Below are 72089 nucleotides of genomic sequence, written 5' to 3'. Positions count from 1 at the left end.
TAATTGAGAATAATGTACTAAAAATGTTGACTGATCGATAACCAATTTTGAATAACTATTTTTAAAGTTTAGTGCAAGAGGAAAGGTGGAGTGTAGTACTATTTGCATCTGCATACGATTCCCAACCGCACTTATTTTCTCGTTCTAACTCTTAAACTCTTATAACTTTAAGTGAAACAATATAATGAATTTATTTTTTTTTTGATATGGTTAATGACATTAGGTCCAAAATTTCATGTGCTGATATTTTAAACGTTTTTTCCTCTTTATTTTTAAATATACCTACTATTTTTAAGGTTGAATAATTGCAGACTAATACAACTTGTAGAATAATCGTTTTGATTATTTTCTGTCACTTTTTAACAGTAAAATTCATAATAATTCGATAAAGCATAAAACAATTAGATAAATTATTGAGTATTATATTTTATGTTGTAGTCAAAAATTCAAAACAACAAAGCTAAAATATCACAGCTCCAATTATTCACTGTGGCTGTTCATATCAAGTGTTTGACAATCAAGTAGACAATTAATGAAGTTTTGCATAAAGCTATAAAAATTAAGGAGTAAAACAACATTACTATGTTACATTATAACAGTAATAATATAATTTTAAATGCGTTAACCTAATTTGAGTCTAATCGATTATTGTAGAATTAAGTTTTTTGTCCATAAGTGTTAATGTTTGATAGGAATAAATTTTAGCCAATTATAGGGTAATCGATATGATTTTTTTTTTTTAAAAGTCATTATTACGTAAATGTACTTTAATCTTTAAAAATTATAAGTAGGTATACGATCTTAGAGGTATTGAATTGGTTTATTGAAATCGTAATAGTGGTTGTAAAAAACGACATGTTAACGATATGCTAACAATATGTTTTCATGTTGAAAAATAACCGTGCAATTTAAAACCATACAAATTGTGGTAAAATATTATAAAAGTAATAAAATAAGGCAAACATGTAAATACAAAGAAACTGCAAAACAAAATATGTAAAGAAAAAACAACTGACTACGAGGCAGGTGTTATTGAAATTCGGGTTTCAAGTCAGAGGCTTAACCAAAAATAATTTTATATTCATTAAAAATGTGAATTAATTTCATACATTTATTATTTCTACTTACCCCATAAATGTTTTATCAGCATAATAACAAAATATTTTTAAGAATTTAATCAACGATTAGGTCGTTAATAGTAAGAGTGGTGTAATTCTAATTTTTCAAATATATATACATTTGATTAATGGAGTCAATTAGTCATATCCTTCATTACAAAAGAAAAGCTACTCCGGTAAAAGCAAAAATAAATCAAACACTGAATGAATACTTGTATATGTTTTCCTACCCATTAATTCACAAAAATCTCGTTATTTATTATCAAAGTAATTAATTGTCTTGTCGTATTGGCGGTATTTTTTTATATGAATAAAGTGGTTGTAACCTTTATACATAACGGTTGATAAATAATATTTGTTAAATATTTTGGTATTTTCCTTGAGTGTGGACAGAGACATGCCGAATAAATATTTTATAATAATGTCGACTTGATCTGACCAGTTTTCTCTAAGTTATAGCAAGTCAAAGTTTAAAAACATGTAATTTATACAGTTAAATAGTATCCAAATAATGGATCATCTACTAATTATGAGTATAGTAGATTTAGGCTTTTTGTCCTGAAGAGTTATAATATGTTTGATAGGAATTATAGCCAATTATAGGGTAACCGTTATGATTTTTTTTTTACTTTTTTAGAGTCAAAATTGTGTAAATCATGTTCTTAATTCGTTTACATTTATAAGTATAAGACTCTTAGAGTTGTTGTGATTCATTTACATTACAACAGTCGTTGTAAAAACAACACGTCAACTTTGCTAACGACATGTTTTTATGTTGAAAAATAACCCAGCAATTTAAAACCATACAAATTGTGGGAAAATATTGTATTAAGTTTTAGAAAAAGTATCGCTAGCGTTTTTGTAAAAATAACATTTTATATAAAAATGTCTTTTAAGTACAATAGGTAAAATAATAGTAACTAGATATATCTGGGCATTTGTTAATATTATTGAAACACCGAGATTGCATTCTAACATGCAAGAAATAAAATAGGTCAAACATTTAAATAAAAAAAACAACTGGATTTAAATAAAAAAAATAAGAAATAAAACTGTACAAATAGTTGTTGCAATATATAAAGATTCTTATAATATTCAAAGTTTTCGATATCTATAGAAACATACCATTTGTTTACATTACAATAGTCACTGTGGTAAACAGTTTGGGTTTGATAAACACTAATACAATATTGGATTAAAATTTACACGATAAATGAATTTACAAAAAATCCTTGCAATAAGTTATAATTGAAGGGGTCAGCGGATAAAGGTGATAACTGACACAATGTAATTAATCACATTAAAATTACAATGGCTTTCCTAACTTGTTAACAAATAAACTATAATATAATATATACTTGATTCTATATTTTTCTCTTGGGTTAACACACAGACGAATCTGGTAATTTTAATATTGCGTGTTCATCGTCGGTGATCGTTTTAACGAATTGTTTTGTAAGTTTAGTGTTGAGTACATAGCACTCCTCTGAGTCCCCGCCTTCATTATTTCTTATACTACTATAAAATTGAGCAAATGTAATATTATACTCCACTTAGTATTATGCTTCAGAATAATGTCAATATGTTATTCATAACGAAAAATTACTAATGTTGCTTATGTTAACAAATTCGCATAAATAATTCTAAAAAATACAACTAAATTGTATTGTTTCGGTCGACAAAATATTAGCCATTCGTTCAGTCGTAAATAAACCATTGAATCAGTCAGTATAACTACCATTGCAATTATTTTAGTAAGTAATATACGAAATTGTTTTCTTATATTTACTAGTTTTATTAAAAAAAAAAATATATATATAATTTTTAAATGTAGAATGTATTAAATGTACACGAAATCATATTTTTAAATATAATTGCTTTAAAAAATCACTTTTTTTAAAAATTTTTTATTGGAAATATTTACAATCTTTATTAATATGTACAATAAATAAAATGGCTATTTTTTTTTTTAACAAATCAGGATGACTTGAGTGAAAGGGGTAACCTGTGGAACTAGTTTAACTGTAACAAATCACTTATTATATTTTTTAAAAACTATTCGAGTACATTTTTAAACGACGAACACGTATTTGAAAAATGAGTTATCTAGATGATTATTTGGATCTATTTTAATAAAATGATGCCTAACTGTAATCTGTAGTAATATGTACAATAAGTAAAATGGTTTTTTTTTTTTAACAAAGCTTGAGTGAAGGTGGCGACTAGTGACACTACTTAAGGTGTAAAAAATCACTTACAGACTATTTAAATAATATTTTTAAAAGTTATTCGAATATATTTTTAAACGAAGAATTTTTATTTGTACAATTTGTTATCTACATAATCTTTTAGATATCCTTTATTGAAATTATGCAAAACTCTGGTTATAACTACGCGTAGCATAGTACACATAGTACGTATCAAAGCGTTTATTTGAAAGGGTTTTTATCCTAGCAAGCCAGGACATGGGGTCAAGGCATAATGGGATCAAAGCAGTAGAGACAGAAAGGTCACAGGTCTACAAGAATTATTTTTAATAAAAGTGGTAAAACCGCTTTCAAATAAACGCTATTTACGATATAAACGCTTTGATGCTAATTTTTAGCGTAGTCGTTTTTTACAAAAAAAAAAATCGTGCGTAGCTTCTTGCTGCTTTGTTATTTTAAATGTGTTCATCCATACCACATATATAATATATTACCACATATAATATGTAAATCGACATCTACATATTATAATATTTTTAATACTAAATGTTGCTGGCCTAATACTAGTGATGTATAACATTATGATATTTTATTGTATTTATAATCGATGTTAATTGTTTTTGGTATTGTAGTGTAGGAATTTCAGCACTTGTTTGGTTTTATACCATATTATACTTATATGATACTTGTTAAGCTCCTCCTCCAGACGTAGAAACTCTATTATGTTACAATACATTGAACACAAAATGAAAATGTAACTTTTAAACAAGTGTTTTGCACTAACTGAATAGTATCACCAGAAATTGTTGGATACTCATATTATAATTATTATTATTTAAGTACTTCAAAAATAGTTGTCCAAAACTTGTTACCGACCAGTCAACATTTTTAGTACATTTATCTTAGCTTAAAACTTTTTTTAAAAACATGCTTTTCTAAAAAAATAGTAAAAAAGTGAGCTAATAAAATAAAAAATAATTTTACTACAATAACAATTTACCAATCAATTTTAGCACATTTTATTTAAAATGTCAGTTACCTTGAAAACAACAAAAAATTAACCACAATTTGAAATAATGTTAAACATCATTGACCAAAAAGAAAAGCGTGGGCCCTATTCAACAAAGTCCAAATTCATTGAGTAAAGTATTATGAAATGTATGTGTCACACATTAATATTTAACCAAATTTAAATTACAAAAAAACTTCCCATATAAAACATTAATTGAAATGTTAGCTGATAAAATTATTAAGGACTTGAATTGATGCAATTGATTAGTAGAATGTAAAATTATTTTTTTTACTTTTTAGTTTAGCTTTTTACTATTTTTTAGGAAAGTATGATTTTATTTTTTATTTTTTATTCCTACTAAAGGTACTTCATAATTGGCGAATAGATTACTAAATTAATTTTGTATGATTTGAATAAACATGAAAGATTAGTGCAAAATACTCCTACAAACGTACGTACGTACGTATTAGCGAGTTAAAGAAAAGCATGTAAAAAGTTAATGTAATTTAATTAATTTAAAACTGTGTTTTATTAGTCTCTTCTTATTAATAACGTGTTTACCTCAATACGGTCAGACGTGTCTTTCTTATAGTGCTCCTGCGTGTAATCTATAAGTTTCTAAGCGACAAACCGTATCCGTTTCCGGAATAATCTTTCTTATTTTTATTTTACTAGCAATACGTAAGAAAGAATAATTATTTTAAAAATTGTTTTTTTCTTATAGTGGAACAACTTTGTATAAAACATAATTTTCATTTGTTGCTCTAAAATATTTTCTAACTTGTATAATATTCTTTTATGAATCTACTGAGTACGGTTAATATGGGTTTTGCTTTCAGAATTATGGTGTATGATAATATAGTTGTAATGTAGAAAAGCATCCGTTTATATGTCACTCTTTGTCAATATCGACGTAATTAATAATTATATCGCCCGGCATGGTTCTAAAATAGTGACAAATTATAGTGTGCCTGCGTTGTTTATATATCAAGCCATGGATGACACTAGTATATAAAATTTTACTATCAATTAAAAACCATTAATAATTGTATTTTTAATTATTCTATACTATTACTTCATAACAATACTAATAGGTATAGTATTTTCCCGAAAGTTGAAAAAATGTTATATTGTGTAATTTAATTTATTATTTTGAAGAAATATCCGTTTTTACTAAATTATATGAAAAAAACTGTGATATTCTTCTATTCTTTAAAAAAGAAAAATCGTACTCCGTTTTAGAATAAAAATTGTATTAACTTGTTTTGTAATTGCTTCAATTATAAATAATATAGATGTAAACATAAAATTCAAGACATAAGGAATTAAATTCCTTATTTATTAAATTATTGCACGTGAATATTTTCTATTGACATATTTATTTGTTTTATTGTGTACATTCGTTTGCTATCTAAATGTTTTACCTTTATTTTCACCTAATTCGTTCAGTTTTAAGATTTAAACTGCGCTTTCACGATTAATGTAACAATTTACTTGCAATTTTTTTTGGCAGTAACGGGCAGACATCAGTATCTTCTTTTTTACTAATAAAATGTAAGGTTGTGTTTGAACGTATGGTTCTACGTATATTAGATATTAAAGTTTTTATTATTGTAAATAAAGCACCTCTTTATGAATTAGTGCAAAATTAGGAAAATGGTTTTGAAATACAAATGAATTCAAACCCCCCAATATTCTCGGTACCAATATGACAATTTGATCAAAATGTGTGAAACAAGTTACGGGAATCAAGATGGCACCTCGCAGAGATCGGATTTCATCATAAATATTTTACATCAATATTATTTTACTACGAAGTAAACTTTTTAAATAGTTTAACTATAATATTAAGTCGAAATCAGAAAAATACAGAACAATATATCTATTACAATATTCACTTTAACTTATAGTGTTTTATATATTTTGTACTACAAATAGTCTTATCTCATTATCCGTAGTGAACCAAAACATCAACTGTTTTGCTTTTAACAATGTCTCCATTGTGCCCCTTATGAACTAGCCTTAGTGCAACAGATTTAATTTACTTGGAATTATTATCCTATCCTCGTAATAGACTACACCCTGTTCAACAGAAACACTATTGTTTAAGTTCCAATATTGTCTAATGTTTTCTGGCAATTGTTTTTTTTTCCAGGCCAGCCACCTGTATAAACTTTTATCACCTCACTCAACTTAACATCATTTTCAGTTTCTTTTGCTATTTCACTAATATTAGTATTCTTATATTCAATTGCATATATTACTTCCTCCAATTCTTGCTCTCCGTAATCCTTATTACACATATAATTTCTTGACAGTAAATCTGCAATAAACATTAACTTGCCAGGCAAGTATTCTACACATAGATCACTAATAGAACACTATATTTTATGTACTGATAGATAGGGAAAAACAAATTTTTGCAAAATTATGTTTTAAATATCTGATCTCAAAAATATACTAAAGGTAGATCTAGTGTAGTCTTTTTATTTATTGATTTAATAATAAAATAACCATCTAAGTACGCTTTGATGCGACAACTTCGATATTATTGACAACTATCAAAGGAATATGAATCGTGTTTTAGACATGTTGTAGAATCTCCGCTCCGCATTAGGGATGATAAATAAAAGATGGCTGAGTCCAATATAAATTTATTTAATGTTAACTAATATTTTTGCAGATAAAAATGAAACTGTTACGTATTGTAATATCGTTCACTTTAGTAAATATTTTGGTATCTGAATTAGGTGATTATTCAATTTTTAGACTACGCGAGGTATAAGATAAGGTGAGCTATAAGAAATAAAACTTAATAGTTACCTTTTTTTTTTTTTTACAGTGTATAAAGATGAGGTTTACCTAACAAGTCAGTAAACGTTTTTTTTTTAACAAAATAATATTTTAAGTCGTGCAATATGTGTGTATATAATTCATTTCAATTTCCAGACAAATACATCCAGTTGGCAGTTAGCTGCAATCAAGATGTAATGTACCGTTCAGGTAAAATATATTAAACATTTAAATACTAAAACATAATGTTTTTGCTATGTTTATCTGATTATTGAACGACTTTTATAATAAATATTCTTGTAGTTTCTATAGTCTGTCCAGATTAAAAGTTAATAAGGAGTAAAGTGGCAGAGTTTTAAAAACAGTGTAGACACTTAATTTATGTAAACCAAATAATTTCTATTTATAATAAAAAAACAGTAAATATTAATTAATTCTAATACTATAGGTTGTGAATTTTTAACCTAAAAATATGAATAGTGTTAAACTAACTGGTAATCGCTTGATCGCTTGATTTATAAATTGACATATAAAGAATGTGATAAATGATATAGGTAAAGTAAAACGAAATTTTGGTGTTAAATTAAAAAAAAAATATTATAAGATACTTAAATAATCAATAAATACCCAATTATCCTGTTTTGTAATATTTATTAAAAACTAATCGTAGCATACAATCGATAAAGTTCATTAAAACAACTTAAAGTAACAGAGGAAATAGGAATGTGGGAAAATAAAAAAAAATGATAGGCTAGGTCTTAATCCCAGGTTTTTTTTCAATTTCTTTTATTATTTTTTTGTTTACTAACTTTCTATAACCAGAAATATTTTCTTTTTTTTTTTTATAGCTTAACCTATTATTTGTTTCTTCTAGGTCATTTGATGACAGTTGTTAAAAACATTGTTCTTAAACAATATACGATTGGTAATCATAATTATATATATTTTTTTTTTGCTTCACGCGCCATTTAGGCGCTTTGCAGCTTCTACCAAAGCTCTCCAAACTTCCCGATCCTCTGCATCCTCAATACTTACACCGTTACGTAATCTCTTCAAGTCGTCCTTTACTCGGTCCAACCACCGTTGTCTTGGCCTTCCCACGGTCGTTTTTTATTTGGCTCGTTAATGAATACCTGTCTTATCAGTCCACCTTCTGCACGCCATACATGGCCAGCCCACTCTAACCTTTTCGACCACAGAAAGTCTTTTAAATTGGCTGCATTAAACAGACAGTTAAATATATGATTTTAAAATCTTAAATCTAATTCTAAAATGTATATGGAATTTTTCCGACAAGCAAAGCTAACGTTACTCCTTTTAATCTCATCTTATCATAATGTTTTATTCAATTGAGCACATTTTCTTTAATTCAGCCATTCTACTAGCATAGTTTCCATTCAATTTACCATATCAAACATTTTTTTCCAAAACCTTAAAGCACATAATATGTCATCTACTTGACTTCTGACATTATGTGTAATAATATATATTATTATTATTATTCTAAGATATTAGAATAAACAGTTAAATTTACACTCGTTAAATAATACATTTATTTTATGTTAATTTCAGTGGAAATGGCTTTAATGTTGGTAGTACCGGGTAATCATTTTCTTAACATATTATAGAAATATTTCCACATAGATTTGATATTCATTTAGTATACAATGTTTTTATTTTAATTTAAGAAACACAAGAAGTCTTAGTCATAAAGCATGGTAAATATTTAGTAGTTAATTTTCATAAAATATATTGAGAGTATATTTTATTGACTTTGATTTCTGTCATAATGAATGATCTACATTTAAATTTAGTATGAAAATATTCCAACATTGTTGATATTGATTAAGCATAAAATGTTTTCATTTCATTTTCAGGAACACAAGAACACGCTTCAACTTCTTCTGTGGCTTCAAATGAAATTGTGGAGATTGGTAAATTTCTAGCGCCTTAATTATTCGTATTTAGTGTATTCACAGTTAAAGGTAAAATGAATACTTAAAGTTTTAATTTAGTTTTTTTCTTGAAATCAAGGACATAAAATGCACAATATTGTGTGCATTTTAAACAAAATTACAAAGATCTACTTTATTTTGGCACATGCGATGTAAATTCTAAACAGAAACTCCCTTTAATAACACTGGATATGAAAAGGCCAATTGTTTTTTAACAACTTTTGTCGAATATTTTTTTTAATGAAAACAAAATTGACTGAGATAAGTTAGTAAATAGTTTAAATGCAGTATTATTTTTATTTGCATGTTATATAACCATACTTCACTTCCCATTCTATGTATAAAACCCAAATAACATTAAAAATATATTATCGAATATTCAAATAATTCAGCAAATTATGATTAATTAAACAAATAAATTACATGTACATTACAATTTAAGATGCAATAGTTAAGACCGCCCTAAGTCTAGCTTTTGATTGAAAAACCTTAAATCTTTGATAAAAATTTAAAAAATGTACAAGTAATTTTTTATAATTATTTTCGTATAAAGTCAAAACAGTCAGCTCATACATGAAATTCTGAACATTTTGTATATTGTGTATTTTCATAGACATGCTTATTAATTTCTATCATAACATATTATTTATATATTCAAATGTATTATGGAAATATTCCCACGTAGTTACTTAATATTCATTTGATATAAAATGGTTTTATTTTAATTACAGAAACACAAAAAATATATCTATTGCTTGACTTGTGCATCATTATTTATTTTTGAACAAAAAACAAAATCTAATGACGTTAATAATACATTAATAATAATTTACTTAATATTATTTTTAGAAACAAACGAAGCCTTAGTCATAAAGCATGGTAAATATTTAGTAGTAAATTATTCATATAAATTTGAATAGTCATACACATACATATTGATTTCAACCTCAATGAATGATTTACATTAAACATTTTTTTTCTAATTTTAGAAAAGTTATGGTACCAGCAAAGAGTGCGGTATGAAATAAATGCTGTAACTGGTAAATACAAAATTGAACTCTTTTATACGAACAATTTTTAAATTGTACTATATTATTTAAAATTTTTTCATATTGATTAATTTATTTAAATATTTTCAATATTAGGATAGGACTGTTATAGAAAAAGAACAAAAAAATGGTTATTTAACCGTATAATGTTTTGACAAATTATATTTTGGTTATAGGTATGAGAAGAGCATTCGTAGACAAAGGTAATCACAATCGTACATTAATTTTTCGGAGGTATGGCTTGGTAAATTACTAAAGTACAAGTTCAGTACTTGGCATACTAAGAGGTTGAAAAAGGTTTTGCACCAAATAGGTGTTCAAAATTTAGGTAGCAGACCTGCTCATTTGGTCATAGCAGCTGCGGTTTAGTCTCAAACCTGGTCGTTCAAAGGCAGAAGCAGAACATTAATGATGAACATTATGCGTTGGTGCACGCGTCGTTCTAGGGGTTTTATGCCTGTGCAGATACCGGCAATGGACCTATAGCTGCTGGCAGTATCATTTTATGGTTTCCTAGTTTAAATATAGCGATTGTTCTGGGTATTTTGAAGAAGAGGGAGTGGCTCCCCCGATGCCAGAATTTTGTTCAAGGAAAATAAAGAAAAAGTTTCCAGAGAAAGAGTTTATGATGTTTTTGACATTTTCGTGTCTTAGCTCTGGCACATAACCGAAAAAAAGCGTAACGAAAAAAGCGTTACCAAAAAAGAAATGGGGTTGAAGATGACGTTGGGGGTGGGAATGGAAATGGGGTTGGGAGTGAGAATTAGCCGGTACATAACCGAAAAAAAGCGTAACGAAAAAAGCGTTACCACACGGGATGAGGTCGGGGACGGGAGATAGGGGTGAGTGATAGGGGGTGAGTGATAGGGTGGGAGATAGGGGGTAAGTGATAGGGGTGAGAATTAGCCGGTACATAACAGAAAAAAAAGTGTTACCAAAAAAAGCGTTACGCTGTTATCTGATATGAGATAAGATAAGATATGTTGTACGTTCAACGTTCAATAGAACTAAACAATAAATTCAAAATAGCTTAATTCTCTATGTTAAGTTGCTTTTGGCCATATAATAAACACTACAATTTTAGCCAGAAACTTGATTGTACATAATTTTTTAATCTCCTTGGCTTATGCTGTAACTGGAAGCTCCATGTAATATATATTTTTTTTTTAACTATAATTCCACAACTAATCTAAATGTATTCGGTTCTTCAACGAGACATGAAAATGTTCTATCGTGGTCGCAGACTCGGCTGAAAAGTGGCTGATTTTTTTTAGATTAGTCATCATACATATTGGTAATGTAGAAGTCAAACTTTTAAAGTTCAACTTATAAAAACAATCAAAGTTCTTTAAAAAATTGAAACTAATTTAACAATTATAAAACTTGAATGGGGTATTATATTTACACGCATTGCGGTTACTCCCATGCAAGTGTTTCGAAACGTCGGCGAACCAGTCAAGAAATCTAAATAGGAGTAACCGCAAGGCGTGTAAATAGTGTAATTCAACAATGTTTAAAAAATGTAAAACGCACCGAATACATTTTTTTTTAGATAATTTTTATGAATTTGAAAGGGTGGGGTGTTAAAATTTTAATATTTAGCTTTATAAAGTACCTTATAGGTAAAAATTTGTAAAATTACAACTCTTTATTATGTAATGCAATTTTATCACAAGCAACTAATTGCTTGTTTTCTTATTTGTTATTAAGTTGAATTAGATCGCTGTACTATGGAATATTTGGGAAGTGAAAGAAGATATTTTACTGGTGCTGCTGTAATACAATTAATCCATGCAATTATAATAAGTAAATATTCATATAGAATTTTTTATGAATGTATCTATTTTCGTAAAAGAACTGTACTAATATTATTGATTTATAAAAAAAAAGATATTAATAATCATAATACAAAAACAAAAGAAGATATTTACAGACATTCATTCTAAAAACAAACACATACAATTTTTTGAATAATAGAAGTACCTATAAAGCCCTCACAACATGAGTGTATGACAAGACTCTTTTTCCTAACATACATTTAGTAGTTATAGTATGATAAGACATTGTCTTTTCAATTAGGTTCGTGTTCATTGATGGTTAGAATGTTTTAGAGTTCATGCCAGTTCGTTTTAACCAATTTTATTTCTTATCAATTACCTAATATGTTATAACCATAGTAGAAGTTTTTACATTTGGTCATCACTCATCACTCATAATAGAAGATTCATAATCTAATACAAACTACATTGCAAAAATTAAATGACAAATTAATGTTTTTTAGTATAAAAGATTCTAGACAAAAGTTTCTGATACAGTAATTTTTCAAAGAAATCCTAGATTTTAGTTTTTGCGTAATGTGTGGTGGTGTTCTCTAATTCTATTTTTATTTTTTTATTTTTTTAGCCAAAAACCCTGTATTGAGATCGGCTTTCTCAGATTTTCCTCAGATGTGTCGTTTATTGGGATTGTACAGAAGTTTCAAAAACGTATTTGAAAAATTACCATTTATAAAATCTGCTAAAGTTCATGATGGAACTTGTGTTCTTAAAACTCTAGACAATAGTGAAACCAAATATAGATATATTAATGAAGACATTTGGGAACTTAAAGCTAATGGTACTGGACTTCAACGACTTTATCACCAAATAGAATTCTTCAACATGTTTTAATTACTTGTATAAATAGGCATGCGTATATGATTTGTGTATAATAATAATTATTATACACAAATCATATACGCATGCCTTATAGTATAAATATTTTCAATTAATTTGATGTAATAAAAAATTCACAGTTTTAATCATATTTATGAAAACACTTGTTGCTTATGTATTGAATATATATGCTGTAACGATGGCACTTGCCTCACATATTATTAGTAATAATAATATTGTTCATGGCTGGTGGTTATCGTTACTTCCGAACCAAACCTATGAGGTCTAATACGTCGGACAGCACCCTGGTCTGGGCACACAATACAAATATAATATTATAATAATTAGAGGAGAGGGAGTGACGTGACTCGCGCTAGTGGACAGTATTCGCATCCTCCTATATACTAATTAGTTGACATCTTATCATCTACGCGCTAATATCTTATTCAACAATTACCTAATTATTCGGCACCTTATTTAAATTTTCTTGTGCGTGTCACTCCACCTGTTCTTACTCCTGATTTCCACGGACCAGGTAACATGTGTTAAACCTTTATACATATATATTTGTACAAATTGTTTTTTTAGTTATTTTAATATTTTAATCGACAACTTAATTCTTAACCGGCATTGAGCTTTTTTAAATATATAATATTGTACATTGCAATTTGAGAGTTAAGTGTATTTACTTAAAGGTACTTTTTCTCTTTTGGGTGGTTATATAAATTCACAAAGAGTCTCTAGGAATATTTTAGAGCAGTTATTTTAATATTATTTAATAATATTAAATAATATTAATGTTATTTAATAATATCAGCCAATACTATTAATATATTTGGGAATATTGTATTTATGAACACTCCTATTAAACGACACATCGGGAAATACTCGGTGAAATCTTTGATGAATCCACCTTTAAAAACAAAACAAAAATGATCAAATTTAGTTTATTTCTTACTTTTTTTCTTCATTCACGAGTCACAACTCATGTATATACGTGTATAATAAATCATATAAAAATAATACAAAGTAGAAAACATCATTACTATACAGACCTTACCCGTAGTTTTTTTCATGGTAGTTTTATTCTAAACTTTTATGTAAAGAGCCATCATACTAAAAAAACGTTAATTTTTAATTATGTTTTATGTAACTAGTTTAGTTTAACTTCTTTGTTGATTATGTAACGTGTGAGAAGCCATAAGTAAGTTGTAAGAAGTAAAATTGTGTAAATACATTGACATTTAAAACCAAAGGAGTTCAATAATTACTACAAGAACTTAAATGAAAAGATAATGTCAAATCATATGTCTGTATAACACCCATGTTGTGAGTGCTCTATTATTATAAAAATGTAAATTGTGTGTCTCTGAGATAAGAATAAATGTACGTGAATGGATAATAATAATATTACTTGCATTAAGGTTATTACTATGAAATAAATATTGAATTATAAACCGATAAGATGTAAATTTTAAACTAACGCGATTTCTATATAAGGAAAAACCAAAAACTATATACAAAATGATATGAAAATTTAACAATAATAATTACCTATTACTTCACGGATTAAACGTTTTGTAGCTGCACTAGTTATGCGTCTTCTTTCATTTCCCAAAACTGACAGATTAGTATTACTAAAATAGTCTTAATAAAAATAAATAAATTACTTGTTATACAGTTGCATTATTTTTTATAAAACTAAAATGTTGCAATTTTCTCACTAACTACCGCTAGAACCTATTTTAACAGGCAAAAATTAAAACTTTAACCCCTGCTCATTCAAAATTAGGAAAATATCTAAAAAATAAAGTTATTCTTCAACATAACTGGTTACTATATTACTTTTTTAAAAATTGTCCAATTTGTACCAATTTCTCGTCTCTTTAAAATAAGCCGAACACTCTCCTTACTATGAAAACCTAAAAAGAACCCTCCAGTCGGTACAAACCAATTACCCTTGTAAGAGCATGCTTTAAACTCCTCGAATGTCTAGTGTACAGCAACGAGATGCTCGTAAGTAATGCTCGAATCCCAATTGAGCAATTAAGTTTCATACTTAAGTTCAGCCACTATGTCCGAGTTCTTTTCCCGAATACGTTTGTAGAAGGAAGTACGAAAATAGGAAAAAATCGCCAAAACATTCATAGCCGCTCATGACACAATATAAAGAGCAGGCCTGCTACCTTCATTTTTAAGAGCAACTACATGCAAAACCATTTCCACCCTCTTAAACAGTATGCTACAAAGAATTTGCAATTCGTAATGTATCTTAATAACAAGGCTAGCAGGAAATATAGACTAACCAACGACCAAACGTAAGGTTCAGTTCTTGCCCCATTCAGTTAAACTTGTACACTAGCAAATTACCAATCGATAGCCCGGCAAATTAATGAACGATTATGATTGCCTTCATTTATCACCGGTGTACTGATTCCTGTAACCAAAATATAAAATACCAATATATTGTAACAATTTTTAAAAATTTTAAATTAATGATAATCATATATAGTGGAAAGTATTTAGACAAATGAATCAATGTAAAATAATATCAAAACTTGTAGTAGCCAAGATTTTAACTACGTTTAAATCAACAAAACCTTAAGCAAAAAAATGATATATGAAGGAATATGGCTGAACTTTAATCAAATGTTTATTGTTTTTATATTTAATTAAAATTCATAAAACTATAAAATAAATAACTGTTTCTTATAACAAATTTAGTTTATATCTACCTATTGTAGACCATATATGTGACTGTATAATATGCTGGTAGTTTGTCTTGTCTAAAATTTAAAACAAAACATACTTTGATTTACATAATTTATTAACACAGGGTGATTTATTAAGGATAAGACACTAACTTTCTTGGCATATATTAATATTTTGAACAACATTTTTTCCAAGTTTTTTTGGTACACATTGTACTATATTTTTCAATATTTTGAAAATTTTTATCGCCAATCCTGGATGGTCAAAATGGGGTTTTTAGTTTTTTTTAAATGGCAACATATATTTTTAATTACATACATTTGTAGACAAAAAATACAAAAATATTTTAGCGTTTGAATTTTGAATTTTCATTTATTTTAGCTTCGATGCAAAGCGAGAAGGTATTGGTTTTACTCTGATGTATGTTTTTTTTTTATCTGTATACACTGTAACTTCTTTAATACTGGACCAATTCCTTCGAATAGCAACTCTATAAATCGCAATTTTCATCTAGTTGGTACTTTGGGGGGGTAAAAGTTGAAAAAGTTTAACTCTTCACAGGCGAAAGTTGAAAAAACAAAAAAAAAAACCGTACGAGTTTTTAAGTTAGAACTTTTACTGGCTATAGCTTCGAGAAAAATAGTCGGATCGAGTTGAAATGTATAAGAAATATTTATTTAGTATGCCCGCGCACGTCAGTTATATCAAATTTGAATTTAACCCAATGCCCACCCCCCTAGGGGGGGTACAGGTTTTTTTGTTTTTCGGGGTTTTTAGCCGTAATTTTAAGACCTTTGGGTTGAAAATTTGCCAGTAGTTGGAACTCATATGTATCCATAACATATTAAACGGAAAAATAATTCGGCACTACAGTTTTTTTTTAATAGCCGGAAAACTGTGTTTTCGCAGATTGCGTATATTTTAACAAAAAACACTTAAAATCTTAAAAAAATTGTTATCAAATCATTAAAACAATTTTATGTAGATCTATGCAGAATGATACTATTGAGTTTTGTGCTCAAGTAACACTTTTGACTTTAAGTTGACACAAAGTTCAATTTTTTTTTTTTTTTTTTTTAAGTACAAACGCACTCTACCAGATGTGAGAAACGAAAAAAAAAAAGTATATTTTTTTGTTCTATTGGCATCATCGTGTGTACGAACGGCATATTGATGCGCGCTCTTATCTGCTCCGTAATGAATTATGAAATCAGTTATGATAGAAAATATTGTATGTCGTTTCAAATAGTATTTTTAAATCTCTACAAAAACGCTAGTTTTTATTCTGGTTGTAACTTGTATTGCGCTGTATAAAACTTTTATGACGTAGTTGATGTTTATTTTATCAATTTTCATTATTTAATAAAAAACAATTTGTCAACAGAATATAACTAACTGGGTGTGGATTTTATTAAGTCACAGTTGATATAAAATCGATTTGGACTTGAACTTTTTGCGGAATGACTGAATTTAATTTAAGAAACTAATTTAATTTTAATTGGCAGCCATTACGTGAGAAATGATAACATGAGTTGTTTATACTATAGTGTATAGTTGTTGTAATTATCAATTTTCGAGACAAAATAATATTTGATCGTGACCATATAAACGCCCGATCGCGTTATCAACTGTCCACCGTCTTATGTACACGGTACAGGTGGGAACGAAAAACCCCTTATCGGCCCGAGCCGGTCATGGAGTGTGAGAGAGAGGTCGGGGGGTGATGACATTTGTAGGTAGTTGCCAGTCAGTATTCGATAATTCGATTATCAGTTATTGATTTAAAATTGATCCGGAGTGTCAATCCGCTGTCGTTCCGAGTATTATTATTTTTATTTACATATTGTAAAAAATATTTAATTATAAAAAAATATTTTCTTTACATAATTTTCGGTGTTAAATTTCCACCTTCGTATAAAACCACCTGCACACCGTTTGCTTGTGGCTATACACGTTAGTAATATTTAACTAATAAGTAATAAATGTAGGTAAAATTTATTGTTTTCTCCATCACAGTACCAGTATACGATTTATTTTAATTTAAATGTAAGAAAATCGATTTTTCTTTAGAAAATAACAAGAAATTATTATACAGGATGAGGCAGTAAAACGGCGATTTTCTAATGTATTTAAATGGTAAAACCCGTTTCACTATCCCACCCTTTACATTTTAAGGATCTATGAAAAGGTTTTTTTAGTTGCATTTTATTTTGTACATTGTCAATCTAGTAAAATAGAAGTATAATATAGCTTTGAAATAATATAATCTGTGAAGTATAAATAGTTTGTGTGTGATTGCTTTAATGGAAGTATATAATACATAAATATTAATTTTATTGAGAATAAGCGATTATAATTTAAACTATGGAGTACAAACGATTGAAACATGAATCGTCGACCATTCCAACAAAATATAACAAGACATTGTATATGTGTTATTTGGTCCACTAAGTTTTTGCAAAAAAAAAAAAAAAAACAGTACAGTGGGGTCGGGGCATAGTGGGGACGGAGCATAGTTGGGTCGGGGCATATTGGGGACGGGGAGGTCACAGGTTTACAGGAATTTTTAAATCTGAAAGTGATAAAATCACTTTCGAAAAAACGCTTCGATGCAAATCGGTAGTTAGTATTTTCAAGCCAGTACAGTCCAAACCAAGCACAGTATAAACCAGCAAAGTTAGAAAGTTTTAAATGAAGGTTCTGTATTTACAAATGAGCATCAAAGCGTTTATTTGAAAGCGATTTTATCCGAGAGGACTAGTACAGTAGAGTATTGGCATAATGTAATCAAAGCAATGAGGAAACGGAGAGGTCACAGGTCTACAAGAATTATTATAAATAAAAGTGATAAAATTGAATAAAATCGCTTTCAAATAAACGCTTTGATGCTCATTTGTAAATACAGAACCTTCATTTAAAACTTTCTAACTTTGCTGGTTTATACTGTGCTTGGTTTGGACTGTACTGGCTTGAAAATACTAACTACCGATTTGCATCGAAGCGTTTTTTCGAAAGTGATTTTATCACTTTCAGATTTAAAAATTCCTGTAAACCTGTGACCTCCCCGTCCCCAATATGCCCCGACCCAACTATGCTCCGTCCCCACTATGCCCCGACCCCACTGTACTGTTTTTTTTCATTAGCTATGACTTTGTTAAGATACTACATTTTCTCAAAATAATTATCATGTTTCTTCGGTTTTTCAAAACCGGTAGCACATAAAGTTCATATTTATGTTCGCATTGTCCATTTGGCGATAACACTCTAATAAAAAAAAGTTACTGGTATAAATGACTTTTAAATAATGATAGACAAACGGTTCTTATCTACAGATTACCTACTGGTTAGTTTTACAAACCCACTTTACCAAGTTATTTTTATGTGTGTAATAAAACTACTCGTCTTTGTAGTAACGATTGAAAATATTAAGATATACAGTCAAAAAATCAAATCTTTATAAAGTCATCCAAATGAACAAGTAAATGAAAATTCAAACGCTAAAATATTTTTTGTCTACAATCTACAAATGTATGTAATTAAAAACATATGTTGCTAAAAAAAAAAAAACTAAAATCCCCTTTTTTGGCCTTCAAGGATTGCTAATAAAAATTTTCAAAATATTGAAAAATATAGTACAATGTGTACCAAAAAAAATATTGTTTAAAATATTAATATAATCCGAGAAAATGAGTGTCTTATCCTTAATGAATCACCCTGTATAAGTAACCGATATGTAAGTACATGTAGTATATAATTATTGTCGATATGTATATATAAATATATGTTAACAATTTACTACTAAATATTTACCTAACGGTAAGGAAAACAAGTTGTTTACGGTGTCTGAAATAAAAAAAAAAAAACATTTCATACTTATTGAATCTCAAATAACTACGTAGAACTAATTCCATAATATGTAAAGAAAACTATTACCAGGTACTGCCAACATTAAAGCCATTTTCACTGAAATATAATAAATGTATCATTTAATGACATAAAATTTAACGTTTAATATCTAAAATTCTAAAATCAAATTGTATGAACTCAGAAAAGAAAATATGCATGGATTTATTAAAATAAATTAAGGAAAGTCTATAGTAAGATAATTACTGATTTGAAGCAGATATGTCGAGGAAAAAAAAATAACTAGTATAAATTAAGAGAAGTATAATTATTCAGATTTTTGAGGATAATTTATGATTTGCATATAGATATTGCAAATTTATATAATGTATTTGAAGGGCACAGGGGAAAAACGTTAGTAGTCACATTATGAAAGCTTTAGAATATATCAAAAACAAAGTTCGTGAATTCCTCTCCCTCTTACATAAGAACCAAAAAAAAAAACACATTAAATGCTATTCTAATAAAAAATGTGTATACTGAAACAATCTATTGATATAAATAAAAAAAACCAGTACAGTGGGGTCGGGGTATAGTGGGGACGGAGCATAGTTGAGTCGGGGCATAGTGGGGACGGGGAGATCACAGGTTTACAGGAATTTTTAAATCTGAAAGTGATAAAATCACTTTCGAAAAAACGCTTCGATGCAAATCGGTAGTTAGTATTTTCAAGCCAGTACAGTCCAAACCAAGTAAAGCAGTAAAGTAAGAAAGTCTTAAATTAAGGTTCTGTATTTACAAATGAGCATCAAAGCGTTTATTTGAAAGTGATTTTATTCAATTTTATCACTTTCATTTATAATAACTCCTGTAGACCCGTGACCTCTCCGTTTCCTCATTGCTATGATTACATTATGCCTATACTCTACTGTACTAGTCATCTCGGATAAAACTATATTCACCATATAATATGTGCTATACAAAATGTTACGCACAAAATAATATTATATATAAATCATTTATACTAATTGTAATATTACAAAAATCTCTACACTATCTCTACAAAGTCTATACATGTTAAGCCTATAATTTTCGATAGTAATATAATATTGATATTGTCTACAAAAAGCTTAGTCATGTTTGTCTTGTAAATCTATTGTGGTTTATCGTAATATACAAGTTGACACCATATTTTACACTAGTCTACGTATGTAAAGGTGTATATTATACCAAAGTATTATTATGTACTCAATTGTCAAGAACAAATAAAGAAACAAAAACACACGGTACCGCCTAGACTACCTACAAAAGCTATGCATGTGAGCACCAAGACATAATATGTTTTAAAATTGTATTACAATTGACCTAATTTTAAAGGAATAACAATATCGTGATATCGTGTGGGCTTTTTTTTTATCTGTATACACTGTAACTTAAAAACTCGTACGGTTTTTTTTTGTTTTTTCAAATTTCGTCTGTGAAGAAGTAAATTTTTTTAACTTTTACCTCCCCAAAGTACCAACTAGATAAAATTTGTGATTTATAGAGTTGCTATTCGAAGGAATTGGTCCAGTATTAAAAAAGTTACAGTGTATACAGATAAAAAAAAAGCCCACATCAGAGTAAAACCAATACCTTCTCGCTTTGCATCGGAGCTAAAACAGTTAGTAGTAGTAGTAAAAAAACAGTTTTACAGACTCTATTTGGCTTGTTAAGGCTTTGTGTGAGTTAGCTATATCATTTATGAGTTAATAGACCTGTATTAACTGATCAGTACCAACCGACATTTTGGCTTTCCGTACTGTCAATCTACTACATTAGCGGCGACTGTTTGAGTTTACATTATAGTACACAAAAGAAAGATTTTATGATATATTGGGCCAGGTAAAATTAAGTACAACGATTATTCTTGTAATATTGAAGTATATATATTTTCAAAACATATTATATAGTAGGTACACAATACATAATATCAAATATTACGTAATACACTACTATTTTTAGTCATCATCGTCAGTACCCCGTCTATCTTCGACAAAATCCGTTGCATCTTCGACAGAACCTGATCCAGCTTCGACAACAGCCTCATCTACAGTATCTTAAATTTAGGTTTACTTTAAGTTTTCCGTTTTTAAGGAGTTTTGTATAGGCAATATTTACAAAAAAAAAAAGTTTCAAGGTATTATTTATGATTTAAAAAAATTTTCCTACGAGTATAAAAGCCATTTCAGTTAACATGTTTTATCAACATGTTATATTGTAAAAATAAACAAAACTAACCGGTTCAGGGGGGGATTATTTGTTCGGCGAAGACACAAAAAATGCACAACAACAGTTTAAACGGATAAATGTTATCAACAAAAATGGACTGTAACTAAATCTGTTTAACTAATCGTATTTCCACTCAGATAATAAAATAAACAATTTTGGATTCTACATATTTTTGCATCTGAAAGGCAAATTTGTTCAAAGTATATAAATTGGCTTGTGTTGTATTGGAAAGCGACATTACGTTGAAAATGATTTTCACAAAATGTTGTGTACTCTTTGTAATTATTTTCATGATCCAACACGAGCCGCTGTTGTGCGAAGATGTCGAACAGGTCGAGCATGGGAAACTAGTAACACAGTGGAAGCAAGTGAGTTCATTTAAAAGTGGCTATAAGACCGAAGAGTTGGGACCCGATTTCTCTAGTTTATCCAACGAACAGCTAAGGGAAAACATATCTCTCAGATTCGACCTGCTTAAATGCGGTCATCAAATTGCGGATTCCAATTGTATTCGCCTTCGCTCGTGGATTCGGACACTTGGAATGCGTTGAATCAAACGATGAATTGTTGTGTAAAGTTTCCCAAAAACAGTGGGTTGCAAGGATTACTCACGTTTGGCAATGTTAACATTATCATTGTTGGCATATTTAGATTTATGTTGGTACGACTCACGTGGGAATTCCCGATGCAAATAAGTCGTATGATAAGCTCAAGGCCAAAACTAGCCGCTTATGATACAGACGGAGACGTTGATTTTTCGATTGAAGATTTCCAAATGGTTTTACCGCGCGTTATTAATGCGTTACACTTAAACAACGACGATGTCTTCTGTGAACTCAACAGTATCATCTTGAAACACGGTGCAGATTATTTTTAACAAAACGCAGACTATATGTCTGGAAAATTCCAACAAGAACACAAAAGGTTATGCCGTGTTTTAAATATCCCACTATTAGAATATTCGACACACCCGGTTCAGCGCCAATCGGAAAAAGCAACTACGGTTATTGGTGAAATTCAACTGCACTATAAAGATACTCTTGAATTCGATTTATATCAATCTTACATAAAGTTTATCAATGACTATAGCGTTCGCATTTAAAAACGTTTTTGAAAAACTGCAGTACAGAAACATGTTGAAATGTTGATTTTTAACTGCACAATTGCATTGGAAATCATTTTTAAAATTTTTCTTTTTCAATCATTTACACCTATTTTGGTTATACTTTATTCGTTAATGTAAAACGTTCAAAACATGTATCTTAATTTCAATTTCAATTTAAATCATACTGTACTTGTAAAAAAAATGTTATAATTGTACTAATAAAATATGTTTTGATTTGATGAATCGTGTGAATGTTATTTCTTACATAAAATATTATTATGTATTTATCAATACAATAATAATTGTACCCTTAGTGGTAGACGAAATGTAACCTTGTCTTTTTTTTTCCACTTTTTTAAGAGCTTAAAGCAGATTAACGACGGGGCTATAACATAATAGACAATTTTCCCAAAAATCCGAAGTCAAATTCATTTATACTTGTATTACTGTCCAGCGCACACCGAATGTAGACATCTACAATAATTTTTTTTTTTCTAATTTAAAATCGAAACAGCTTTTAAATAAATTTAACAAACAATTTGTTGGTTCAAATTTATCCGTTTACAAGCGTCGTTGTCAACACTAAGTTTCGTGTTTATATTTATAACAAACAAAAGTATTTTTGACTTCATTATAGTCTTGGTATAATTCTTTCTTTGCTATATTAATTGTTTAGATATTCTTCGATTTTTAGTTCTTGGACTGAACTCGAAACTATAACTGTATCTTCAACAATGTCAAACGCAATTGGAGCTGTAGACCACAAAATGAAGGACCAGGAGCCATTGAGAGAGGCGAGACAACAGTTGGATTGGCTTGTAGAAAACTTAAGCGTCGCATTGGGCATACAACCCAATAAAAACTTTAACAGGCAACAGCTTGTTAACGTTGTCGTTGGGTTAAAGGCCCAATGTGACGAAGCCAGGTATGTTCTGCAAAGCAATCGAGCCATAGATGATGTGCTTCAAGAACGAGACCAAATTAAAGACCAATTAAAAGGACTTCAATCAAATTTGGCACATGTCAAGAACGACAACAAAAAACTTGTGGACAAAAATCAAAGTCTTAAAATGACACTGGTGACTATCAAGCGCAAACGCAATGGTAAATATTAAAATAGAAAAAACTGTAAAAATTTAATTTTAAACAATTTTTTTTTCTGCTTCAAGTACAAGGCCAGCTAAAAATGAAAAGACTGCGCATGAAAAATGCTAAAGTCCAGAAAAAAAACGCAATGCTGAACAAAGAACTGCAGGTGGTCAAGGCCGGTTTAACTGGCATCGTTGCAAAAGCGGCACAATGCCAATCAATCATGACCGACCACAGTGTACTTGCACTTAAACTTGAACGCGACATTGCGAACATGGTCAAGGACGGTAAGTACAATATATTCGACAAGGTTTATCAGGGAGAATTTGGAAAATAAACCGTATTTCATTATTAGTATTTTTTCTTTTTGTATTAGATATGGCCAAAGAAGAAGAGATCGCTGAGCTTAAAGCCAACTTGAGAGCTAAGTCTCACGTGGTTAGAGCCGTTCAAGCTATATCCGAACACCACTTAGGCAAAGCAGCCGGTCGGATAGAAGAATTGGAAGCTGAACTAGCCATCGTAGGGCGAGTAAGTACAATATTTTCCAAAATTTAAGTTTAAAATAAAAAAACAAAGTTTAAAAAAGAGTATGAAAAAGGTGAATATAAATGATCTGCTTCAAGAACGAGACCAAATAAAAGACCAATTAAAAGCACTAGAATCGAATTTGGCCCATGTCAAGAACGGCAACAAAAAACTTGTGGACAAAAATCAATGTCTTAAAATGACACTGGTGACTATCAAGCGCAAACGCAATGGTAAATATTAAAATAGAAAAAACTGTAAAAATTTAATTTTAAACAATTTTTTTTCTGCTTCAAGTACAAGGCCAGCTAAAAATGAAAAGACTGCGCATGAAAAATGCTAAAGTCCAGAAAAAAAACGCAATGCTGAACAAAGAACTGCAGGTGGTCAAGGCCGGTTTAACTGGCATCGTTGCAAAAGCTGCACAATGCCAATCAATCATGACCGACCACAGTGGACTTGCACTTAAACTTGAACGCGACATTGCGAACATGGTCAAGGACGGTAAGTACAATATATTCGACAAGGTTTATCAGGGAGAATTTGGAAAATAAACCGTATTTCATTATTAGTATTTTTTCTTTTTGTATTAGATATGGCCAAAGAAGAAGAGATCGCTGAGCTTAAAGCCAACTTGAGAGCTAAGTCTCACGTGGTTAGAGCCGTTCAAGCTATATCCGAACACCACTTAGGCAAAGCAGCCGGTCGGATAGAAGAATTGCAACTAGCCCGAACGAGTAAGTACAATAATTTCCAAAATTTGTCTAATACAACAAACACCATTAATTTTGTAGCTTATTATAAAATGGTCGTTATAATAAAAGTGTTTAATATATTAAAATGCTAAATAAATAGAAATTCGCACAACAACATTGGAGGTTTTCGTCGAATAGTAGATAGGTATGTTTAAGCTACAGTTTTTATGCCAAGTTCCTTATATAATATTTAAAACAAAATTATTATAATATTAATTAGTTTTAATGTAATAGCGAGCGGTTGTTTATAAGAGTTTGAAAAAGATAAACAAAAGAGTTGTTTTAATACATTATGTTTATGTCAGTTTAAAAGTCTTTGGAAAGATTTGGATAATAAACCGTATTTTATTATTAGTATTTTTTTTTGTATTAGATATGGCCAAAGAAGAGGAGATGGCCGAGCTTAAAGCCAACTTGAGAGCCAAGTCTCACGTGGTCAGAGCCGTTCTGGCTATATCCGAACACCACTTAGTCAAAGCAACCGGTCGGATAGAAGAATTGGAAGCTAAACTAGCCATCGTAGAGCGAGTAAGTACAATATTTTCCAAAATTTGTCTAATAACACACACCATTAATTTTGTAGCTTAATATTTTTGCTAATCATGTTGCGGTATTATATACCTAAGATTTTATAATAATTACTATTTGTGGCCAATTTGTAACCCAATTAAATTAATTTCGAACTTCTGAAACAGGCGATGGAATTAGCTTTTCCAAGCCGTCAGTGTAAGAACGCCCAGAAGCATTGCCGTTTGCCAAATTTCATCATCTAAGGCTCCGGCGTCTCCACGTCTAGTTCATGCTGCACGAGTGGTGTTTGCTCAATTCTTTTTTTTGGTTTTTTTGGTTCTCTCTTTATTTTCTCTTTATTTTGGTTTGCTCTCTTCGGATGATGCTGTTGAAGTATTTTGTGGAGTTTCAAACTCTCCATTTGGTCCTCGAGTTTTGAGGAATGTGTCTGTTTATCTGTGTCTTCAGATCTTGGATTGCCCCAGGAGCGTTTTCTATGTTTTTGTTGTGCTGCGTTGTGCTATATATTGAAATTTCTTAGCAACTCAATCAAACAAGTAAGCAAAAATCATAATTGTAATTAAAAAACGTCTTGTTGACTTAATTTTTTCATTTTTTGTACAATAGAAACTTAAATTTTTGGGAAAAAGTTTTGAAAATTTACTACAAGGTTACTACACAAATACAGTTCTGTAAGTAATTTAAAAAAAAAAAAAAAAAAATTCATAATATCTTTATGTTTTGTTCTGATTAACAGGTGAAACTGTCTTCACAGTTTAAATGGAACAACTTGCGTGATTCCTAAACGGATCTGCTAAAAAATACCAAAATTGACCTTAAACGTTTCACAAACCCGTATCTGATGATACCATTGTTGACCCCTTGCAGCCACTCAACTAGTCTAATCTACAAGCAAGCACCAACCCAATAAATCCAGTGAAACTCTTACCATATCTGGGAAATCAGTCGACCAGGGATTTGTATGAAAACGCAGCATTGTACATTACACAGCCAAACAGCATGCAGTAAAAAAATTAGGTTTAATATTATAATTAATTCTTATAAACAATGTTACTTAATTGTGTTCAAACATCATTCTTGCATTATTTACTTAAATTACAAAAATATATTATGCTCTTATTGTTTCTATTTACACATATTGTTTTATATTGTAAATAAAAATTGTTTATAGAAAGTTTATTGAGTTTATAATTATTTTTTTCTTATTAATGCATGATATTAAATCTATCTATTAGTATCTATTATTATTATACATATAACACATGCAACAAACACAAACACACGTTTTCTAGACATTAATAATAATAAAATAAACACAAATAGGAATTGTCATCAATGGGTGACTGCTTTCGTCAAGCTGTTCTTTTTCATATTTCTCTTAGCTTATACTCTTATTGCGTCTAGAGGTAGGTACAGATTGTCTATATAAAAATGGGAGGGAAAAACATATAATTTATAACTACCTATATACCGACCTAACATTTTTATAGGTATTTTCATTTAAAATGTCTTCTTGAAGTTGTTTTTTTTTTAACAATTTATCATAAACCCTATTTAATATGTTTGCACAGTAAATTACTAAAATATGTAAATAACTCTAAAGACCTTAATACTGGGGAATCAATAGAAATGTTGAAAAATAGAAACAACTTGTTAAATTGGGACTTAAATCCATTACAAAACATTTTATTAAAATTTATAAAACGTGTTGACGATGAGTCAAAATCAGTTAAGACCCTCACAGAGGGTTTTGCATGACATGAGAACTATAAATGACAACGATTAAGATGAATTGCGATTTATATCTATGGAAGAAGAAGAATTCGAAGAAAAACCGTCACTCTTTCACCGTGACCTACCCTTGTAAGAGTTTTTAAATGGCCTAAATTTCCCCAGACTGTAACTCTGATATGTGCGATAAATAAAAATATATTTAAAGAAAAACGATTTTCTATTATATAAGGTGTAGTATAATGTTTTTCTACACTAAAAAAAAGGCACGAAGAATCGGTTTTTTTTTTTTTATTAAAATACCGTAATACATTATATTCAACAGATAAAAGTGTTTTTTATTATTATTGCTCGTGTTTGTGCAGTAAAATGTAACGTGTCTTTCTTTGACAAAACTAAGTAAATATTATTTTGGCAACAACTTTTACAAAGCTGACTGTTCTTGAGAGCGTATGAAACATTCGTGTAGTAGATTTGATAGAGTTAAGTGTCATATGAGAATTAGTAGCATTTATTATTACCGCAAAAATGAATATAAATATCATTATTTTGATGTGTTTGACATACTACATTCTGGCGGCGAATTCAATGGATTCTTCGAAAGAGGTAATTATAATTTATTCAATTATTTAACGCTATTATTACTAAAGCTAAGTAATTTTCAAGAAATATGTATGTTTTAATTTTCTGATAATCAGTGTTATACCGTTTTTTATTTAAGTAAATTGATAGGTTGAGTTTTAACAGTGGAATCTCAGTCTTTTGTCGAATTTCGGATTAATAATAATAATTTTTCTGTACTGAAAAAAAACGCATAAGCTAGCATCCAACTTCCAACTATAAAGTGCCCAAAATGTGTTCGAATGTTTTTTGAAAATATTCAAATCAGTAATTTAATAGAAATAATTATAAACAAATTGTCAAATGATGCGCTCAGGAGCCAAACTGATGAACTCTATAAAATGAACATTTTCAGGATAGGCAGTTAAAGTTATTTGAAACAATGTATGTACTTAGTGCGCCAAGTACAATTGCCAATGTATACTTAGCGCACTGTAGCGGTGAAAAATTCAACTATGGAGTTATTTACCTTGGCCACTGAAAATTATACACTTTTTTAATCCAACCATACTATTATTCGCAATTTGAAAAAAGTGGAGTTAACCGGTTAGGCTGCAACAATCAACAATGCGACATGCGTTGGAGGACAGAAAATGTCCACCTGATATTATTGTGCCACCTTATCTAAATCGCTGCACGGAAGACTCGTGGCCAGTTGGTATAAAAACTCCTATTGCACGTGCCGAGAATAGGAGTAATTTCACACAGTATAAATGCAGACGGATTCTAGGAGTAAACGCAGCAATTTTGTTCACTTTTAAGAATACACATGTCCCTGATGTTATGAAAATCACACCTCCAGGAATTATAATATTTTTCAATGAACTTTTTCATTGAAATAAAACTTGAAGTTTTATTAATTAAAACAAGTCAATTATTACACAAAAATCTTGAAAACCACAATTTCAATTTAAAAATAAAAGAAAATAGATGTTATTATTTTGAATGAAAGTTTTGTTAATTACCTAAACATATCTCAATATTATTTACTGATTTTTAATCGTTACATAATTCCAGTACTATCCGAACTTCCAGAAAGTCTTATCCGGTTTTTGTTTGAGGGAAAAAAAGTAAAAAAAATCTGAAGAGATTTTAAAGTAAAATGATATTATAGGAGGCCTTAGCACTCAAAAGTTAAAACGGGTTTACTTTTTTGTGTACTTGGCGATTGTATACGTTAAAATTTCAAAAAAAAGATAGTAATTTTGGTTTTGTGTCTAAACTCAGTTTACTTACACTGAATGAACAAGTCTTGTTTGTAAATTTAATTTCAATGATCATTTTTAAGAAAATCACTTATTAAAGGATTTTGTACCAAAAAGCCAGGCAAAATTTTGACTACTTAAGATTAGTAACTTTGGCACCTTTTCTAGGTTATTTAGGAAACAGATTTTTTAATTTCAGGCATCATCGTTCGGTTTGGCTATTTCTAAATGCAATAATAGCAAGTATAAAAAACTTGTGCCATTAATTTGAAAGTGATTTTATCCGAGAGGACTAGTACAGTATAGGCATAATGTAATCAAAGCAATTTAAAACTTTCTTGCTTTGCTGGTTTATACTGTGCTTGGTTTGGACTGTACTGGCTTGAAAATACTAACTACCGATTTGCATCGAAGCGTTTTTTCGAAAGTGATTTTATCACTTTCTGATTTAAAAATTCCTGTAAACCTGTGACCTCCCCGTCCCCACTATGCCCCGACTCAACTATGCTCCGTCCCCACTATGCCCCGACCCCACTGTACTGTTTTTTTTTTTTTTTTTTGCAAAAACGTAGTGGACCAAATAACACATATACAATGTCTTGTTATATTTTGATGGAATTGTTGACGATTCATGTTTCAATCGTTTGTACTCCATAGTTTAAATTATAATCGCTTATTCTCAATAAAATTAATATTTATGTATTATATACTTCCATTAGAGCAATCTCACACAAACTATTTATACTTCATAGATTATATTATTTCGAAGCTATATCATACTTCTATTTTACTAGATTGGCAATGTACAAAATAAAATGCAACTAAAAAAACATTTTCATAGATCCTTAAAATGTAAAGGGTGGGATAGTGAAACGGGTAGGTTCCCTAAACGGGTCCCATTTAAATACATTAGAAAATCGCCGTTTTACTACCCCATCCTGTATATTAATTTCTTGTTATTTTCTAAAGAAAAATTGATTTTCCTACATTTAAATTGAAATAAATCGTATTCTGGTACTGTGATGGAGATAACAATACATTTTACCTACATATATTACTAGCGGTCGGCTGTTAACTGTTATTTAACAATAACCTTTTATGGAGATTTTAATAATAGTATAGCAGCAGTATCATGATGTTAAATGGTCACGAGATTTGATCTAGTCATAAAATAAAGTACTATCATTCATGACTTTTAAATACTATTAAAATATATCTTAACTTGAACACAGTAATAAAATAATGAAATATTTTATACAAAATTAGAGCTACAAAATTATACACTAAAAAATTAAAACTAGCACGAAGCAGATTACATATCTCATATGAGATAATTTTAACAATCAAGCGCGAATCACTTCAAATGAATAACAGTATAACAATATGCAAAACAATAGTTTTCCTTTAAATAAATTGTATAATAAAAAATAAATTTTGGGGCGGTAAACTGCATAAAAACCAACACTTAATCTGAATCCAAAAAACAACAGTCCTCTTCATAATTTGCAGGTAGTTGGACCTTATATACTCATAGTTGACCTTCGTTAAGGTAATATAACGCAGGCGATAAAATAATGAGATAACGACAGTGGTTTTGTTGTGTCAGAATCATTAAGAAGTGTCTTAATAAGTACACGGATAGGTTCTTTTCCCAATAAATCGTGTCTACTATAATCAGTTACACGATTTAGTCGTCTGTGATATCATGTAATAAACACAATATTATGATAACGACCAAAGGGCCCTAACCTAACCTAACACGGATAGACATTACCAACTGATAGTTTTTAGTGTCTGTTCGTTTCTCACATCTGGTGCACTGGGTTTTGAGTTAAAAAAAAAAAAAAAAAAAATGAATTTGTGTAAACTTTAAGTCAAGAGTGGTACTTGAGCACAAAACCTAATAGTATCATTCTGCATAGATATAAATAAAATTGTTTTAATGATTTGATCAATTTTTTTTAAAGATTTTAGGTGTTTTTGTTAAAATATACGAAATCTGCGAAAACACAGTTTCCCGGCAATTAAAAAAAAACTGCAGTGCCGAATTTTTTGCCCGTTTAATGTGTTATGGGTACATATGAGTTCCAACTACTGCCAAATTTTCAACCCAAAATTTTTAAAATTACCGCTAAAAACCCGGAAAAACAAAAAAAATTGTACCCCCCCTAGGGGGGTGGGAAATGGGTATAGTTTAAGTTTGACACAACTGACGTGTGCGGGCATACCAAATAATTATTTCTTATACATTTCAATTCGATCCGACTCTTTTTCTCGAAATTATAGCCAGTAAAAGTTCTAACTTAAAAACTCGTACGGTTTTTTTTTTGGTTTTTTCAACTTTCGTCTGTGAAGAATTAAACTTTTTCAACTTTTACCCCCCCCAAAGTACCAACTAGATGAAAATTGCGATTTAAAGAGTTGCTGTTCGAAAGAATTGGTCCAGTATTAAAGAAGTTACAGTGTATACAGATAAAAAAAAAACACACATCAGAGTAAAACCAATACCTTCTCGCTTTGCATCGAAGCTAAAATTAATGGCATATATTGAAAAAACTATTTGAAAAAAAAAAAATTATAATGAGACTACTACCGTTTTTACCCTGTGCAATTCATTTAATTTAAAACATTTTCATTACTAGCATTACCCATCGTATATTCTCTAAGAACAATGTTTTTAATTACTATCGGCAATTTAACTAAAATAAACAAATAATAGGTTAAGCTTTAACAAAAGATATAGAAGAACATATTTAAGAATACAATTAAGCAATACTTAATGTTGTACACAGGTTAGGAATAAAATTATTAAATTTTTTTAAAAAACCATATGATTAGGTTCCAATTTTTATGTTTACCATTTTTTTAAGTTTCTTCGACTTTTTTATAATGATAAAGAAATTTTATCGATTTTGTTATTAGATTAGTATACAATATAGGTTTTACAACAGGAGGAATATGCACTTCTTTATTATTTTGTTTATCTTATATATTCTTTAAATGTAACCCTAGGTTTTCTTTTTGTCTGACCTACATGGAATTTATCACATTCTTTACATTGAAATCTATAAATATCCGATGATTCCTTGTACCAATTTCATTTTTGGTGCTACCTAATAAAGATTTCATAAAATTACATTTTGATGCTGTAACGATTGTCTTTAAAACTGTAGAACTATTGGAGTAACTTAAAAAAATATTGCTGTATTTTTGTTAAACACCTGGAGATGACTGAAAAATAAACTATGACCAATCATATTATATTTTCTTCATTCCCTCCAAACTAAGTACCCAGTAGCCGTCTTAACTTGACTGGATCATTTAAGTTTCTTAAATAAACTTCAAACCATATCTGCATCATATTTATTAAATATTTTATTTCAATAGCAACTATCAATAATATGATTATTTAATATTCCTATGTTGAAAATATATTTTGATAAATAATCTAAATGAATAATAAAAGTAGGTTGTTGGTCCGTTAGTATGTTTGTTATGACAGTAATTCTTTTGAAATACGCGTATAATATAATGTGTATTATTTTTTGTGGATTTCTGCGCTAGATTTTCAACTGTTATTGTTCATCTCATCCATTTTTGATTCAAAAACAATTTGATCATCCGACAAACATATTAGTATCAAAAATATTTGATTTTGTTATTTAAATATTAAATATATTTTACCTCTTGCAAGTGTGATATGTAGGTTTGTAAAACAGTTTGTACATTAAGCAAGACTTAAAAATTACTTTGTATGTAAAAAAATGTTTACTGACTTGTTATGATTACCTGCTTAACATATTCATCTGTAAAATTTAGTTAAATAATGAGTTTATTTTTTATATTTCTATTACCTCATGTAGGCACGTATAAACCCGAAATAATCACCTAATTTAGCTACCAAAACATTTACCAAGACAAACGATAGTAAAATACGCAAAAGATTCATTACTATCTGAAAAAATATGAAATAAACATTCCTCAATATTTTCTAAACGCTAAGTCAAGCTCTATGAAAGAAAGAAAATGTCAAAATATGTTTAAATTTCAAAATCACAATTTTTTTTAAAAAACACGGAATAAATCCAAAATTTTTATAGTATTTATGTTTTTTAAGCCGTATTCATTAGACTTCTTTGGTCTTAGATTCAAAAACAATTTGATAGAGATACCTAGAGTTATATTTATAGTATACATATTTTTTTTTTAATTTCTGTTCCTTTTTATATATTTGTTGATATTTTACAATAATACAATTTATTTAAAAGTGGAAAATCTCTAATAATTCTTACATCATTTTAAACACCTTGCTAAAATGTTCAGTACATACATTTTTTAAGGAAATTTAAACAAAAACATTCGATGCGCTTAACGTACTATTTTGAGCATGTATTTCTCATGTGATACATGTAAAGTAATTGTATAGTTTTATTTGTGTTCTTATTTTTACTACTTCACTAAATGATTTGTACCTAAATATTTATTTTTTACTTATGTCCCAGTTAAGAGGGGAAGGAAGTAAGGTTATTCAATACTTGAGTGTGGATTCGGGCACAAAATTAATAAATTAAAACAGATTATAAGAGCAATACAGTTCCTCTTTGAAATTAAAATAAGTTACTATAGATCTCCGAGAAAACATTAGCATTGACTTGCGATTTAATGAAATTGACTTGGTGGTTAAAATTGTATAGCAAGAGTACAAAAAAAAATGTATTTACGACCTTAGAGATATCTAATAGGTATATAATAAGTAAACACTTAAACTATCGAAATAAGAGAACTTATTAGTAAAATATCTATTGATCAGTTTGGTGAACTGTTTTAAAGTGATTTTCTTTCAACTTTTCGATGGGCTTTTATGTCGATAAAAAACAATAAAATCGTGTTATGGTTGCTAGATGCTCATGTTAATTTATGTACTTAGCTGTATTTTTTTTCAATATAATTTCATATTTACTTTACTCATACGCAAGTGTAGACTATTTTATTCTCCCTTAAAGGTGCCCAAAACCTTTAAATTATAAATTGAATATGTGTAAAAGCATTCACTCAATCTGCAAGTGTAAATTGTGCAAACATAAGACACACGTGTACATTTCCGCCACCACCATATTCGTCGATTCGTTCTGTCGTCACCTTTACAAGACGGCGCCCATAGCCATTGCGTGTAATACCAATGATAATTAAAAATTAGCTCCACTACCACCAACACCAGCTATAGTACCAAGGACCCATACGTAAAGTATGCTCTAAATTGCCCAGCGACTAGAGCGGCCGACAGTTATATGATGCGTACACCGCTAGAACTGTTTAACCTTTCTAAAACCAAATTTCGTTCCATTACAATGAACGTCTTAAAATCTTAATTACTATTTTAGAACAAAGCCAAACTTGCCCAAACGCATCGAACTAAAATTTCAATTTACTACAAAAAAAGTATTTGTGACCTAAATGCAAAATTTTAGAATTGTGTTAGCTTTGCGGAACCGTGACGCTAATATAAATGTATTCAAATTTGTTGAGCCATTGTTAAAAGCGCACTCCGTCATCGCACTTCTAAAGTACCTGAGTTCTTTGTAATGTGTACTATACACTACTTAGCAGCTGTTGCGAATAATAACTACAAGTGACGCATACCACCAGACAAACGAAATTTCGTTGAATAATATAATAATATAACAAAGCCGAATTTGCCCAAACGCACCGCGCTATAATGTTATTTTATTAGAAAAAAGTTCTAGGGTGCCATGCGTAAAATATGTACTGTGGTGTCAGGACATAGTGGAGACGTTGGTCGTCGCAGATAAGGATTATTATACTAAAACTATAACTTTCAAATAAACAATTTGATTTGAATCTGTAGACACTGGACCGAACTTTAGTACTTTTTTGTTGTACGGGTTTATATAATGTTCTTGGGTTGTCTAAACTGACTGCACTCGGTTTCCACTTTGCTGGATTCTTACTATCCATAGATTCGTAGTGAATCCTTTTTTTTTAATGTTATTTTATTACATTCAGCTCAAATAATTCCTATATTCCTGTGACATTACTCACCCATAGTATTCTCCTCGCTATTGCCAAAAGTGACTTCTTGACACACAGTTCAAAACATAATATTAATAGTTTAAATTTACGTGTTAGTTAAATACGTGTTTGCAACTGGATAAACATTTTTTCACATGGTTTATCACCCAATCAAAAAAACTCGTTTTTGAATAATAGTCTTTAAGTAAGTTTGATATATTTTCTACTAACGAATAAAAATACACTCATGTGATAGTCGATTTATAAGATAAATACGTACCTCAGAGCAAATGTGTTTAAAGTCAAAATTGTTGGTTTTTTGGTCGTTGGGACTCTTAGATGAATCCACCTAAGTTCATCCATTTAATTAAGAATTTATAATCATTAATAAATACATTTAAAATTTTATAATATAAACACCTGTGCTCTGGGGTTGGATATAGTTAGATAGGTTATTCCACAAAGATTTGACAAATTAAATAACATTTGTTCTAGTAAATATTTTTAAGATTTTTTTTAAAATTTAATTTATACCTAATTTTTTTCACTAAAACAAAAAGTATTTATAAACATTCATAATTTGTATCAATACCCTAATTTTATCTCTAAATTATTATCAATGAGTATCTACAAAGCCTTTTTAAGAAACAACTGACAAATTTTTTTTTTTTATGATTTTAACTACATAATATGATATATTATATTATATTATAAGATATTTATATATAAATTTGTATAAATTGTATACTATTTATTTCAAATGCTGCAAAATGGGATCACATATTTTATTCTGCTGATTCGGCTAAAAAAGTTTGAAATGGTTCAACAGAGATACAAAACAACACAGCCGCCACGAAACAATTAGCCTTAGCCTGTTTGAATCGCTAATTTTATTTTTAAATATAAATAAGCCTGACAAAAAAATTCAATGATAAAATTGTAAGACGATGAATGTGAAATGCTAGTAATTTTATTGTTCTAAAAGTATTTTCTATATCTCTATCTTCAACTTAGTGTTTATTATGTTTTGTATAATTAAGAGCAGACATGACAATATAAGTACAATACATAAGCAACAAATGTTTTTATAATCGGGATTAAAACACTTTATTTTTAAATACATTCATTTTATATGACATTATTGGTATTAGGAGATATGCAAAAATTATTTTTATACAATTAATTAATAATAATCAAACTACAAATTAAATTATCCTTATAATTCCTAGTCCAAACTATAGTACTTGAAAAGCAAGTGGCTGAAATTTAGTATTGTCAGTGTTTAATTCCCAAATTTCGTCATTAATATACTTGTATTTCATATATCTGTTGTTTGTAGTTGTTATGCAACAAATATCACCAACAATAACAGCCAATGCTATTAATATATTCGGAAATATTGTATTAATGAACACTCCAATTAAACGACACATATCGGAAAACCTTGAGAAATCATTGGTGAATCCACCTTAAAAAAAAATTTACCAAATTTAGTTCGTACCAAAGAAAGTCCGTATTGTACAGAGCTAAACCGTAGTTCGTTTCATAGATAACTTTATGATAAAATGTGAAATAAAAAAAAAATTGCATACAAAAAATATTAATTTTTAATTCGATTTTTATTAAATAAAATCGAATGAAATTATTTTTAAAATAATACACATTTTAAAATAATGTTATTTCTTTATATTGGAAAACAAACAATTATATATAAAATGATATAAACATTTTATATTAATAATTACCTATTTCTTCACGGATTAAACCTTTTGTAGCTGCACTAGTTAAGCGCCTTCTTTCGTTTCCCAAAACTGACAGATTAGTATTACTCAAATTGACTTTATAATAAATAACAAAAAAAGTTAGTTGTTTGTTAAACAATTAAATAATTTGCTTAAAAACCTGCTGCTAAAACCTAAAGTTACTTTAACGGACAAAAAATAAAACTTTAACCACTCCGTAAAAAAATACATAAAAAATCAACTTCTTTATCCAAATAACATGTAACTATGTTACTTTTTAAACATTGCCCAAGCAGACACTACGTCTAGAATTTTTTCAAACAATATTGTGAATATATTTGGATTATTTTATAATCAAAGAATGTTGACCAATTTAAAAAGTATTATTAACCTTCTCCCTGGAACTAATTTGTATAAGTTAATTTATTTATACTATTTTTATTTTTAGTTTGTTACTAAATATTCTTATCAAAGTTCTGGTAACAGGAAAACTTCCTCGTCTATTCAAAATAACCAAAACACTATGAAAATCTGAAAATAACCCTCCAGTTGGTATAGACTAATTACCCTTCTCAGAATGTGCTGCAAACTTACGAATTGCCCATAAGTAATGTTTGAATCCAAAATCAGCAAGTAGGTTTCATACTAAAGTGCAGCTACTACGTCCGAATTTTTTCCCCGAGTACGTTTCTAGAAGGAAATACGAAAATGGGAAAAAATCGAAAAAGCATTGAAAGCAGCTAACGACACGGTATAATGGAACAGTCCTGCTAACTACATTTTTAGGAGCAACTACATGCAAAACCATTTCCACCCTCTCAAACAGTATGCTACAAAAAATTTTGCAATTCGTAATGTACTTCACATTATCCTATAGGAAATATAGACTAACAGCTAACGACCAACAATCCATACCCCCCCCCCCCCCCGATAAATGAAGAATAATTCATGCCAATTACTACCTTCATTTATCCCAGGTGTATTGAATCCTGTAATCAAAATATAAAACACCAAGTAATTATAAGATTAAAACAATTTGTTTTAATTTTTTCATTTATAACGCTCATTTATAGTCGACAATACTTAGGCAAAAAAATCAATGTTAAATAATGTCAAAACTTGTAGTAGCAACGTATTCATAAACGGTTTTATCTAAGTTTGGAATGGTCAACAAAAGCTCAAGCAAAAAACATAAGGGCTTATGACTGAAATATATTCAAATATTTATCGTTTTTATATTCGAAATTTATACAATTATTAAATTAATTATTTTTCGTATAAAAGTCAATTTATATCTACCTGTTAAAAACCATATATGTGTTTGAATAGTTTGCTGATATCTTATCTTGTCTAAAATTAAAAATTAAATATATTTTAATGTACATAATTTATTATGATAAGTAACCGATATGTCAGTTTATGGTTATTGTCAATATATATATGTGTATAAAGAGCAAAATACTTTCTTTATTGTACAGTGGTATGAGCTACGTAGGTTGGTAATACTGATCAGAAGAAATGATAAGCACCGGTGTATATTGTATTTTGCTTAATCATATGGAATCAATTGATATACATTGTTTAGATAAAAAGTGTAAAATATTGTTTAACATATTAAGTGTAATTAGAGGTGTAACAAAGAAACTTAATTTGTCGTTTCTCCTGTTACAGGTAAGCTTGTACATATTGTAAATATGACGTTAAACTCAGAAAATAAAATTATAATCTCCTGTTACAGAGCAACACATTGGTTTCTTTTTTCCACGAAAATTCACAATAATAGAGTAATCTTACATATATATATATATATATATATAAGAACGGTTGACTACTAAATATTTACCTAACGGTAAGGAAAGTAAGTTTGTTTCGGTTTCTGAAATTGAAATAAAAACATTTCATAATTATTAAGTTTAAGAAATTTATTCAATATAATAAAAACTTGTTGAACGTTAAGAACACGATTACCTGGTACTGCCAGCATTAAAGCAATTTCCACTGAAATAAAATAAATGTGTCATTTAATGACATAAGATTTAATGTTTAATAATAAATATTAACATTCTAAAACAAAATTTTATGAATTCAGATATTAAAATAAATTGAGCGAAGACTGAGTAAGAAAATAACTGAATGGAAGCAGATATGTTGAAAAAAAAAATTAGCTGAGAATAAAAGAATTCCGATTTTAGAGGTTAATTTAATATTTGTATATAGGCATTGCAATAATTGTATGTCATTTATTTAATTTAAAACATTTTCATTACTAGCATGCCATATCATTATTATTTTTTTTTTTTATTTACTATATAATTTTGATTACCCATCGTATAATCTGCAAGAACAATGTTTTTAATTACTCTTGGCAATTTAGCTAGAATAAACAAATAATAGGTTTAGCTAAAAGAAGATAGAACATAGTTAAAAATAACATTAAATAATACTTGATGTTGTATACAGTTAAGAAAAATAATAATAAAGTATTTGTTTTAAAAACCCTATGAAATAGTCCCAGTTTAACAAAATATATTTTTTGTTTTATAACATTTCTTAAAATTATTTTATTGGTCATGAAGTTTTACTGATTATATTATTAAACTAGTATAAAATATATATTTAACAACAATAGAGTTATTTAACAACATTATTAGAGTTACCAAAAAAAATATTGCTGTATTTTTGTTAAACACCTGGAGATGACTGGAAAATAAACTTTGCGCGATCATATAATTTTCTCTTCATTCTCCCCTAACTAGTAGAAGTAGCTGTAACTTAACTTGAGCATTTATTTTTCTTAAAAATTAAAAAAAAACCATAAAAGCTTTGTTTCTATTGCATTTATTTATTTCAAAGCAGCGTTGAATAATATGATATTAAATAGATCTATGTTGAAAAATTATTTTGATAAATAACCTAATTCAATAATAAAAGTAGGTGGTTGGTCTATAAGTATTCATACATATCCATTTTGAATTTGAACATATTAATAAAATAAACATTTTATAATCTTTTTAAAATTTGAACATATTAATAATATCAAACATTTTTTATTAGGTTATTTAAATATATTTTACCTTTTGCAAGCGTCATTTGTTGATCTGTAAAACATTACATTTATTAAGTTAGATATAACAATTAACACTATGTATGTAAAAAAATGTTTACTGACTTGTCATGATTACCTCCTTTACATAATTATCTGTAAAAAAAAGTTAAATTTTGAGTTTTTTAGATTCCAATACCACATTTAGTTACGTGTAAAAATTAAATAATCACCTAATTCAGCTACTAAAACATTTACCAAAACAATTGATATCAAAATACTTAAAGGTTTCATTATTATCTGAAAAAAATTTTAAACAAACATTAGATCATTATCTATTAGAGTGAGTCATCATTTAGTTATCAGCTAGTATGTTAAGCTGAGATGCTACAGCAATGTTTCTTTATTACACATTACTTATGTGTCTGGTTCCACAATATTTTCAAAATGCTAAGTCAAGCTCTATGAAGAAAGGAAAAGTTCTAAAAATGTTTTCATTTCAAAATTTTAAATCACTTTTTAAAACTCAACTTTTTTAAAAAAAACTGAATAAATTCAAATTTTGTATTGTATATTTGCTTTTTAAGCTGTATTTCATTAATCTTGTTCTAGTGTTAGTTTCAAAAACAATTCAATAAATATATATAGAGATATATTTTAAAACATAAATATTTTTTTAAAAATTTCTATTTCTTAATAATAAAATGTATTTACGAGAGGAAAATCTCTATTAATTCTTTTATTATTTGAAAGATCTAGCTAAAACCTCTAGAATACAAATTTAAAAAAAAAACTACATATTTTTGAGAAAACTGTCTATATTATTATCTACTTTTAGGTCTAAATTTTAGACCTAAGAATTTAAAACTTAAACAAAATAAGAAAAAAAAACCACCTTCGTAGGGGAATGGGTGTATGAACTAGTTTGGGATAGTCAACGTTGATCAATACTTATAGGTCTAAAGTAGGTAAAAAATGTATAGAGTGTAATTTTTTACTTGTAAAATATGTAAGTTTTGTGGGTGTTTTTCTCAGTTAAGAAGGGGAAGGAAGTAAGGTTATTCAATACTTGTGTGTGGATTAGGACACAAAAGTAAAATATTAAAACAGATCATTGTAAAAGCAATACCGTCTCAGTCCCACATCGAAGCTAAAATAAATTACTATTGATCTTCAAAAAAAAATTAGTTATGACTGCGAAGTAATGAAATTGACTTGGTGGTTAAAATTTTGTAGTGAGCGTAAAAATAAAATTAAAAACTAAAAATGTACTTACGATCTTAGAAGATGTTTAATAAGTATATAATAAGTAAAACACTTAAAATATTAAAATTATAAAACTTCTAAGTAAAAAAACAATTGATCAGTTTTTGAACTGTTTTAAAGTGATTTTCTTGCAACTTTCCGATGCACTTATATGTCGATGAAAACAATAAAATCTTAATATGGTTGCTAGATGCTTATGTTAATTTATGTACTTAGCTGTTTTTTTTTTTCAATATAATTTCATATTTACTTTATTTACTGAGACGCAAGTGTAGACTATTTTATTCTTACTTAAAGGTGCTCAAAACCAACTTTTAATGACGAAGTTATACATTAAAAATGTGTAAAAGAATTCGCTCAATCGACAAGTGTAAATTGTGCAAACATATGACACAAGTGTACATTCCCACCGCCACTTTATACTGCACTCCGTCCACAGCTACTGAAAATGAACACGTGCACGTTTAATCTTTCGAAAATCAAATTTCGTTTTATTACATTACACATCTTTTGAATAAAACCAAACTTGTCCAAACAAACCGCACAAGAATTACATTGTATTATAAATAAATATTTGTGACCTAAATGAAAAATTTTAGAACAGTGTTAGTTTTGCGGACACATTTGTTAAGTGTACTATTCACTACTTAGCAGTTGTAGCGAATGATAATTATATGAGACGCATACTGCCTGAACGGATATACGTATTGAAAACTTTTGATTTTTTTATTAATAATAAAACAAAGCCGAATTTGCCAAAATACACCGAGCTAGAATGTTTTTTTTATTAGGAAAAACATCTAGGGTCAAACGTAGATAGGAATTATTATAACTTAAAGTAATAAAATAACTTTCAATTAAACGATTACGTGCAAATTTCTAGAAAATTTGTATTAATACCTTTATATTATTCGTTTAGATGCGAATCTGTGGACTAGTTGGAATATGTGAACACTGTACTGTACTTCGGTAATTGTTTACTGTACGGGTTTATATAATGTGCTTGGTTTTACTAAACTAATTCAGACTGAACTTGGTTTTAACTATGCTGGATTCTTACTATTCACAGATTCGTGACGTAGCGTTTTTTTTTTAAGTTCTTTTAGTACATTAAGCTCAAATAGTTCCTCTATTCCTGTGACATTCCTCATCCCTAATATTCTCCGACATTTTGTGACATAAACACTACTGCTCTGGGGTACGGATATATATTGGGTGTCCCACAACGATTCGACAAATGAGAAAACATTTGTTCAATTGAATATTTTAAAGATTTTTTTTATAATTATATAGATACCTAATTTTTTTTCAGTATAAAAAATTTATAAAGATCCATAATTTGTATCAATATCTTTATTTAACCTCATAAATTGTAACCAACGAGTACCTACAAAGCCTTTTTAATAAAACTTCCGACTATTTGTTTTTTAATGATTCTAATTAAAAATAATGATGTATTATATTAAAATATTATAATATATCATTTTTATATACAAATTGGTATACATTTTATTTTATTTATTACAAATGCCGCAAAACGAGATCACATTTCTTGTATTGATTCGGCTAAGAAAGTTTAAAATGGTTCAACAGTAGTTACAACACAACACAACCGTCACCAAATATAATATAATATGGCTTAGCTTGTTTAAACTTTAAACCACTAGTTTTCTTTTAAAATAAAAAGCAGCCTGATAAAATATTTCAATGAAAAAATTGTAAGTCGAATGAGAGAACGTAAAATGGAAATAATTTTATCGTCTTAAAAGCATTTTCTAAATCTCCAGCTACAACTTAGTGTTTATTATGTTTTGTACAACTAAGAATATAATAACAGATATAACAGTATAAATCCATAACAAATGTAACAAAATATGTTTTCATAACCGTGAGTAAGACTCTTTATTTTTAAATACAATCATTGTATATGACATTATTGATATTAGAGAAATTCGAAAATTATTTATACAAAATTAATAATAATAACCAAACTACAAATTAGGTTATTCTTATACATTTCTAATCTGAACTATAGTACCTGAACAGCAAGTGGCTGAAATTTAGTACTGTCGTGGTTTAATTCCCAAATTTCGCCATATGTTTCATACAATTGTTGTTTATAGTTGTTATACGACAAATATCAACTACAATATCGGCCAATACTATTAATTTGTTTTGGAATATAATAGGTACGTATAATCCCGAAATAATCACCTAATTCAGCTATTAAAACATTTACCAAGACAAACGATAGTAAAATACTTAAAAGTTTCATTATTAAATAAACATTAAATCTCTTTATATTAGACTTAGTTATCAGCTCCTATTTGGAGCTGAGATGCTAAAACAATGTTTATTTATTACACATTACTTATGTGTCTGGGTCCACAATATTTACAAAACGCTAAGTCAAGCTCTATGAAGAAAATCCAAATTTTTTTATTAGACTTAATTTGGTCTTAGAGTCAAAAACAATTTAATAGAGATATCTAGAGTTATATTTATATCATAAATATATTTTTTTAAATCTCTGTTTCTTTTCATATATTTCTTGGTATTTTACAATAATACAATTTATGTATAAGCGGAAAATCTCTATTAATTCTTATATTATTTTAAACATCTAGCTAAAATGTTCAGTACATACATTTTTCCGGTTCCACAATATTTTTAAAACTCAACTTTTTAAAAAAACAAACTGAATAAATTCAAAAATCTGTATCGTATTTTGGGTTTTTAAGCAGTAATATTTAACATTTTTAGTTTTAACACATAGATATATTATTTAAGTGGGGGTTATGCAAAATTTGTGTGGATAATTCGTGTTATGATTTCGTCATCGACATTAGGATAGATGTAAATATCGACATAAAAATAGAGATCTGTTGATTAAACACACCACATACTGCACTCTAAGTTCACCTATATTTTTATACAAATAAAAGCCAGTACAGTTTAGTCGAGGCATAGTGGTGCTGAAGTATATTGGAGTGGGAGAATCATTATAACTGAAAGTGATAAAATCGTTTTCAAATTAACGCTTCGATATGAATCAGTAATGGTAAAAGCACAAATGTCGATTAAAGCATTGTAATGACATAATGTGCTAAGCAATTAATACTTAGTATTAGGGTGGATACGACAAGGGTTAGTCTTCTATCTACAATAATTAATTGCCATTGTTAACAATATAATATCCTAATTATTAACAATATATTGAAAATGGTTTCAAATATCAGTTTATGTTGATTTACTCACTCATATACTTTATACAGTAGTTTGCCTTCCTTCGCCCATGCTTACTGGTTTTAAATTTAAAAGAGGTACACAATTTTACTTTTGTCTCAACAAAATAATATACACTAACTAAATATTATTCTTTTTTATTTAAGGAAAAATGTTTTACAATTATAGGAGTATGTAGTCAAAAAAGTTTGAAAAGTTTAAGCGTTTACAATTTTAATTTTCATCAAGCTGTTCGTTTACTATGACTTTTTAAAGATTTGAATTTAAGATCGATGAGGATTCATGAGTAAAGGAATTTCGTGGCTTATTTAAGTGCATTTGGGTAAGATTTATTTCAAACCGTTGTGATATTCAAATTTATATAGAGTGCAAATATATTATTCTATACAAAAAGTTTATAAGATATTTATGATGAATAAAGTCTATATTCATATTATATTACAGGTGGTTTAACACTTTAAAGGCTAAACAAAAGTCGTTGATTTTGCTAAAACAAAAATAATAATCTACTTACACAAAACTACTAAAAACTTATTTGGCCGCAACAGCCATTGATCCCTTTCTTAATAAATAATATATTTACACATTTAACGCATAGAAACCTGGTACTTTTTCCTAATAGACTAACATTCTAGCAAGGTGTGTTGCTAGAATGTTAGTTTATTACTACTGTCCGCCTTCTAAGGCTAAATTAAGGGACCCTAGCCGGAACAGAAAGCTGCCCTGTATCTGCTTTAAAATATTCCTAGAGACTCTTTGTGAATTTTATATAACCACCCAAAAGAGCAAAAGTACCTTTAAGTAAATAAACTAAACTCTCAAATAGCAACGTACAATATTATATATTTAAAAACCGGCTTGATGCCGGTTAAGAATTAAGTTATCGATTAAAATATTAAAATAACTAAAAAAACAATATGTATAAAATATATGTATATAAAAGTTTAACACCTGTTACCTGGTCCGTGGAAATCCGGAGTTAGAACAGGCGGAGTGACACCAGGGTGCTGTCCGACATATTAGACCTCATAGGTTTGGCTTGGAAGTAACGATAACCACCAGCCATGAACAATATTATTATTACTAATAATATGACAGGCAAGGGCCATCGTTCCAGCATACAGATTCAATACATCAGTGAATTTTTTATTATATCAAATAAATTGAAAAAATGTTTATTATAAGGCATGCGTGTATGATTTGTTTATAATGATAATAGTAATTAAAGAAAGTTGAATAATTCTACTTGATAATGAAGTCGTTGAAATTTAGTACCATTAGCTTTAAGTTCCCAAATGTCTTCATTAATATATCTATATTGGGTTTCACTATTGTCTAGAGTTTTAAGAACACAAGTTCCGTTATGAACTTTAGCAGATTTTATAAATGGTAATTCTTTAAATACGTTTTTGAAACTTCTGTACAATCCCAATAAACGACATATCTGGGAAAAATCTGAGAAAGCCATTCTCAAATCGGGGTTTTTGGCTAAAAAAATAAAAAAATAAAAAAATTAGAGAACACCAACACACATTACGCAAAAACATAAATCTGAGATTTTTTAAAAAAATTACTTTAGTAGAAACTTTCATCTAGAAGCTTTTTTACTAAAAAACATATTAATTTGTCATATAATTTTGCAATGTAGTTTGTATTGGATTATGAATCGTCTATTATAAGTGATGACCAAATGTTATAAATGTAAAAACTTCTACTATGGTAATGACATATTAGATAATTGATAAAAAATAAAATTGGTTAAAACGAACTGGCATAAACATTCCAACCATCAATGAACACAAACTTAATTGAAAAGACAATGTAATCAATCATAATATAATTACTAAATGCATGTTAGGAAAATGAGTCTTGTCAAATACTTATGTTGTGAGGGCTTTATAGGTACTTCTATTATTCAAAAAATTGTATGTGTTTGTTATATGAATGAATGTCTGTAAATATCTCCTTTTTTTGTATTATGATTATTAATATCTTTTTTTTATAAATCAATAAAATTAGTACAATTCTTTTATGAAAATGGATACATTCATAAAAAATTCTAAATGAATATATACCTATTACGATTGCATGGATTAATTGTTTTACAGCAGCAACAGTAAAATATCTCCTTTCACTTCCCAAATATTCCATAGTACAGCGATCTAATCTAATAATAATAGTTATCAACTTAATAACAAATAAGGAACTTTAGTAATTTACCAAGCCATACCTCTGAAAAATTAATGTACGATTGTGATTACCTTTGTCTACGAATGCTCTTCTCATACCTATAACCAAAATATAATTTGTCAAAACATTATACGGTTAAATAATCATTTTTTTGTTCTTTTTCTATAACAGTCCTATCCTAATATTGAAAATATTTAAATAAATTAATCAATACGAAAAAATGTCAAATAATGTAGTACAATTTAAAAATTGTTCGTATAAAAGAGTTCAATTTTGTATTTACCAGTTACAGCATTTATTTCATACCGCACTCTTTGCTGGTACCATAACTTTTCTAAAATTAGAAAAAAAAAATTTGAATGTAAATCATTCATTGAGGTTGAAATCAATATGTATGTGTATGACTATTCAAATTTATATGAATAATTTACTACTAAATATTTACCATGCTTTATGACCAAGGCTTCGTTTGTTTCTAAAAATAATATTAAGTAAATTATTATTAATGTATTATTAACGTCATTAGATTTTGTTTTTTGTTCAAAAATAAATAATGATGCACAAGTCAAGCAATAGACATATTTTTTGTGTTTCTGTAATTAAAATAAAATCATTTTATATCAAATAAATATTAAGTAACTACGTGGAAATATTCCCATAATACATTTGAATATATATATAACATATTATGATAGAAATCCATAAGCATGTCTATGAAAATTCCCAATATACAAGATGTTTAGAATTTCAAGTATGAGCTGACTGTTATGACGTTATACAAAAAAAATTTATTAAAAATTATTTGTACATTTTTTAAATTTTTATCAAAGATTTAAGGTTTTTCAATTAAAAGCTAGACTTAGGGTAGTCGTAACTATTGCAACTTAAATGGTAATGTACACGTAATTTATTTGTTTAATTAATCATAATTTGCTGAAATATTTGTATAGTCGATAATATATTTTTAATGTTATTTGGGTTTTATACATAGAACGGGAAGTGAAATATGGTTATATAACGTGCTCATAAAAATAATGCTACATTTAAACTATTTATCTCAGTCAATTTTGATTTCATAAGAAAAAATCTTCTTCAATAAAAGTTGTTCAAAAATAAATGGCCTTATCACATCCAGTGTTATAAAGGGGGGGTTTCTCTTTAAAATTTACATCACATGTGCCAAAATAATGTAGGTCTTTGTAATTCTATATAAAATGCACACAATATTCTGTGCATTATGCATTGTGCTATGTCCTTGATTTTAAGAAAAAAACTAAATTAAAACTTCTAAAAAGTATTCTTTTACCTTTAACTTTGAATACACTGTGTATGGATAATTAACAAGGTGCTAGAAATTTACCGTTCTCCACGGGAGCCACAAAAGAAGTTGAAGCGTGTTCTTGTATTTCTGGAAATAAAATGAAAACATTTTATGCTTAATCAATATCAACTATGTTGAAATATTTTCGTACTAACTTTAAATGTAGATCATTCATTATGACAGAAATCAAAATGTAAGTCAATAAAATATACTCTTAATATAATATATGAATAATTAACTAATAAGTATTTACCATGATTTATAACTAAGACTTCTTGTGTTTCTTAAATTAAAATAAATACATTGTATACTTAATGAATATCAAATCTATGTGGAAATATTTCCATAAAATATTAAGAAATTGATTACCCGGTACTACCAACATTAAAGCCATTTCCACTGAAATTAACATAAAATAAATGTATTAATTAATGAGTGTAAATTGAACTATTTATTCTAATATATTAGAATAATAATATACATTATTATACATAATGTCAAAAGTCAAGTAGAAGACATATGTGCTTTAAGAGTTTGGAAAAAAATGTTTGATATGATAAATTGAATGGAAACTATGCTAGTAGAATGGCTAAACTAAAGAAAATATGCTCCATTGAATAAAATATTATGATTATAATATAAGGTAACGTTAGCGTTGCTTGTCGGAAAGATTCCATATACAGTTTAGAATTAGATTTAAGATTTTAAAATAATATATTCAATTATGGTATATTTTCAACTACTAGCATACATTATCATTATTATTATTTTTTTTACTATAAAATTATGATTACCCATCGTGTATTCTCCAAGAACAATGTTTTTAACAACTGTCATCAAATGACCTAGGAGAAACAAATAATAGGTTAAGCTATAAAAAAAATATATTTCTGGTTATAGAAAGTTAATAAACAAAAAAATAATAAAAGAAATTGAAAAAAAAACCTGGGATTAAGACCTAGCTTATCATTTTTTTTATTTTCCCACATTCCTATTTCCTCTGTTACTTTAATTTCTTTTAACGAACTTTACCGATTGTATTCTACGATTAGTTTTTAATAAATATTACACAACAGGATAATTGGGCATTTATTTATTATTTAAGTATCTTATAATATGTTTTTTTAATTTAATACCCAAATTTCGTTTTACTTTACCTATAGCATTTATCACATTCTTTATAATATGTCAATTTATAAATCTCCGAAATAAAAGAACGACCTTCAGAAGAAAATTCTTACATGCTTCAAGCGATTACCATTTAATTTAACACTATTCATATTTTTAGGTTAAAAATTCACAACCTACAATATTAGAATTAATTAATATTAACTGTTTTTTTATTATAAATAGAAATTATTTGGTTAACATAAATTAAGTGTCTACACTGATTTTAAAACTCTGGTTCTTTACTCCTTATTAACTTTTAATCTGGACAGGCTATAGAAACTACAAGAATATTTATTATAAAAGTCATTCGATAATCAGATAAACATAGCAAAAACATTATGTTTTAGTATTTATATAAAATATATTTTACCTGAACGGTACATTTCATATTGATCGCTGCTAACTGCCAACTGGATGTGTTTGTCTGGAAATTTAAATGAATTATATACACACATATTGCACGACTTAAAATATTATTTTGTTTAAAAAAAAACGTTTACTGACTTGTTAGGTAAACCTCATCTTTATACACTGTAAAAAAAAAAAAAAGGTAACTATTAAGTTTTATTTTTTATAGCTTACCACTACCTCGCGTAGTCTAATAATTAAATAATCACCTAATTCAGCTACCAAAACATTTACTAAAGCGAACGATATTAAAATTTGTAAAAGTTTCATTTTTATCTGCAAAAATATTAGTTAACATTAAATAAATTTATATTGGACTCAGTCATCTTTTATTTATCATCCCTAATGCGGAGCGGAGATTCTACAACATGTCTAAAACACGATTCATATTCCTTTGATAGTTGTTAATAATATCGAAGTTGTCGCATCAAAGCGTACTTAGATGGTTATTTTATTATTAAATAATAAAAAAAAGACTAGGCTAGATCTACCTTTAGTATATTTTTAAGATCAGGTATTTAATGCATAATTTTGCAAAAAGTTGTTTTTCCCTAACTATCAGTATATAAAATATAGTATTCTACAAAAGTAAAGTCAAAATAATTTCAATATATTTCAATATTATGCGTATCGTTCTATTGGGATGAAAAAATTCTTATTGAATTTTAGGGTGTATTTCTTGGCTTAAATTTAGAAGAGCTCAATTTTTTTTTTTTACTTTTGTCCTTAAATCTTTTTTCATCCGTAATAAAATACAGTAACTGTAGATGATGTGTATAATTCTCGTGGTATAGACATGCGATTTAATACAATTGACTTAGCGGTCAAAAAGCTATTGCAAGCGAACACAAAAATACCAAAACAAAATTAATAAATACCTAAAAAAATGTATAAAAAAAATACTCACAATATTAGATGGTGGTTAACGGGTTTCTAATAAGTAGTACAGTTAAACTGTTGCACTACTAAAGCACTTAAGCAAAATATCAATGTATCAGTTAAACTGTTTCAATGTGATTTTCTTGCGACTTGTTGATGGGCTTTTATGTCGATAGAAACAGTAAAATCAAAACATGTTTTGACGTTTGACAATGTAAATTTATTTACAAAGCTGATTTTTTTTCTTTGCCGCATGTTCAGACTTTTTTCTTGTTAGTTTAATGTTTTAATATCACACGTAAAACAAATGTTTACTTTAAACCTTTTAACCGTGTTATATTATTATGAACGCAATTCTTTTGATTATAACCGTAATAAAACTAGGCTATAATTAAAAAAATACAATCAATGTATTTTGTTGATTATAATTAACGAAATAAGGTCCACAAAAATTTCGTCAGATGATATGTTAAACGTTTCTTATGCTAAAGCCCGAAACCTTTACTTTTTTGTATTCAATTAATTTTACAGCTTCTTACATATCTTACAGGTTTATAGAAAAACCCAATAAATTTAAAAATACTCTCATATTCTAATTGATAATTATATGTAATAGTCGACATGGAATTTTTTTAACCATTCAACCAAATTTTTTAAATTTTAACCGCTACAGGTCTTAAATACTTTTTTTTTTATCCATTTTAGTTGGTTTTGCAGAAATTGGAAATAACTCGAGTTAAAATCTGTACTATTTGACGTTGTGTTTTTTTGGTTTATAAAAAAGTGTGCAATACAAATTTGAACAAACTAAAAAAAACCAAATATAATACAAAATCACCTGAACCGAATCTAATATAAAAAAAAATTGTATGTACTGTGACAGTATTTTACAAATGTTATTTTAGGTTGTTACATTTAACATTATAAATTGTGAGAAATTACTACTTAAATACTTGAAAAAAATATAAATTATCGTTTTATGAAATTGAAATTCGTTTTTAGTTTTACATAAAAAATATGAAAATAAAAAAAATCTGTTTGATATAATAGGTCGTCATGCCTATTTGTTATAGTACACTATATATACATATATTGGAATGTAAAGGCTAAATATTATAATACGAACAATTTCAATTTAAAACTACAATACCACACAAAAGTAATTTAAAGCAGATTTTTTTTATTTAACCAAATGTTTAATTTTTTCATCACAGAATAGTTTACAACACCTGTGGAAATGTAAACAAGTAACAACCAGTGTCTGTCGAATATCCTAATTACAATATAATACAGGATGACTCATTTTGGGTAGGACACTCTTTTTAAAAAAAATTTAGCTTTTGAATTTCTAATTTTCAAATATCTGTTCGTTTGCTATGACTTTATAAAGTTTTGAATTTAAAATCAATATTTTGTTGGTTTAAAAAAAACAGTAGCGCTTTTATCTGCTATTAAATAATAAAATTGACCCCTATCGGTAGTACTGTCATCGATAATCAGATAAATAACATTCGCTCCACTTTTTTTTTATATATTATGTGAGCAATCGATTCTTTATCTACTTGCTTGGAAACAAAGGTCACCTAGTATAACCGTCATTCGTTCACATATCTTATCAGTAGACTGTACATTACCTAAACCCCTTTTTGCATTATGAAGTATGATTATATTATATCGATAATATTATCACATTATCATTATTATTTTATTGTATTTCGGCATCTGTATTTACTATTTAGTACACAACGACACATATAATATAAACAATTTAATTTAAAAAAAAAATAATAAAGTGAAGAAATATAAAGTGTGCTACCATTCAATCGCGTTATTGTTAGTTTAAACTTATTGGCTCATTATTATTAATGGTCTATTGCTCATCTGATATTTTTTGAACTGTTCTATTTGTTCCATAAGATGACAAACAAAATTCTACTTTATTTTATACACTTCCACCTACTTATAACTTAACGGAAACGTATACGAAAGTTGTACTTCTCAAATCGCACACACAGTGCATAAATTACATAAATTACAGTCACACAAATTACATATTACGGTTACAGAATGCATCGGTTATAATTACCTGCGTTTATAGCAATTTATTTCCTAGTAAATTGCTATGGGCACAAAAATCAATTGAGACACGGTGAGCTATTCAAAATATTTGCAAATAGAACGGTAGGTATAACTGTCTAGTGATATCATATATTACTACATAAATTAATTTCCCAGGTAGAATAGATTTTCCCAGTTTCTGAATACACAATGCACGTCACGTTGCACGCACTTTTTTTGGCATGATAATACATTAACATCATAATCAAAATATGAAATGGTTAGGTTAGAAAAGAATTTCGTCGAGTCTCTTGTCTGCTGATTAGATGTGTGAACAATTGACTAAACGTGTGTAAGATGTCACGGTTTCCGACCGCAGGTAAAGAACCGCTTCTCCATATATTATAAAAAAAAAAAAGTATAAGAGAATTATTATTAGTTGGTTATCGGTATTATCGACGGATGGTGGGGTTATTTAACGATTATTTAATAACAAGTAATAAGCTACACGCTTTGAAATGCCAAATATTCATGAATCAAAATTTCAAATCTTAACAACGTAATAAGTGGGGAACCGATTGATGAAAATTAGAATTTTTTTTTAAAAATGTTGTTTTTAATATTTGTATAGTACATCTGTGCATACATGCTTATACAGATATTATGTTTGCGTTCAACAACTATAGTAACGTTTTTTGCACACGTGTATACTTGAAAATAATATAAATTACCAAACCATAATCACGCTATCCATATTTAATATAATCCACCAGACATTTATAGGGTGTTCATAAACCCACGATTTTTAGAGCTGATTTAAATTAAAATTGTTTTTAATTCTGATAACAGTATGTAGTTAAATGTAATTTTCCCACATTCTATGGTTAAATTAAAAGTTTATCCTTTTGTGCATTGTGCGTACGCACTATCAACTTTTGATTCCAAATGGCACCTCCGTATTTTTCAAGTCATTCTGTTAAAAAATAAATATTTAAAAAAAAAAAAAGACACTGTTTCAAATCAAACTATTGGCAAGTTATTTTTTTTTTTAGATGTATATCAATTTATAGTTCTTTATTTAAATAAATAGCCACACAAATTTGAAACTAATCCGACCATTTTATGCAAAAAATAAATCATACCGTAACTATGTGGTGAAAAATATGTACATTTTTAGTTGTTTTTTCTTGGTGTAGAATGCGTAAGTAAAACATTTTTTTAGGTTTATGATCTTTAAAAGTATCTTTTGTGAAGGTTTCTAAACTAGTGTTATCTTCTATATATATATATATATATAGAAATGAATTTCTGTTTGTTTGTTTGTCCTTTATGCATTAGTACACCATTCATCCGATCGCCATGAAACTTCGAAAAGTTGTTGAGTACACTCCCAAAAAACCTAACTGGCATAGTACTTTTTGAAAAATCCACCCCTATGGATGGCCTCAAACACGAACTTTGTACTTTAAATACGAAATTATATAGCAAAAATTACTATTGTAACACTGAAGTGGAAACCGAAGGGACACTATATATGGATCTTGACTTGGTTGAGAAAGGACTTTAACTGTATGGTTCTCTCCAAGTGACTAACTCCTGATCTCGTGTCGACTGCCTTATATAGTCTCGCGCTAATGCAGGCACGCCATTGATTGGTCAGGATTGTGGTTGCGTAGAATACTCCCATTGGTTGCAAGTTTTTTTTTTGTACCTTAAAGTCGAAAATTAGTTAGGAGTTAAAACTCATATATATCTACAACATATTAAACAAAGAAATATTTTGGAACTACAGTTTTTCTTTAATTGCAATACGTTATTTGAAAGTGATTTTATCCCAGAGGACCAGTACAGTAGGATCAAGGCATAATGGAATCAAAGCATAGAGTGGACGGTAGGTTACAGGTCTACAGAAAAAAATATTAATGAAAGTGATAAAATCACTTTCAAATAAACGTTTTGATGCTAATTTTTAAACACTGTGCCGCACTTTTATTTTTTCTTACTATGCTGGTTTGATTTTATCACTTTCCGTTTTAATAATTTCTGGAAACCTATCCTCACTATGCCCCAACCCCACTGTGTTGGTTTCTTTGTTCTATTTCTTACATTAATAATTTTATACATCCATGATTACTATACTAATGAAGTTAAATTCAAAAGCGCAAACAGTTATAGTTTCCCACTAGATATCTTTTTTCTGTAGCTAATGAACTAAAACCAAAGAACATGATAGAAATTTTGAAATAATTCGAATACATAAATAAAGAATTTCAAGTATATAAAGCTGAGTCCATTGTAATACTCGGAAAACATTTTTAATTAAAAAAAGAAAATGATATGCATCATAGTGATAATTAAATAAATAGTCTGAACTTGCGTCAGTGTAATGTAAATATGTAATTATAATAAAAATGAAAACAGCTGTATAAATAAATTAACATAGGCACTTTGCAAAAATATTTCAATTTTACTATGTTGGTCGACATAAAAACTCATCTACAAGACGCAAGAAAATCACTTTAAAACAAACTTTTTCTTATGGATGTATTTAAGTAGTTTAAGTTTATTACTTATTGTTTACATATTAACCATCTTCTAACATTGTAAGTACATTTTATTTACATTTTATTTACATTTTTTTAGTTTTACTAATTATTTTTTATTGTATGTTTTTAACTGCTTGAGACAACGTTTTATGTACTAGCTTCTATTTAATGACAAGTCTATACTTCAGAAATTATAGAGATATCGTAGTTAGTTTGCATGTTATTTCAAGGACACAATAGTAAAACAATTCCATATTTTCTAAATCAAAATCAAGTTGTTATAAATAATCCCGAAATAATTCCTGATCAACTTGTATACATTATAGAATACCAATTATTGAGAAACCAATATCTTCTCAGCTTCGCATTGAAGCTGATATCTGACTGAATCTCATGTACATTGAATAATTGTATATTATTATTTTTCTAGACAAAAATGAATCTTTTATGTATTTTAATGTCACTTGCTTTGGCAAATGTTTTCGCCACCGAATTAGGTAATTTTTTAATTTTTACAAGTAATTACATAAGGTAGTAGAAGTCCATTAAAAAAAAAAAACAATATTGAACTTTTTTTACAGATGACTATGTTAATCAGGTTTTAATAACAAGTCAGTAGAAACTTTTTTCATTCAAAAAAAATTTTTTATGTGTTAAAATTCGTATTATTCATTTTAGACGTTCATATGAAGCGTGCAAAAAGTAATATTTGTTTAAAATTAAAATACTAAAATATCATGTTTTTGATATATTTGGCTTACCAGTCAAATAATTTTAAATTAAAAATTTTTAAATTTGTTCATATTAAGAATTAATCAGATAGAAGTACCAGTGTTTTAATTATAGTTTAACTACTTAATTCGAGTACGATGATGCTGTAGAGGGAATATTATTTTTTTATGGTTTAGGTTTTTTAACATAGATAAATAACTTTTAAATTAAGGGGATTGCATGCGGTTGGTTTTTAAGGAGTTTTGTATAGGCAATATTTAGGAAAAAAGTGGTTTTAATAAATTTTGATCATGTCAATTAATTAACCGGTTCATTTGTATAAGCTTCATGGTATTATTTTTAATTTAAATTATTTTGTCTATAAGTAAAGACCATTTTAGTTAATATAACATACATTTTTTGTTCCATCGCACAGGCTGAACCAGTGATCCAATAAGTAATCTGAAAACAGATTTGAACTTGTTATAAAGTTTACTTATGATCGGTCAGGGTACTTTTTTGATATCTTATTTCTACTATGAATAAAACACGTTTGAACATTATATAAAATTTCAAATTTTAAAATCAAATTTGGAAAGGGTTAAAATAAGAACTAAAAAAAGGTTCCTGACCGATCATAAGTAAACTTCATGGCAAATTCAAATCGGTTTTTAGATTGCTTATCGGATCATTGGTTGGGTCTGTGCAATGGAATACAAATGATGTGTTTTGACTGAAAAAACCGACCGCATGTAATCCCCTTAATGATTAAATTTGCTTAAGTTCATTCTAGAATTTTATTTTTCGCTCAACCCATTATTTTTTTATTCTAGATAGCATGCCAAAAATAATTAAAAATATTCTGGAAAAGTCTATAGTATATAACAGAATAGGTAAACAAAATTATATAATACATTTTTTTTATTTTAAAGAAAAATACAATGTATAAAAAATGTACAATAAGCATTTGTGTTAAAATATTATATACATATGACTTTTAAAAAAATAACTTGTGCAGAGACCGCCCAGTGGTGGAACTCCTACTGATTGAGTAACTTAAACTACAATTACGTTAATATTACATTTTTGAGTAAATTACTTTTACACCACATCTTTTTAGACGTCGATCATATAATAAATAAATGAAAACGTGTAAGAATGAAAAAACATAATAGAAAACAAAAGTATTTTTAAATGATATAAATTATCGTTAAATTTTAAATTTTACTCTAAAATCGAATTAGAATTTTTCTGACAAATAACGCTGGTGTTACTTGTTTTAACGTTAACTAATCATCATATATCAACGCGGCACATTTGCTGTAGTCCAGTGATTTTATTGCCATAATATTCACTTATTTAATCATGACAGTTCTATAAGCAATTTTTTTCTGAATTTAAAAACCTTATGTGTGGTATACTTGACTTCTGTCTTCTTGTTAGAACGAAGTTCTTCGTGGCGCACCCTGATGGGAATAACATTCTTTGTAATGACGAGGGGAGTGATCGCAGAAAAAACATTTTTCTTTTTTAAACACGATAATATATTAAATATAATGTCATGAAATAATACTTTTAAGTTATGCTAATTTCAGAGAAAATGGCTTATATGTTGGCAACACCGGGTAATAATGTTAACAATATTGTATTACAATTTCAACATAGGTATTGGGTATTCTTAAATTACAAAATGTTTGTAATTTAATTTCAGAAAGGGATAACCCAAACCTAGAGATTCGTGGTAAAAATATAACCATATTTCTATCATTAGTAATGATTTACATTAAAATTGATTATATTTTAAATATTAGAAAAGATAGAGTACCAGAAAATGATGCAATCAGAAATAAGTGCTGAAACAGGTAAATACAAAATTTTACTTTTTATACGGACAGTTATCAAATTTTTTTAAGAGGACGCTACCCAGGTCTTTCTAAGAAGTAAAGTATAGGCAATTAACCGAAAAATCTTAAACTATAGTTTGAACTGTAATGTATACTTAATAGTACAGTAATGAGGATACACTTCGATGATAGCCATTTTTTTTGTTAGACAATCACAGTAATTTCTATAGGATAAATTACAATTTTTTCCCATCAAAACTGTTTTGCGCGGGACAAGTATGTGAGGCCAGTATTAACAGTAAATTTACGAAATTTTCACAATGTATAGAGAAGAACATTGTCCATGGGGTAGCGTTTTAGTGTTTTTCGATATCTATTGTTTATGTTTTTTTATAAACAAATTAAAAAAGGAAAAAATAATGAATATTTACGAATGAATATTTTCAATTGTGCTTAAGTTATCGAAAAACTAAAAACGCTACCCCGTAGACAAAGATCTTCTCGATCCACTGTAAAAATTATATACGGCTACTCTAAATACCACCCTCACATTTTTGACCCCGCAAAACCATTTTTCATGGATAAATCACGGGTAGGTAGCGTCTTCTCAATATATAGCTTTCAATAAAAATGATAAATGTTCAATTAAAATTCAATTATAATACTTTACGTTTTTAGTTTGAAGGTTGAATAATCGTTAAAGTATATTCCAAATTTTTAATTCAAATGAGGCTACTAAAAGTTCTTATATTATTATTTATTAATTTATTTGTACCGTAGTATTCAGAATTATAGGATATCTGCGATGAATACAATTTTAAAATATATTTTTTAAATATTTTATATGTTGGTTTCAGGTATCGATGCACCTGAGATAAAAGGAGGTAATCATATACATACATGAATTTTTCGCAAGTTTTGATTAGTTAATAATTGTTAACTACCATGTAGCCCGTTGGTTAGTTTTTCTAGGGAAATTAATTAAAAAACTGAGTATATTGTTTATAAGGTTGAAAAAGAGTTTATTACATTAACTCTGACTTTGAGTCTCAAAACTAATTTCAATTAAGGGAAGTTCCAAAAGAGAATGTTGGTGTCTTTTAGGTACAAAAATTGTTTAAGTTGAAATTATTTTAAATATACTGCGGTGTAATTATGAGCAATAAATTGTCTTTTTATTTTAATTACCTATTATAACCACGGTAATTTATATTGTTTTTGTAGAAAATTTGGCCAAACTATTAGAAGACAGAAGAATTACTACTACAACATCTTTAAGAAATAAAATTATCCGTGCATCAGGTAAGTGTCGATATAGAGTTGTAATGGTTGTTAAACATTTATAATTTATATTTTTTATACAGTGTGATCAAATTGGTTTAAAACACTAATTTTCTAGGAAAACGTGAATATTTCTTTCCTATACTTGTAGGTACAAATTTTAAAACATTTTACAATAATTAGAAACTGTTTATCTTTAACCCTTATGCGTAAAACAAGTACCGCCGTTGGTTTTTAAGTGGAGATGTATGTTTTTAACTCCATAAACATGTAGACAACATTTTCTAGAAAATGTTTCCGTTTGAATTTTTTATTTTCATCAATTTGTTCGTTTGCCGTGACTTAGTAAAGATTTGAATTTTAAATCAATATTTTATCGGTTTTCGCGACAGTTGGCACTTCTATTTTCCATTAAAAAATCACATCGATGGTACCCATCGATAATACTGTCAATAATAATCAGACACATATTGTATAAACAATCGATTCTTTATCTACTTGCTCGAAAACAAAGGTCAAAGACACCTTGCACAACCGTCATTCGATCGCATATCCTACAAATAGTCTGTACGTTGCCTAAACCCCTTTTTTGCGGTATGAATCATGGTTATAGTTTATCACATTATCAATATAATATTCTTGTAATTTGGAAATCTGTATTCTGTACATAACAGGACGACACACATAAAGTTAAAACTTATTGGCTATTGCTCATTTGATTTTTATTTAATAAACTGGTCTAATTGTTGTCCATAAGATTACAAACAAAATTATAATCTTTTTTTTACCTAGTTGTAACTTAACCACATACGTATATGAATTTTGTACTACCCAATTCTTATTCACAATGCGTAACATGAACTTGGTAACTCAATGACTGTAATTATTTGTATTTAATTATGGAATGTGCGGGATTAAATTATTTCAAAACAATAATATATGAGGAATACAAAAAGATTGAATTTTTGACAAATTATACTTCTATTATTCCATTTTATGTGTGCTTTCCAAATATAACGCGAGAGAGCGAGTTTATATTTTAAACTTAACGTTAATACCATTTAATATGAACGGTGAGTTGTATAAAAATAGGAAATATTACAGTTACTAAAATGTGAGGAAGTAGTGCAGTAAACAGTCCTCTCCCAGGTGGGCGTTGTTAGAAGGAAAAAAAAAGTTCCCTTAAAATATGTAAAGCATTTTTATTGCGAAAATTAATGAATTTTTTATTTGTTATTAAGATAATATAAGAGCTGAATTTCTATCTGAATTGGGAAGTGCAAGGAGAGTTATGACTCTAGAAGCTATAAAATCATTAATACGTAAATATACACATAGTATATATTATGATAAAGCAATAATAATTCATTTACAGACATTCATTTTTATCACAGTAATACACAAATTCGATTTTTTTTTTTGTATTGTTTTATTCTTCAACAATTGTACACGTGTATTTTTGTGTGAAGTTTTGTCTTGCAAAAATTAAAATTAGTAAGAAATGAGCTAAATTTGACTATTTATGTTTAAGGTCAAAACGATCCACTGTTCTTGAATTTGTTCAGGATGTGTAGTTTAATAGGATTGTTCAGAAGCATTAAATACCCTCGTTTAAATTTAGTCACTGTTTACACTATGAGAGATGGACATTGTTTCATATTAGATATAAACATGAATGCTAACGTGTATACATTCATTAATGGTGAAATTTGGGAAGTAGAACCAAATCCAAGAAATCGAGCTCCAATTCGGCCTTTTTTTCGCGAGTTACAAGACCAGGAATTACAATGATAACAGCTTATTTTATAGTAATGTTATTGTTTTGTAAAAATAATTTCGTCATACCGCACTAATAACCAAATTGTCAGTAAATTTTATTTATTTCATAATAAACAGTTTAAATCACGATTATAAAAATATTTGTTACTTGTGTATTGTAATTAAATTGTTATTTAATAATGTTTTCCAATATTAGGATTATATGTTTTTATAGTGTCATAAATAATTCCATATTTTGCCTGGAACCACATTAACGCTGAAAAAAATGATAAAACGACGGTACTTAAAGGGAAAACTATATAAATGTGCTCTTTAAAATCATAACGAGATCAGACATATCTGAAACTGACTCTACTATTCCTATACATTTTTCCTGGTTGTAATCTTCGTCGTGCAGACTATCCTAAAAGCACTACACACGCGAGAGAGGCTATAATTATTATTATACTTTTTGTATAAATCGACCAAAATATATTCCTACGGAGGAGGAGTAGCAGAGGGGGTAAGGCAGCAGTGTGCTGGGCTCACTGTCAACGGTTCGACAGCAAATTCGAAACACGCATCCAACATTAAGCAAATAAACCAATAAAATATTTTTTCAAAAATTAAAAAAGTCAAAACTTCAAATATGACCGTCCGTAGGTAATATGTCCATAATAATGGGGGAGTTTTTGTCACTGATCACTTTAGACCATAGTAACTGGGTAGTTTCAGTTTTTTAAACTATATACCTGTATACAAAGTGGCCCAATTGTCTAGTAAAAAGAAGCCGACATACTTCTCTCTGGCGATGGTCTGACAACCTGTTATGGATAGCGAATCCATCTAGTAACCATCTCATGATGGCAATGTTGGGTAGTCGTGAACTGTTAAGCTGCATGATGATGATCATTTAAAAAATTAATTGAAAGTGTGAGAGCACAACTGCTCGACTATAACCCATGAAAAAAATTAGATTTACAATTTATGAAAATCTGAAATAAAAAAGTAAATACACAGCTATAACAAAGTTTCTGTAAAACGACAGAACGTACTAAATACAAATTGCTGTTTAACTAACACAGCTAATAATAAATAATAGTCGTACGTACTATGTAATTTTAATGCTGCCTTGGGTTAGAACCAGATTTCAATATTTTGTATTCAAAGAGTGACAGCATATAATCCGGTGCTGTTTTATGATACTATAGAGTTGTTTGATTAGACTGACTATCGACAAGGACCATTTAGACTTTATAATAGCTTTAAATGACATTTTATTAAATGAATAAATGTTAATGATAGCTGACTGTGTTGACCGAATAGTAAAACTTAATTACTAAATATTTAGTAGACAATGTTTTATTAACAGCATAAAATTTACGGGAAATACGCTCACCGGCTTATCCGTTAATGTACTGATTACCATATAAAATTGTTTATCACTGTCAGAATTCAAACAATGTTATCTATTCTGTATTTAAAGTTTTTAAACTCCTTGCAAAACACGAGCATGGTTAGGCCAATATCAATCATTTTTACATTGTAGGTATCCGTTTAATCAGGTAAGGAAACTTTGGTAAAATGTAAAGATGAAAAATTGTGATTTAATAACACGTTTAAATGGCCGACACAATAAACGCGGAGAGAAATTTTCAAATTTTCATCAATTTCAAATGAGTATAACTTTTTCATGTATGAATAAAAATACAATTTTTGTTCGCTAATTTTTTTTTTAACTATTCTAAATAAAATGGCTATCTTAAAAATAAAAACAAAAACGTAAAAAAAAAAAAATTATTTAAAAAGTAAAACAGCTAAGTGCAATAAAACAGTGTTTTTTTTAGCGTAAATGTGTATAAATTATTTTTAAAAAAAAAAGTCTTAAAAATATTTGCTAGCACAAAAGTTATTTCATTTGTCAAATCTTCGTGGGCCACCCTGTATATATTGTTATATATAGTTAAATATAGATATACTTATATATCTATATAGCGATCGTAGAAGGATGTTAGGTAAAACATTTTTAAATGATCTGCTATCTAACAATAAAGACCCTCCTGATATCCTGTCTTTTATTAACTTTAAAGTACCGCAATACTCATCCCGTTCTTTTTTACCCTTCCATTTTCTACAAATTTAAGAGCAATTCTATGAAAAACGAACCAATTAGACGATTAATGTCCATCGCCAACGCGCACCCCACTTTTTTTTATTAATATTTATGTTCATTTTTTCTTACTTTTTGTTATTTGTTCTACCTATAATATTTTTACTATAATTAATTACTGTATATACCTATTGTAATCATAGGGCTCAACCCGTAAATAATATAAATAAATATCAAAGTATCGTAACACATAATATAAAAAAAATGAATAGGTATGTCTCTAACTTGTGGTAAGAACCGCTTTTTATCATAATTTTATAACATTTTATTGTGCGTGGTTAATGGTATTATCGGACAATGCTTACATAAATATGAATTTTATGGGCTCCTGGGTTTTGGAAAACCGAAGAAATGTGAAAGAAACTTGAAATACAAAAGGAAATGCAGTATCTATACAAATACATAGCAAATTAATAGATTGATGAAAATTAAAAACTCAAACCCTATCAAATGTGTTATAGTGTTTTACGTATTTGCACTGATATTGGGTTCAAAAATATGGGTTTCCTCTTTAGAAAATCTGTAAATACATTTTTACGTATAAAATGTTTCAAATTACTGTAAAATATTTTACAACATTTACCGAAGTGTATGGAACAAAAATTACGTTTAAAATATTAATACTTTCGAAAAAGGGGTGTCTTCATGAATCACCCCTTACATTATTATTTCCGAAAAAGCGTCGTTACCATAATTTTATCGCTGAGTATAATTGAAAGCAATTTAATTATTATCAAATTTCACATAGGTAAATAACACGTAACTAATTAAAATTGTATACAATTAATCCTGTTGTGAATACTTTTTTAGTGTTTTTAAAAGACGTTTTTTAAGAAAATGTCTTACGGTATAGTTTCACACTAAAAAATCCCTTTTGTCTAGTAATCAGACTTAAAAACCCGAAAACAAATAAACGCCATACAAATTCGGAAATTGTTCGACGACATTATTGTATAACTGAACAAGACCAGGTACATAAATCTACATTCAAATTTTAATACTAGAAATGATTTTTTTTTTTATTAAAAAAAAAATTATATTTGATGTAGAGGTTGCAAAGAAAATTATATGAATTTGAGTCAGTGTAATGTTAACATGTAATTCTATTTAAAATAAAACAGCTATACAAATAAAATAACATTGGCCTTCTGCAAAGTTTATTCACCGTTTCGGTCGACTTAAAGCCCTTCAACATAACACGAGACAATCTCTTTATAATAGTTTAACAAAAATATCAACTGTTATTTTGCTTTTGAGTGTTAGTATTTAAGTGTATTACTTATTATATACCTGTCGACTATATTGGGCACATTCTGACCTTGTAAGTACATTTTTTCTAAAAGTCTTACTAATTATTTCACTTGTATCTATTCGAGACAATGTTTTAACCACTCAATCATTTTTATTCAATCGCAAATTTATACCTATTACAGAAATTGTACAGATATCGTAATTACTTTGTATGTTATTTCAAAGAGACAATAGTAAAAAAAAGCTAGTTTTTCTAAATCATTATCAAGGGAAACACCCTAAAATTCAAAACATAATTTTGTCCAAAAAAAAAAACGATATTTTTTAACGTTTATAAAGATATTATAATTGTTTTGATACTTGTGGAAACAACTATTCGGTATAATATATGGGTACATATTAAAAAACCAGTACAGTGGTGCCGGGGCATAGTGGGGACGGGGAGGTCACAGGTTTACAGGAATTTTTAAATCTGAAAGTGATAAAATCTTTTTCGAAAAAACGCTTCGATGCAAATCGGTAGTTAGTATTTTCAAACCAGTACAGTCCAAACCAAGCACAGTATAAACCAGCAAAGTTAGAAAGTCTTAAATTAAGGTTCTGTATTTACAAATGAGCATCAAAGCGTTAATTTAAAAGTGATTTTATCCAAGAGGACTAGTACAGTAGAGTGTAGGCATAATGGAATCAAAGCAATGAGGAAATGGAGAGGTCACAGTTCAACAATACATTTTATCTACATATTATATTACTTATTAGTTAAATATTACTAACGTTTACAGCCACTAGCGGTCGCCTGTGGCCTGTTATTTAACAATAACCTTTTATAGAGATTTTAAAAATTGTGTTTTTTTTAATAATAGTATAGGAGCAGTATCATAATGTTAAATGTTCACGAGATTTGATCTAGTCATAAAATAAAGCATTATCATTCATGCCTTAATTATTATTAAAATATATCTTAATTTGAACATAGTAATAAAATAATGAAATATTTTATACAAAATTAGAGCTACAAGTTGTAAACTAAAAAATTAAAATTAGCACGAAGCAGATTACCTAATATTAGGTAATTTAAACAATCAAGCGTGAATCTCTTTAAATGAATAACAGTATAACAATATGCAAAACATTAGTGTTCCTTTAAAAAAATTGTTTAATATAAAATACATTTTGGGGCGGTATACTGCATAAAAACCAACACTTAATCTGAATACAAAAAACAACAGTCCTCTTCATAATTTGCAGGTAGTTGGAACTCATATACTCATAGTTGACCTTCGGTACGGTAATATAACGCGGGCGATAAAATAACAAGATAACGACAGTGGTTTTGACGTGTCAGAATCATTAAGTGTCTTAATAAGTACACGGATAGGTTTTTTTCCCAATAAATCGTGTATCTACTATAATCAGTTACATGATTTAGTCGTCTGTGATATCATGTGATAAACACAATATTATGATACCAACCGTTGGGTCCTAACCTTATCTAACACGGGTAGACGTTACCAACTGACAGTTTTTAGCGTCTGTTCGTTGCTCACATCTGGTACACCGTGTTTGAAGTTAAAAAAAAGTCAAAAGTGATACTTGAGCACAAAACTTAAAAGTATCATTCTGCATAGATATACATAAAATTTATTTAATGATTTGATCAATTTTTTTTTAAGATTTTCGGTGTTTTTGTTAAAATATACGCAATCTGCGAAAACATGGTTTTCCGGCAATTAAAAAAAAACTGTAGTGCCGAATTTTTCACCCGCTTAATATGTTATGGATACATATGAGTTCCAACTACTGGCAAATTTTCAACCCAAAAGTTTTAAAATTACGGATAAAAACCCCGAAAAACAAAAAAACTTGTACCCCCCCTAGGGGGGCGAGAAATGGGTATAGTTTAAATTTGGCAGAACTGACGTGCGCGGGCATACCAAATAAATATATCTAATAAATTTCAACTCGATCCGATTCTTTTTCTCGAAATTATAGCCAGTAAAAGTTCTAACTTAAAAACTCGTACGGTTTTTTTTTTGTTTTTTCAAATTCCGTCTGTGAAGAATTAAACTTTTTCAACTTTTACCCCCCCAAAGTACAAACTAGATAAAATTTGAGATTTACAGAGTTGCTACTCGAAGGAATTGGTCCAGTATTAAAAAAGTTACAGTGTATACAGATAAAAAAAAAAGCCCACATCAGAGTAAAACCAATACCTTCTCATTTTGCATCGAAGCTAAAACATTTTTCTGGATTTTTGTGTAATAGACATCAAAGGTGGTCAAATTTTATGTTTTTGGGTTCGGTGGTTACGAATTTAATATCAATGTTTTATCCACTCAATCATTTATATTCATTCGCAAATATACACCTATTACAGGAATTGTACAGATATCGTAATTACTTTGTATGTTATTTCATAGAGACAGTAGTAAAAAAAAGCTAGTTTTTCTAAATTATAATCAAGGGAAACACCCTAAAATTTAAAATATAATTTTTGTCCAAAAAAAAACTACGTTTTTTAACTTTATAAATATATTAGAATTGTTTTGATACTTATGCAAACATATTTTCGGTATGTACTGCATAATATATGGGTACATATTGAAAAACTCCATAAAATATATGTTTTTTTAAAATTATTTTTTCAGATAAAAAATGAAACTTATATGTATTTTAATATCATTTGCCTTGGTAAATGTATTGGTCGCTAAATTAGGTGATTAAATTTTAATTGTTACACCTACCTACACGATTTAGTAGAAATGTATTAAAAAAATCAATATTTAACTTTTTTTACAGATGACTATGTAAAGCAGTTTCTCATAACAAGTCAGTAGAAACTTTTTTCATACAAAAAAAATAATTTAAGTTTTAAAATTTGTATATTATTTATTACAGACAATCACATCAAGCTCGCGAAAAGTAAAATTTGTTTAAAATATTAAATACTTATTTAGTTTTTTTTGGTATGTTTGGCTGACTGGTCAAGTGGTTTTTAATTTTTAATTTTAGTTTTATAATATCTGTTCAGGTTAAGAATGAATAAGATGAAAATACCAATGTTAAAAACACTGTGTAGATATTTAATTTGTATAAATCAAACAATTTTTAAATGAAGGTGTATCTCTAATTTAATTAAACTTTACTTGGCTACAGACAGTGATCATTTACCCAATAAGATGAGTAAAATTAAATAAAATTGTGACCACTTAAACCATGCGGTATTTTTATAATATGAAAACGTTTGTCTTTACCAAACTTATATTTTAAATATGTTTCATGTGATGAAATAAAGTAATTAAATTCTTAGAAAATCCATAAATAAACGTTATCAGCACCGCTCAAAACAGACTGACAGCGATTACGGATGGAAATAAATTCTTTATTTCAATACTTTTTTGAATACATGAATATTGGTTATTCTGAAACATTAAATGATGATAAATATTTGTTTATTTATTACACTATCACTTTCAAATCACTATCACTTAGCACCATTCAAATGAAACGGGGAAAATAGAATTATCGGAAGTTTACAGATTTTATTGTATTGAATGTGTTAAAAATATTATACAGGGTGATAAACTTATCGTGAACCACTTAATATCTCACTGGGTTTAATATGAAATTAAATGTTTTCTATACATAATGTTTTGATGAAATGTGATCTCAATTTTTTACTATTTTTCGAGAGTCAGTGGAATTTCTATGCAGCCAACGTTTAACCCCAATACACCATAGATCATATCTTCCTAGCTCATCTTCCGGTCAGAAGTTTTTTTTTTTCATTGCGATTTTATATAATGTAATCTGAATTTCTCACTTTAAATTTCAATAACTTCAAAAATAGTTATCCAAAAGTGGTGATCGACCAGTCAAAACTTTTAATGAAATGTATGCGTTACAATTTAAGTAAAAAAAAAAAAATGGCGAGAAATAGAGATCACATTTCATAAAAACACTACGTATAAACAAATTTAATTTCTTATTAAGCCCAGTGAGATATTTAGTGGTTCACGATAAGTTGGTTACTCTGTACAGGTCGGTTAAAAGGGTGTATTATTTTTTATAGTTAAGTTTTTTTGAAAATTATAAATTAACTAACTCTTTTATAACCACAAGTATTATTCGTTCTATATTTTTGTTTAGCTGAAACAATTTTTATTTTTTCTAGATAGCATGCCGCAAATAATTAAAAATATTCTTAATAAATATTCAATTGGTAATCAAAATTATATAATAAATTAACATAATATTATGATGAAAAATATATATCGGAGATAAAAATTATATAAATTATCGTAAAATCGTATGTTTTAAATTTTACTCTAAAATCATAATGGAATATCACAGACAAACCACCCTGATGTTACTTGTTTTAATGTCATCTAATCATCATAATTTATTCTACACGCCATATTTCTTCTTGTTAGAACGAAGTTCTTTATGGCACACCCTGTTGCGAATTATATTCTCCGTGATGGCGATGGGAGTAAATGCATGATATTTAGACTTCGGATTTACTGGGGATCCCTTGACTCACACACTGGTTTTACATAACAATAACACATTAAATATAATGTCATGATATAATACATTTAAGTTATGTTGAATTCAGGAGAAACGGTTTTTATGTTGGCGACACCGGGTAATAATTGTCTTGACATTTTATGAAAATTTTCCAACACGGTTTTTTGGTATGCATGAAATACAAAAGTTTTTATTTAATTTCAGAAAAAGATAACCCTTGCCTAAAGCCTCATGGTAATAAAGTCGTATACTGAAATATTGATTCCTATCGTAAAAAAAGATGCGCACTAAAACTGAATTTGCTTTGTATATTAGACATGATAGATTACGAAAAATTGTTGCAATCGGAAATAAGTGCTGCAACAGGTAAATACCTAGTTTAACTTTTTGCACGATAAATGATTTCGTTATCGTAATCAAATTCTAAATTAAAATGATTATATTTAATGATAAATATTAAATTAAAAATTAGTTATTATCCTATTGGTTTTTTGTTTAAAGATTTAGTAATCGTGAAACATGGACTGCATTTTTAACCCAGATGAGGCTACTAGAAATTTTTACATTATTTTACATTGATTAAATTAATGAATTATTCTCAATTTTAGGATAATTGTGATTGATAAAATTTTAAAAAATATTCCTTATGACCGTAATATTGTTTAATATTTTAAATGTTGGTTTCAGGTATCGACGCACCTCAGGTAAAAGAAGGTAATCATAATCACGTATAAATTCGTCGTAGGTTTTGATTGGTAGATTGCTTATTATTGCATAGACAATTTGGTTAGTCTATATTTCCTGCTATAATTTTTTTACGAAGAGTTATTACGAATTAAGACACTGAGTTCACTGCTTAAAATGTTGAATAAGGGTTTATTCAAACCGTATAGTCTCATAGCTACGTTCCAAAAAAGTGCAAAAGTAGTAGGCTTATTGGAGAAACTTTTAGGTACTAATGGCAGGTTGTACATAAATTGGTAAAATTAAAGTTATTTAAAATGTATTGCGATGCAATAACGAGCAATAAATTGTTTTTTTAAGTTCATCACCTATTATAAACACGGTAATTTATGTTTTTCGTAGAAAATTTGGCTAAACTTTTAAAAGACAGAATAACTACTACTACAACATCTTTAAGAAGCAGAATCATCCGTGCATCAGGTAACTGTTAATTTTGGATTTAAGTATTTTGTAGTAATAAATTGTGTTACATATAATAATTGTGTGTAGATATGTGATTAACTGCATAGCATCGTATGAGATATTTGATATTAATATATAATATACACATATATACAAGGTAATCCATCTGAAGTAGCACACTCATTTTCTCGGACAATATGAATATTTAAAAATTATTTTTTCCTAATGATTTTAGGTACATGTTTTAGAATATATTTTCTTATTCTTAGAACCTTTGTATAACAGTAGCATACATTTTTAAAAATACTAATTATGACAACCGCCAAACACAGTTTAATAGGTAGATTAATTCATAACAATAATATATCAGGAATACAAATAATTTCCATTTAAAACGTATATTCCTATTATTTTCTTTTTATGATATTTCTTTCAATCATTAATTCAAATAATTTACAATCATAAAGGGAAAAGAAATTATTATACATTTTTTTTTTTATTATTAATTACTTTTGTAGTACAGATTATGTTACCATGAGATTATATATTAATTTTTTATTCAATATAGTACCTTTTAGTTTTTAATTTCAAGCTGTACATAAATTGGCAATATTACTGTTTGTTTGAATGTAATGTGATTCAATTTGAAACAACTAATTTATTTTTTATTTGTTTTAAGACAATATAAGACCTCATTTTCTAACTGAATTGAGAAGTGCAAGAAGAATTATGACTATGGATGCTTTGAAATTATTAATAGGTAAATATACATATAGCATATATGTTTAAGATATAATAATTAATTTACAGATATTCATTCTTATCATAGTAATACACAAAACATTTATTAATTTTTATTTTATTTTTTTACGATTTATTATACACGTGTATTATTGAGTGAATGTATGTCTTGTAAATAAAGACAATCTGTAAGAAATTAGTTAAAGTTGGTAATTTATTTTTAGGTCAAAAAGACCCATTATTCTCGGATCTGTACGAGATGTGTCGTTTAATAGCATTGTTCAGAAGTATTAAATACCCACGTTTATATGAAGGAGCCGCTTCTTTTAACATTTTTGGTAGATATTGTTATATAATAAATGCATTCAGGAATACCAAAGTATATACATTCATTGATGGTGAAATTTCGGAAGTTGAACCAAATCCAGAAAATCATGCTCCAATTCGGCCTTTTTCTCATGAGTTACATGATCACGAATTACAATAATAACTTATTTTATAGTACTATTATTGTTTTGTTATAAAACATTTTCACGCCACTATAATATCCAAATTCTTATTAAATTGAATGTGTTGAACAATAAACAGTTTTAAACACGATTATAAAAATATTTGTTGCTAATGTATTGTACTTAAATTGTAATTTAATCATTTTTTGCATATTGAGATTATTTTATTATATTAGCGTAAGTATTCCTATAGTTTGTGTAAAACCTCATTAAAGTCGTATAAAAAGTGATCAAATATCAGTATTATATGGGAAAACTGGTGATAATGCCTTTAAAAATCATAAAAGTTAACTTTTTATTTTTCTCCATCAGTGGAGAAGCTATCAGTGGTGGAATGTTTTATTTGGAAATACAATATGGATGGTTTAAGCCTCAAGGTAATACTTAATATATAATTTTTTTTATGGCCCAACGGTAATGAAGATAATGATGAAGATACAAAAATTTAATTTTATAAAGATCTAGAAAGATTCTACAATACACGTACAATAAATAATTTTAAATAGTTCTAGGAGATTTGGAGGCGATTTTTGCTTTGGCAGCAAGCATATTAATCGGTAGCACATGCTTTCCAAATATATATATAAAGAATCCCAGGTGTCCCCGATGGAGCAGTAAAAAATCAAATTTACCATGCTCTGATATTCTCTAAAAGAAGAAAGTATAGAAAATATAAAATAAATCACACGGGAGTAACTGACTACTCGTACCATTTTTTAGTAAAAGCTAAAATTAAAAAAAACCAGTAGAGTGGGTTCGGGACATAGTGGAGACGGGAAGATCACAGGGTTACAGGAATTATTACAACTGAAATTGTAATTTAGGCAATGTTATTTAAAATAAAGGTTATACTTGTGGTTTGTATTTTGTAGGTTAGGTCAAACGCATTCCCTAATAACCAAAGCACAAAATTGTATACTTAAATATGACAGCTCGTATATTTAACGTGTGCAGCACAAAGAGTTAAGTGTTTAATATTTGATTTTATTTGTATCGCAAAGCCCACGTGATTCGTTCCATCAGGATAGTCACAGTGGTAAGTTATATAACCAGGAATTTTAAAGAAGGAT

General features: G+C 28.1%; 5 protein-coding genes and 1 long non-coding RNA gene across 11 annotated transcripts; 4 read left to right on the top strand and 2 right to left on the bottom strand.

The window, feature by feature from the left end:
* Window positions 1–2711: 2711 nt before the first annotated feature.
* Window positions 2712–12803, top strand: LOC126835969 (uncharacterized). The gene is made up of 13 exons (XM_050568875.1): window positions 2712–2872; window positions 7021–7087; window positions 7180–7206; window positions 7287–7340; window positions 8005–8055; window positions 8703–8732; window positions 8819–8848; window positions 9008–9064; window positions 9935–9964; window positions 10075–10125; window positions 10311–10337; window positions 11845–11940; window positions 12538–12803. The coding sequence occupies exons 2-13, from the start codon at window positions 7027–7029 to the stop codon at window positions 12801–12803; spliced, it is 780 nt and encodes a 259-aa protein (XP_050424832.1). The 5' UTR covers window positions 2712–2872; window positions 7021–7026.
* A 10650-nt stretch (window positions 12804–23453) lies between these two features.
* On the top strand, window positions 23454–25864 carry LOC126835968 (uncharacterized). Its single transcript, XM_050568874.1, has 8 exons — window positions 23454–23823; window positions 23889–24095; window positions 24185–24339; window positions 24398–24569; window positions 24634–24840; window positions 24930–25073; window positions 25465–25619; window positions 25787–25864. The coding sequence occupies exons 1-8, from the start codon at window positions 23454–23456 to the stop codon at window positions 25862–25864; spliced, it is 1488 nt and encodes a 495-aa protein (XP_050424831.1).
* A 10452-nt stretch (window positions 25865–36316) lies between these two features.
* On the bottom strand, window positions 36317–41389 carry LOC126835789 (uncharacterized). Its single transcript, XM_050568610.1, has 11 exons — window positions 41271–41389; window positions 40228–40294; window positions 40121–40150; window positions 40026–40049; window positions 39275–39325; window positions 38920–38949; window positions 38795–38827; window positions 38251–38301; window positions 37914–37940; window positions 36955–37047; window positions 36317–36677 (listed from the first exon to the last, which is right to left on the bottom strand). The coding sequence occupies exons 2-11, from the start codon at window positions 40286–40288 to the stop codon at window positions 36445–36447; spliced, it is 633 nt and encodes a 210-aa protein (XP_050424567.1). The 5' UTR covers window positions 40289–40294; window positions 41271–41389; the 3' UTR covers window positions 36317–36444.
* Window positions 41390–48386: 6997 nt separating this feature from the next.
* LOC126835791 (uncharacterized) lies at window positions 48387–49610 on the bottom strand. Its single transcript, XR_007685250.1, has 3 exons — window positions 49558–49610; window positions 48812–48862; window positions 48387–48416 (listed from the first exon to the last, which is right to left on the bottom strand). It is a non-coding gene; the product is annotated as an uncharacterized LOC126835791 (long non-coding RNA).
* A 2727-nt stretch (window positions 49611–52337) lies between these two features.
* Window positions 52338–60815, top strand: LOC126835787 (uncharacterized). 3 transcript variants are annotated; one of them, XM_050568604.1, is made up of 12 exons: window positions 52338–52623; window positions 55509–55575; window positions 55660–55689; window positions 55757–55780; window positions 56623–56682; window positions 57385–57414; window positions 57501–57530; window positions 57601–57651; window positions 58491–58517; window positions 58858–58935; window positions 60156–60236; window positions 60446–60815. In XM_050568604.1, exons 2-12 carry the CDS (start codon window positions 55515–55517, stop codon window positions 60703–60705), a joined length of 732 nt encoding a protein of 243 aa, XP_050424561.1. In that variant the 5' UTR covers window positions 52338–52623; window positions 55509–55514; the 3' UTR covers window positions 60706–60815. The 3 variants fall into 3 exon arrangements, with proteins under 3 accessions (XP_050424561.1, XP_050424560.1, XP_050424562.1); XM_050568603.1 differs by lacking the exon at window positions 52338–52623 and adding an exon at window positions 55056–55135; XM_050568605.1 differs by lacking the exons at window positions 52338–52623; window positions 56623–56682 and adding an exon at window positions 55056–55135.
* Window positions 60816–63551: 2736 nt separating this feature from the next.
* Window positions 63552–71083, top strand: LOC126835788 (uncharacterized). 4 transcript variants are annotated; one of them, XM_050568607.1, is made up of 12 exons: window positions 63552–63813; window positions 66742–66809; window positions 66893–66922; window positions 66992–67015; window positions 68268–68315; window positions 68712–68741; window positions 68828–68857; window positions 68939–68989; window positions 69311–69337; window positions 69710–69787; window positions 70449–70529; window positions 70735–71083. In XM_050568607.1, exons 2-12 carry the CDS (start codon window positions 66749–66751, stop codon window positions 70995–70997), a joined length of 723 nt encoding a protein of 240 aa, XP_050424564.1. In that variant the 5' UTR covers window positions 63552–63813; window positions 66742–66748; the 3' UTR covers window positions 70998–71083. The 4 variants fall into 4 exon arrangements, with proteins under 4 accessions (XP_050424564.1, XP_050424563.1, XP_050424565.1 ...); XM_050568606.1 differs by lacking the exon at window positions 63552–63813 and adding an exon at window positions 63985–64163; XM_050568608.1 differs by lacking the exons at window positions 63552–63813; window positions 68268–68315 and adding an exon at window positions 63985–64163.
* The last annotated feature ends 1006 nt before the right edge of the window (window positions 71084–72089 follow it).

This window comes from Adelges cooleyi, unplaced genomic scaffold, assembly GCF_023614345.1.
Source record: "Adelges cooleyi isolate 19-005CV unplaced genomic scaffold, UGA_ACOO_1.1 ACOO_flye_CR_arks_rails_tigmint_CR_PRNA_23, whole genome shotgun sequence".
Classification (NCBI taxonomy): domain Eukaryota; kingdom Metazoa; phylum Arthropoda; class Insecta; order Hemiptera; family Adelgidae; genus Adelges; species Adelges cooleyi.
The sequence above is the reverse complement of the archived record's forward strand: the minus strand, read 5'-3'. Positions and strand labels throughout refer to the sequence as shown.

What these genes read in the sequence shown, in the direction of transcription:
- LOC126835788 (XM_050568607.1), top strand. Translation starts at nt 66,749, where the DNA reads ATGAAACTTATATGTATTTTAATATCATTTGCCTTGGTAAATGTATTG. An exon ending in AAAGCAGTTTCTCATAACAA is followed by an intron (nt 66,923 to 66,991) that starts GTCAGTAGAAAC and finishes TATTTATTACAG; the next exon opens with ACAATCACATCAAGCTCGCG. An exon ending in CAGAATCATCCGTGCATCAG is followed by an intron (nt 69,788 to 70,448) that starts GTAACTGTTAAT and finishes ATTTGTTTTAAG; the next exon opens with ACAATATAAGACCTCATTTT.
- LOC126835969 (XM_050568875.1), top strand. Translation starts at nt 7,027, where the DNA reads ATGAAACTGTTACGTATTGTAATATCGTTCACTTTAGTAAATATTTTG. An exon ending in AGTCTTAGTCATAAAGCATG is followed by an intron (nt 8,849 to 9,007) that starts GTAAATATTTAG and finishes TTTCATTTTCAG; the next exon opens with GAACACAAGAACACGCTTCA. An exon ending in TGAAATAAATGCTGTAACTG is followed by an intron (nt 10,126 to 10,310) that starts GTAAATACAAAA and finishes TTTTGGTTATAG; the next exon opens with GTATGAGAAGAGCATTCGTA.
- LOC126835789 (XM_050568610.1), bottom strand. Translation starts at nt 40,288, where the DNA reads ATGAAACCTTTAAGTATTTTGATATCAATTGTTTTGGTAAATGTTTTA. An exon ending in AAAGGAGGTAATCATGACAA is followed by an intron (nt 40,050 to 40,120) that starts GTCAGTAAACAT and finishes AATGTTTTACAG; the next exon opens with ATCAACAAATGACGCTTGCA. An exon ending in ACATATATGGTTTTTAACAG is followed by an intron (nt 37,941 to 38,250) that starts GTAGATATAAAT and finishes TTTTGATTACAG; the next exon opens with GATTCAATACACCTGGGATA.
- LOC126835968 (XM_050568874.1), top strand. Translation starts at nt 23,454, where the DNA reads ATGTCAAACGCAATTGGAGCTGTAGACCACAAAATGAAGGACCAGGAG. An exon ending in TGCGAACATGGTCAAGGACG is followed by an intron (nt 24,841 to 24,929) that starts GTAAGTACAATA and finishes TTTTTGTATTAG; the next exon opens with ATATGGCCAAAGAAGAAGAG. An exon ending in AACTAGCCATCGTAGAGCGA is followed by an intron (nt 25,620 to 25,786) that starts GTAAGTACAATA and finishes CTTCTGAAACAG; the next exon opens with GCGATGGAATTAGCTTTTCC.
- LOC126835787 (XM_050568604.1), top strand. Translation starts at nt 55,515, where the DNA reads ATGAATCTTTTATGTATTTTAATGTCACTTGCTTTGGCAAATGTTTTC. An exon ending in TATAGTATATAACAGAATAG is followed by an intron (nt 56,683 to 57,384) that starts GTAAACAAAATT and finishes TGCTAATTTCAG; the next exon opens with AGAAAATGGCTTATATGTTG. An exon ending in CCCAAACCTAGAGATTCGTG is followed by an intron (nt 57,531 to 57,600) that starts GTAAAAATATAA and finishes TTTAAATATTAG; the next exon opens with AAAAGATAGAGTACCAGAAA.